The following is a 72,089-nucleotide window of genomic DNA, read 5'->3' on the forward strand; positions in this document are numbered from 1 at the left end:
ACTGAGAGCATAAGGACCTTTAGAGTAAGAATTAGGCTAGTCATGAGTGAGTTATTATGCAAACCAGGATCTAACTGACTGGGTTTATCACAATGATTATAATGATAATGACCATAAAAAGAGCAGTTTCTATTCACTGAGTGCTAATTCTTGATCAAGGGCTTTCCTAAGCACCTCGTGTGCATTATCTCTGGCCTAAAGCTCAAATAATAATAAGGCAGTGGGCAGTAATTCAATTAATTCTCATGAACATCTTTATGAAGTAGGTACTGTTGTCCTCATTTTACAGATGAAGAAATCAAGGCTTAGAAATATAAAATAACTTATAGAAGTCATGAACTTTGGATTTGATAAATGGCAAAGCTGGGATCAAATCCAAGTTTATTTGAAACTAAAGTTTGCATTCTTGTCTACTATGTTTACTGCTTCCCAATAATCATTTTCCTCTTCTCTGTGAGTGACTTCTAATTGAAACTTCTGTCATCTTAGATCTTGATTTCTACCTTGTGTCTGAAGCATAAGTATGGGTTACTTTCTTTGCTTGCCAACTTGAATTTTCTATTTGATTCTGCACTATATCCCAGTTTTGATGTGCCATAACCTAACAGTTGATTAAGATGGTTGGGCATCCCTCTTCTTGAATACCTGTTCCCATGATATTTTAGGCATAAAACTACTGTTTGAAACTGTATGACCATTTGACTTTTCAAAGGGATGCATTATATCCAAATTTAATCACTGTATTCATATTTTAATATGAAAAATAGTATAAGAGCCATGAAACAACCTTCATTTTTCATTTTTACTTACCCAAATAGATTCTGAAATCTGAAGATTAATGCTTTTAAATAGGCCTATATAAATCAATTAATATACATTGAGACTCATATTCTCCTTCAAGGTTACATAGTCAAAAGCCATCTTCCATTTAGGTTTTTCCTTTCCATTTACAATTCTATTGCATTTTGACTTGGAAAGGAAAAACCACTGATTTTTCCAAGAGAGCTTTCATGCCAAGATGAAGAAGTTGGATCCATTTCTCTGGTATACAATCACACTTCTTCATCAGTAGCTGAGAGTATTGGTCAGGAATCTTGGTTACAAGTGACAGAAATCCAAATTAAATTGAATTAAGCACAAGAAGGGAGTCTTGGCTTATATAGTTGGGAAGTTAAAGTGATACTTTATTCTAGGTAATGCTCAACTCAGGGGCTTAAATAATAACATCCTACCTCAGCATCTCCTTCTCTTTTATCTTCCCTCTCAGCTTAATCTTAGACCCTACAAGGCAGTTGCCAGCATGTTCAAACTTATTTATACTAATAACAGATCATAACTTTTTTTAAAGCCTTCTTTTTCCCAGAAGTTTCCCTACATTCTCCAAACTAGGGCTCACATAGATGGTCTGGGTCACATAACTATGTCTAAACTAACCATGTGGTCAAGAGAGAGAATATATCTACTGCCCAAGCCTGAATCACATGACAGCCTGCTCTGGACTAAATTGTGTTCCCTTCACCAAATTCATACATTGAAACACTGACCAATGTGACTATATTTAAGTCAGAGTCATTAGGAGGTCATTAAGGTTAAATGAGTTCATGAGGGTAGGACACTGATCCAACAGGATTTGCATCCTTATGAGAAAAAACAGCAGAGAGCCCCACCACCTCTTTCTCTGTCATGTGAGCACATAGCAAGAAGGCAGCCATCTGCAAGTTCTGAAAAGAGGTCTCAGGAATACAATCTGCCAGCACCTTGATCTTGGACTTTCCAGCCTCTAGAACTGTGAGAAATAAATTTTTTGTTGTTTAACCGACAAAGCCTGTAGTGTTTTGTTATAGCGGTTTAAGTGAACTAATACACCAGCTATGGAGAGCAAGATATCGGATGGATCCATCCCAAAGCTTAAGGACTAAAGAGCAGAAAAAATGGGATTCTGCAAAAGACAACTCAGAAGCTATTTCCAAGACAGGTAAAGTAGATATTGGTAAGCATAGTTACCAACCCAGTTTTAGCTAAGTCAGAGTCACGGGACTCCATGACTAGGCTCTGATGCAATGAAATTATGCACAAAGTTTTGTATTGTAAGCAGAGGTGCACGACTTGGGGAGATGATTCATAGAGTTCATCAATCCTCAATTGTTATGTTAGTCCTCACCACTGTCTGGATCTGTGTTCAGTAGGGCCCACAGAAGCTCCAGATGGATGTGGAGTCAAGGAGGAGAAGGGGTAAGAATGGATTCTAGGTATATTTAAGGGAGCTATTTCACTTTACTTAGCATGATCACCCCGGAAGACAAAAGGATTCACTCGGAGAGTTATAGCATGAAGTGCCAAGTTTACTCTTACCTTGTGAGTTACTTCCTTTCCTCATGTATTCTAGAGAAGAAATGGATTGTTTCATTCCTGTATTTTTTTAAATTGAGGTATAGTTGATTTACAATGTTGTGCCAATCTCTGCTGTACAGCAAAGTGACTAGTTATACACGTATACACATTCTTTTTTTATATTCTTTTCCATTATGCTTTATCACAGGATATTGAATATAGTTCCCTGTGCTATCCATTAGCATCATCCCTGCATTTTTAATGTTACCTATAATTAAAAAGAACTCGGTCACCTTAAAAACTGGACATAGTGATAGGAACTCTGAAAAATTAGTTCAAATGACAGTCTCTCCAGGAGCATGCATGTTAAACAGACATTCCTTCACCCACAATCACTGCTACAAAGAGAAAGTAAACAAAAAATCCAGAACAACATGCTCATAAATAAATATGCTTGTCAAAATGGTTACTTTGTAATGCAAGTGCCAATTGGGAGAGCTGGCCTGGGTGAGGTGGAAATGTTGCCTTTCTTCTGGTTGCTTGTGGAAGTCTGAATAATCTTAACATTATCTGTTCATATTAGCACGAAAGCAAGGGAAAAAAGTGAAGAAGAAAATAACTTTGGAATAATAATCACTGGGTCACATTGTTATTTTATGACCATATGTCTCACAAAATTAGCAAAGATTACTGAAGCTACAGAATTTGCAACTTGCATAAAATAACGCATTTCATTATGTAATTTCCAATCTTTAAAATATTTTAAACATGCCACTATGTACATAAATCAGATTCATCTAAAATAACAATTGATACTCAAGTCACCAGAGTGAAAGGTGATTAAAAACATAACAACTTATGATGATTTCTAAGCAGAGAATAAAAATCTGCTCTTATTATGACACTTTATTTGGCATAAAACCAGTATCTCATTTCCATAAAAGTAGGATTCTTACAAGTTTATTTCTTAGATGATACAAATATTTCTTAGACTATCACAATCTTATATCCAAGTTGAGTTAAAAGTATATGCATATAAATCAATTTGCAGCTTAAATATCAAACAATGACAGTGTTTTACAAGGATAATGATACCATTTCCTTAGGGTCTAGGGGGAAAACCTGCCAAAGAGATGAGCTACCCACGAGGAAAGAAGGTTTCAAATTTACATTAAATTAAATTTACCATAATCTCAAATACCCATGACATCAATTAAAAGACACCCTTTAGAAGATTCTGCTTTTTTTGTTTTTTTTCTTTCTTATAAAACACTTGCCACCAATAACAAACATTAAAAATGTAATTGAAGAATAAAACAGCGAACACTCTAGAGATTTTTGGTAAAAGTGAATACCCCCCTCCCCTCCTCTCCCCAGCCAATGATTATATCAATACTTGGTAGCAGAAAAGGCTCACAAGCTGGTGAGAGAACTTGCCCTCCCAGTCAGAAGGGCCAAGAAAACTGGTCAGACATCTGAAACAGAATCAGGTGGCAAGGATGAAGGCCACTGACGATAGCACTTGTGGTCTGGATTGCCACTGGGGGCCTGAACATAGCAATAAGCACATGACTTAAAAACAGATGGCTGAAATGAAATTGTGCCATCTGCAGGGACATGGATAGACCTAGAAACTGTCATATAGAGTGAAGTAAGTCAGAAAGAGAAAATCAAATATTGTATAATATCGCTTATATGTGGAATCTAGAAAAATGATACAGATGAAGTTATTTGCAAAGCAGAAATAGAGACATAGACATAGAGAAAGGATATATGGATGGGGGGAGATGAATTGGGAGAATGGGACTGACATATATACACTACTATGTATAAAATAGATAACTAATGAGAACCTACTGTATAGCAGAGGGAACTCTACTCAATGCTCTGTGGTGACCTAAATGGGAAGGAAATCTAAAAAAGAGGGGATATATGTATATGCATGGCTGATTCACTTTTCTGTACTGCAGAAACACAACGTTTTCAAATAACTATACGCTAATAAAAATTAAAAAAATAGATGGTTGAAAAGATCTGACTGCAGTGAGTGAGACTTTCAATAATTGTGAATGGGGAATAAAATTGGGACTGTATGTCTATGCTTAGTGACTAGCTGAGGGACCAACGAGAAGTAAGTGGAAAACACTTAAGGATGTTTGCGTCTTTATTAGTTTTGATAAAGAAGGCTATTTTTTAGTTGTAGTGTAGTCAGAGTATAGTACAAAAGAAAAAAATATGTATGATTGCTAGCTTACCACATTAAAACAACTACTGTAAGCTCTGGTGTCTTTCTTTTCTTTTCTGATACAAACTTTTTCCTTAGCTCATATGATAATACAGATACAACTTTAAAAACATTTTCTACTTATTATAAATAAGGATTTTTTATGTTGTGAAAATACCTTGAAATCTTTGTCCATGAGAACATAGCCAACTATGCTTAAGGAGGGGCATTGCTCTGTCCCAATAAATTAAAGCTAGGGATAGAGGCAGGTGAGAGAAGTAGAGTGGGTAGAGATTGTGTAAGGAAAAGAAAAGACACCTGTGGATGAATTTTAGGAATTTCTCTTAGACATTGAGAGATGTAAAACTTGGGAGCTCCAGCTTTCAGGAATACTTCTGTTAAGATAGGCATTTTCTTTTAGATTAAATTTTTTTCATTTTTTAAAATAGACTTTATTTTTCAGACTAGGTTTAGGTTCACAGAAACACTGAGCAGAGGCAGAGATTTCCCATATACCCTCTGCCCCCAATATACACAAAGTCTTCCTCACTTTCTAAAGCCCATACCAGTGTGGCACATCTGCTACAATCAATGAAACTACATTGACACATTAATATTCAAAGTCCATAGTCTACATTAGGATTTGCTTTTTGTGTTGTATATCCTACAGGTTTTGACAAATATGTAACGACATATCCACCATTATAAGATTATACAGGGCAGTTGCAGTGTCTTTAAATTCCCCTACGCCCTGCCTATTCATCCCTCCCTCCCCCTTAACTCCTGGGCAACCCACTGATCCTTTTACTGTCTCCATAGTTTGGCCTTTTCCAGAACGTCATATAGTTGGAATCATAGTGTGTATTCAAATTGCTCCTTTTCACTTAGTAATATGCATTTAAGATTCCTCCATGTCATTTCATGGCTTGATTGACAGTTCATTTCTTTTCAGCACTGAATAATATTTCATTGTCTGGATGCACTACAGTTTATTTAACCATTAACTTACTGAAGGACATTTTGGTTGCTTTCAAGTTTTGGTAATTATGATTAAAGTAGCCATAAACATCCTTATGCATATTTTTATGTGGACAAAAGATTTCAACTCATTGAAAAATGGATGAATAACCGGGAATATAATTGCTGGATCATAAGGTAAGAGTATATTTACTTTTGTAAGAAACTGCTAAACTGTATTCCAAAGTGGCTGTACCATTTTGCATTCCCACCAGCAATGTATGCGAGTTCCTGTTGCTCTACGTCCTCACTGGCATTTGCTGCTGTTAGCGTTCTACACTTTAGTCACTCTAATAGTTGTGTAGTAGTATCTCTCATAATTGTTTTAATTTGCAATTCCCTGATGAGATATGATGTGAAACATCTTTTCATGTGCTTATTTGCCATTTGTGTACCTTCTTTCATGAGGTGTGTGTTACTTTTTAATTGGATTGTTTGTATTTTTATTGTTGAGTTCTTGTACATTTTGGATAACAATCCTTTATACGTCTTTTGCAAATATTTTCTCATAGTCTATGGTTTGTCTTCTCATTCTCTTGACATTGCCTTTCATGGTACAGAAGTTTTTAATTTTAATTAAGTCCAGCTTATCCTTTTTTTTCATGGATTGTATCTTTGGTGTTGTATCTAAAATGTCATCATCATATTCAAGGTTTTCTTTTATGTTATCTGCTAGGATTTTTATAGTTTTGTATTTCACATTTTGTTCTATGAGCCTTTATGGGTTAAATTTTGTGAAGAGTGTAAGGTCTGTGTATAGATTTTTTTTTTTTGCATGTGGATGTGAAATTAAATTTTATTTTTACCAAATAAATATATGTAGTTTAAATATGTCATAATTTTTTCAATTGCTCCTTCTGAAATTTATATCCACCTTATTAATATGCTTACTATTAATATAATATATAATAATTAATATAACTGCTAAATTACTTATTTATCAATTTCTGATATCATTTATTCAAAATAATTATCATTCCTTATGTAAATTTATTACAAATTTATATTATTATGACTATTAAATAGTTCCTGCAAAGCCAAATACTGTACTTTAATAAATTTTCTTCTTTTGCACTGAATTTAGTAGCTCCTAAAGTTATTAATTTTCCATCATATCTTGCAAAAGCCTTTCAGTATTATCTTTCTTCTTTTAAATAAAGAACTGTTGAAACATACTGGAAAAATACATCATTTCATTTTTTTTTTCCTCCACAGGTCCTTCACTCTGTTTCAGCCTGTACATACTCTACTAAAATCTGTTGGGTTTTTTTGTTTGTTTGTTCTTTAGGAAAAAGAAACAAATGTCATTGGAAATCCATATGCAATTGAGTGCATTTTGCAGAATAATCTTATTTCACAGTCTCCCTTAACCCTGTATATCCAGCAACCTCATCAATGTACCTATCTATACACATCATCATATTCATAGATAAAATTGCTGTGGATCATAGCTTCATATTTTGGCTGTGATTCATGTTTATATTAAAACAAGGCTTATAATATATTTTCTCTGAGAATATCCTGTCATGCCTTCAAACTACTTACTGAATTTTAATTACATATTTAATTGTTGAGGACTAGTGTCTGTGTTCTCAGCCTCCTCCTTTTTTGAAACATTTGAACACAGTACTTGGTCCCGGGTAGATTTGCAGACCTTATGTACAGACTTCATTGACTTTTACAAATATACTTGTATATATGATACCTACATCATGTAATCACTTTCCTAATCAAGATGTAGAACACTCCCTCCACCCCAGAAAGTTCTGTCCAGCCCCTTTCCAGTCAATCCTCATGAGCAAACTGGGAGTTACATAGGGAGCAACATTTATATATCACTTTAGTTTACATAAAAGACAGACAATCAAGACATTACTGAATGCTCTCCACAATGTTGCAGCCAATGTTAATTTAAAGTGATTATTCTTTTTTGAATCCACATTTCAAGGAAAGATAAATAAATAATCATTGGAAATCCATGTACCAGTAAGCACATTTTTTGATAGAATTTAATATAAAATGAAACTGGCTTCAAAAACTTTCCTTTTTCATTGGGAATGAGAGTAGGTGAGAGGACAGTGGGAGCTCAGAAAACATTCATTTTTGTTCAACATGCAGAGCAGCAGGGGAGGGAAATTAAAGCAGAGGAGTGGAGAAGAACAGCAGCAATATCCTGCAAATCAGCAACCCTCCTTTGTGGGAGTGGAAGCACCCAAGGGGAATAGCGTCTTACAGTGTCCCATCTTCTTGATCTTGCTGCACTCTGTGAGTAAATATAAAATGGCAAAGCAAATATGCTGCTAGAAACTGGAGGAAAAATAGGTAAATAACTGACTGAAATAGAGCCACCCTGCTGCACTGATAAAGGGGGCTGTTCTCGGCTTTACTGGGGCTTGAAGCCTATTTTATGTAGTAGTTTCCTCACATATCATGATAAATATCTTCAGCTGAAAGACAAAGAGATTTCCTAAAGAGTGTCAAATAGTTTAATAAGCGAAAAAGAACAGAAATTGAATGAAAGAAGTAGCAATTGCTTGTCGGCTAATACTAGGTAGGCATTACACAAAATCCCACTTCCTTAGCTATGAATATTTAAACTTGGCAACCACATTACAGGAAAACAATGAAGCAACCTGACAATTTGGCAAGCTTCCCCACCTAAAGATTTACAAAAACAGAGGGAACAAGTAGAATATGACATTTGGCGATTGGTGTTTCTGAATTGAACTGCTATTATTTCCAAAGCAAGTAATTTCTCAGAAAGCAAAGCAGAGAAAGCAAGCAAACAATCAAAATACCACAGTCATGAACCTGTAAACGTAATCTGGTTTTTGAACTGAAATATAGGAGCCACATTGAGTGATGGAAGACAAATTTGGTCTGAATAATTTGAGAACCAACTCAAGCCGTTATTCCAAGTCAATCTGAAGTAAACATAAAAATTCAATATTCATTTTTGAACAAACATGAAGTTCTTAGTTCCAGCTGAGACCAGAAGTTGAAGAGACAAATCAGAGAACCAAAAGACATGAGGACTTTGTGATATGCACACCTCATTTGGAAGTGTGAAACAGGAACTTTTTAGGCAAGTATAATTAGTAATCATTTAAGTCTAGCCTTATCAGATTTAAGAAATGTAATACTGCTAACTAGGAAGTGAAAAATATTATTAGAAATCTTATATTTCTAATAAACCAAAGATACTCCCAGAATCAATTATACATTATACTATACAAGCCAAGCACGACTCTAAGAAGTAACATAGCTCTTCTGTTCATTAGAACTGTGTAGTTTTCTCTGTGTCATTGTATATCTAGTGTCTAGTACTGAGTCCTGTACATAGCAGGTGATCAACAAGCTCTTGCTGAATAAATTAATATCACATAAATGCATTTCACCACACTATGGTCAAACAAAGTCTCAATGATTCTTTTTTTTTTGTTTTTAAAGTACCCAAACTTTCTTTATTCTTTTTTTTTTTTTTTGGGGGGGGGGGTACATCAAGTTCAATCATCTGTTTTTATACACATACCCCTGTATTCCCTCCCTCCCTTGACTCCCCCCACCCCGAGTCCCCTCCACCCTCCCTGCCCCAGTCCTCTAAGGCATCTTCCATCCTCGAGTTGGACTCCCTTTGTTATACAACTTCCCACTGACTATGTTTTACAGTTGGTAGTATATATATGTCTGTGCTACTCTCTCACTTCTTCTCAGTTTCCCCTTCACCCCCCGCCCCCTCCCATACCTCGAGTTCTCCAGTCCATTCTCTGTATCTGCGTCCTTGTTCTTGTCACTGAGTTCATCAGTACCATTTTTAGATTCTGTATATGTGAGTTAGCATACAATATTTGTCTTTCTCTTTCTGACTTACTTCACTCTGTATGACAGATTGTAGTTCTATCCACCTCATTACATATAGCTCCATCTCATCCCTTTTTATAGCTGAGTAATATTCCATTGTGTATATATGCCACATCTTCTTTATCCATTCGTTTGTTGATGGGCATTTCGGTTGCTTCCATGTCCTAGCTATTGTAAATAGTGCTGCAATAAACATTATGGTACAAGTTTCTTTTGGGATTATGGTTTTCTTTGGGTATATGCCCAGGAGTGGGATTACTGGATCATATGGTAGTTCTATTTGTAGCTTTTTAAGGAACCTCCAAACTGTTTTCCATAGTGGCTGTACCAACTTACATTCCCACCAACAGTGCAGGAGAGTTCCCTTTTCTCCACACCCTCTCCAACATTTGTTGTTTCCAGATTTTGTGATGATGGCCATTCTGATGGGCCATTCTGAGGTGATACCTCATTGTGGCTTTGACTTGCATTTCTCTGATGATGAGTAATGTTGAGCATCTTTTCATGTGTGTGTTAGCCATCTCTATGTCTTCTTTGGAGAAATGTCTATTGAGGTCTTCTGCCCATTTGTGGATTGGGTTATTTGCTTTCTTGGTATTAAGCTGCATGAGCTGCTTGTATATTTTGGAGGTTAATCCTTTGTCCGTTGTTTCATAGGCAATTATTTTGTCCCATTCTGAGGGTTTCCTTCTAGTCTTGTTTATGGTTTCTTTCGCTGTGCAAAAGCTTTTAAGTTTCATGAGGTCCCATTTGTTTATTCTTGATTTTATTTCCATGATTCTAGGAGGTGGGTCCAAAAGGATCTTGCTTTGATGGATGTCAAAGAGTGTTCTGCCTATGTTTTCCTCTAGGAATTTTATAGTGTCTGGCCTTACATGTAGGTCTTTAATCCATTTGGAGTTTATTTTTGTGTATGGTGTTAGGAAGTGTTCTAACTTCATTCTTTGACATGTAGCTGTCCAATTTTCCCAGCACCACTTATTGAAGAGGCTGTCTTTTTTCCATTGTATACTCGTGCCTCCTTTGTCAAAGATAAAGTGCCCATATGTGTTTGGGCTTACTTCTGAGTTCTCTATCCTATTCCATTGACCTTCCTTTCTAATTTTGTGCCACTACCAGACTGTCTTGATCACTATGGCCTTGTAGTATAGTTTGAAGTCAGGAAGCCTGATTCCACCAACTCCATTTTTCCTTCTCAAGACTGCTTGGGCTATTCGGGGTCTTTTGCGTTTCCATACAAATCGTAAGATTTCTTGCTCTAGTTCTGTGAAAAATGCCATTGGTAATTTGATCAGGATTGCATTGAATCTGTAAATTGCTTTGGGAAATACAGTCATTTTCACGATGTTGATTCTTCCAATCCAGGAACATAGTATATCCCTCCATCTGTTTGTGTCGTCTTTGATTTCTTTCAGCAATGTCTTAAAGTTTTCTGCATACAGATCTTTTGCCTCCTTAGGCAGGTTTATTCCTAGGTATTTTATTCTTTTGGTTGCAATGGTGAATGGGAGAGTTTCCTTAATTTCTCTTTCTGCTCTTCCGTTGTTAGTGTATAGGAATGCAAGAGATATCTGTGCATTAATTTTGTATCCTGCTACTTTACTAAACTCATCAATGAGTGCTAGCAGTTTTCTGGTAGAGTCTTTAGGGTTTTCTATATATAATATCATGTCATCTGCGAAGAGTGACAATTTTACTTCTTCTTTTCCAATTTGGATTCCTTTGATTTCTTTTTCTTCTCTGATTGCTGTGGCTACAACTTCCAAAACTATGTTGAATAATAATAGTGAGAGTGGACACCCTTGTCTTGTTCCTGTTCTTAGAGGGAATGCTTCCAGTTTTTCCCCATTGAGAACGATGTTGGCTTTTGGTTTCTCATATATGGCTTTTATTATGTTGAGGTAACTTCCTTCTATGCCCATTTTTTGGAGAGCTTTTATCATAAATGGATGTTGAACTTTGTCAAAAGCTTTTTCTGCATCTATTGAGATGATCATATGGTTTTTATCCTTCAATCTGTTGATAGGATGTATCACATTGATTGATTTGTGTATATTGAAGAATCCTTGCATCCCAGGGATAAACCCCAATTGATCATGGTATATGATTTTTTTAATGTGCTGTTGGAGTCTGTTAGCTAGTATTTTGTTGAGGATTTTTGCATCTATATTCATCAGGGATATTGGTCTGTAGTTTTCTTTTTTTGTGATATCTTTGCCTGGTTTTGGTATCAGGGTGATGGTGGCCTCATAGAACGAGTTTGGGAGTGTTCCGCCTTCTGCAATATTTTGGAAGAGTTTGAGAAGGATAGGTGTTAGCTCTTCTCTAAATGTTTGATAGAATTCGCCCGTGAACCCATCTGGTCCTGGGCTTTTGTGTGTTGGGAGATTTTTAATCACTGCCTCAATTTCCGTACTTGTGATTGGTTTGTTCATGGTTTCTATTTCTTCCTGGTTCAGTCTTGGAAGATTGTATTTTTCTAAGAATTTATCCATTTCTTCCAGGTTATCCAATTGATTGGCATAGAGTTGCTTGTAGTAGTCTCTCATGGTCTTTTGTATTTCTGAGGTGTCCGTTGTTACTTCTCCTTTTTCATTTCTAATTCTGTTGATTTGCATCGTCTCCCTTTTTTTCTTGATGAGTCTGGCTAATGGTTTATCAATTTTGTTAATCTTCTCAGAGAACCAGCTTTTAGTTTTATTTATTTTTGCTATGGTTTCCTTCCTTTCTTTTTCATTTATTTCTGCTCTGATCTTTATGATTTCTTTCCTTCTGCTCACTTTGGGGTTTCTTTGTTCTTCTTTCTCTAGTTGTCTGAGGTGTAAGGTTAGGTTGTTTATTCGATAATTTTCTTGTTACTTAAGGTAGGACTGTATTGCTATAAACTTCCTTCTTAGAACTGCTTTTGCTGTGTCCCATAGGTTTTGGGTTGTTGTATTTTCGTTGTCATTTGTTTCTAGATATTTTTTGATTTCCTCTTTGATTTCTTTAGTGATTCCTTGGTTGTTTAAGAGTGAATTGTTTAGCCTCCATGTGTTCGTATTTTTTGCAGTTTTTTTCCTGTAATTGATATCTAGTCTCATGGTGTTGTGGTCTGAGAAGATGCTTGATATGATTTCAATTTTCTTGAATTTGCCGAGGTTTGATTTGTGACCCAAGATGTGATCTATCCTGGAGAATGTTCCGTGTGCACTTGAGAAGAAAGTGTAGTCTGTCGTTTTTGGATGGAATGTCCTATAAATATCAATGAAGTCGAGATGGTCTAATGTGTCATTTAAAGCTTGTGTGTCTTTATTTATTTTCTGTTTGGATGATCTGTCCATTGATGTAAGTGGGGTGTTCACGTCTCCCACTATTATTGTGTTACTGTCGATGTCCCCTTTTATAGCTCTTAGCATTTGCCTTATGTATTGAGGTGCTCCTATATTGGGGGCATAGATATTTACCATTGTGATCTGTTCTTCTTGAATGGATCCCCTGATCATTATGTAGTGTCCTTCCTTGTCTCTTGTAATAGTCTTTACTTTCAAGTCTAATGTGTCTGATATGAGTATTGCTCCTCCAGCTTTCTTTGGACTTCCATTTGCATGGAGTATCTTTTTCCATCCCTTTCCTTTCAGTCTATATGTATCCCTTGGTGTGAAGTGGGTTTCTTGTAGGCAGCATATAGAAGGGTCTTGTTTTTGTATCCATTCAGCCAGTCTGTGTCTTTTGGTTGGAGCATTTAATCCATTTACATTTAAAGTGATTATTGACATGTGTGTTCCAATGACCATTTTCTGAATTGTTTTGGGTTTGTATTTGTAGGTGTTTTCCTTTTCTTGTGTTTCCTACTTAGAGAAGTTCCTTTAGCACTTGTTGTAAGGCTGGTTTGGTGGTGCTGAATTCTCTGAACTTTTGCCTGTCTGGAAAGCTTTTGATTTCTCCCTCAAATCTGAATGAGATTCTTGCTAGGTAGAGTATTCTTGGCTGTAGGTTTCTCTCTTTCAGGACTTTCAGTATATCCTGCCATTCCCTTCTGGCCTGCAGAGTTTCTGTAGAAAGGTCAGCTGTTATCCTGATGGGTTTTCCCTTATATGTTGTTTGTTGCTTTTCTCTTGCTGCTTTTAATATTTTTTCTTTGTGTTTAATTGTTGTTAGTTTGATTAATATGTGCCTTGGTGTATTTCTCCTTGGGTTTATTCTGTATGGGACTCTCTGTGCTTCTTGGACTTGGTTCATTATTTCCTTTCCCATGTTGGGGAAGTTTTCCACTAGAACCTCTTCAAATATTTTCTCAGACCCTTTCTTGTTTTCTTCTTCTTCTGGGATGCCTATAATTCAAATGTTGGTACGCGTAATGTTATCGCTGAGGTCTCTGAGACTGTCTTCTATTCTTTTTATTCTTTTTTCTTTTTCCTGCTCTGTGACGTTTATTTCCCCCATTCTATCTCCCAACTCACTTATTCGTTCTTCTGCCTCAGTCATTCTGCTTGTTATAGCATCTAGAGTATTTTTAATTTCAGTTATTTTGTTATCCATTGCTGTTTGTTTTTCTGAGTTCTTATGAACTGTTTCTTGTACTTTCTCTATTTTGTTATCGAGATTTTGTATCATTTTTACTATCATTACTCTGAATTCTTTTTCAGGCATTTTTCCTATTTCCTCCTCATTTATTTGGTCTTGTGGGTTTTTTTCCTGCTCCTTTGCCTGCATGGTGTGTCTTTGTTTCCTCATGGTTGTCCAAACTTTTGGGGTTGCTTGTCCTGGCGATAGAGGTGTTTATAGAAGACTGTCCAAGCCTCAGACTAATGTCCAAATATTGGATTAAACAAATATTAAGTCTAGGAAACACATACATGTATAAGACACACAATTACTGAATCCATTAGGACATAAGGCTCTAGAAAGACCTGACAGAACCCCAGTGTGCTATCAGATATTCAAAGAGAAACCCAGCAGAAATTGACAACTGAAACAGAACAAATCAGAGACAAAAGCAAAAGCAAACAAACAAACAAATAACACCTTACACATACAAACATTAATCCAGGGAGATTTTGTAAGCTAGGATCAAATATAGAAAAGAGCCAGAGTACCACCAGAGAGAATGGAGATTCTCAGAATGTAATTAGACAACTGTACTAAGAACTAAGATAAAGACAAAAGCCTAATTTCAAATACCAAGGCAGTGCGTCATCTGGAGAATAGAGCAAGGAGTCTGAGCAGACCGATAGTGTTGCTTAGAAGTATGTTAAGATAAACTTAAAAAGGCTGGAAGAAAGGGGAACAGAAGAGAGTAATGTGGTTGGAAATATGCAAATAAAAAGAAAGGAATAGAAATGTATAAAAGATAGGGATGAAAGGAAAGTATGAAAGATATGTTGTCCGTACTATCAAAAACTTAGCTAGATATGGAATTATATAAAAAGGCAAAAAGAAAAAAAAAGAATAAAAAGCATCATTAAAAAATTATGTTATAAAACTTGTAGATCCCTTAGGGTTAAGATCATATTTAATAAAGAAGAAAAAAAAAAAAAGAGAGAGAGAAAGAAAAAAAAAAAATCCAGAACTGATCCCAGAATGGACCAGTTCAATAGGTACTGACACTACTATTTCTATTTCCTTAGTGTCTCAGCTGTAAGTGTCCTTCTCCTTGCCTTGGGTTTTTTTGCATTATTCTGTGACCAGCAGAGGTTCCTTTATTGTTCGTCTGTAAGCGTCGGTGTGTGGGGAGGGAGAGGGTACAATAGTGGCTCCTTCTCCTGGGAGTGAGTGAGCAGTGGCACACTGTTGTTTCAGTCAGGCTTGGAGGTGCCTGTTGCAGAGGGCGCTGGTGGCTCAGGCGTACACAGAAAGTCTTAGAGTTGGGCCTCTCTTGGGGTTTTTTTCTTTTTGATGCTGTTGTTTTTTTTTTTTTTCTCTCTCGGCAGCCTCCCTGCTGCTGGCGTTGCAAGGGGTTTTAATCTAGCCCCATCTGAGTGCCTGAGGGTGCTTGTTATCCCTGAGCACCTTAGGTGGCCCATGGGCGTCTTTCCACTGCCTGTTGCAGAGGCACTGAAAGAGAGAGAGAGGCTATGTGGGCGGCCCCTCCCCCCCGGCTCGTGAGCCTGCAGCCTCCAGCCACCATCATGGCTGGGCAGCTCTCAGGGACGGGCACTCCTCTCCATGGACCTCCTGCCTCCTGTCCTCTCGGTCCGTCACCCTACCGGCAACAATGTTTCTCACCCTGAACTAGCTCTCCGGTTCCCACGCTCCTGCTCCCGGACCCTCCGTTCAGCTGCGGATTGACGTCTAGGTCCAGGAACGCTGAGCTGCACTGCGGACCCTCCGTATGTTTCTCACTCCCTCCCGTCTGCCACAGCTCCACCGCTTCACCCTCTTTGAGCCGTTGTAGATGCCTCCCTACCGGCTATGTCGGGCTCCCCGCAGCCCTTTCTGGTGTCCGAGGCCGTCTGCTGGTGTTCAGCTGGTTCTCTGTGGGAATGACTGCGTCCTTCCGTGCATTCCCAATGCATCTGTGGAGAGGGATGCACTCCACGTCCCTCTACTTCGCCGCCATCTTTTCTCCCCTCTCAATGATTCTTAAGAATCTTACATAGAAAATACATCAAAGTAAACTTTCTGATTTGGGGGGGATGCATGTGTGTGTGTGTAGATATTTATCTATTTCTATATCTATCTACCTACGCTTGTTTGAAATATAAGGAAAAAGAACAGAAATGAAAAAAAATTTTTGAATGTCAGAAGCCCAAAAATGGGTTCCATTTTTGAAACTGAAAAGTGAGAGACTTTGTAAACTTTAGAGATACATCTTTTTTTTAAAACGACATCTATAGCAGTTAAGACTGTAATAAATCCAAATTAGTTACGATGAAGTCATTAACTGTCCAGAAGCTACAATCAAGTTTTGTATACCGAAGCACATTTGAAATGGTCAAAAGTTATAAATATATTCAACACAAAGAGAAACAGAGCATAAACTAAAGATTGAGTTAAGTGTATATTACTCATTTGATTTCCTAGGGAAGGCACCAATCTGTGTCTAGGCATTTATTTTTTTTCCTCTTGCTCTAAATCAAATATTATTTTAAGTTTAATAAGCAAATTTAGATATTTGCTAAAATTTATGTACTTACATGCTTAATTTTGTTTTGAGTATGTTAGTAAGACTTCCACCTAAGGTTTTAAAAATATGGGGAATATTTTTTTTTTCACTTTAAAAATAAATTAAGCATGCAACAATTCTTACCTGTCTATATTTCTCATACCAGAGCTTTATTTGCCACCACTCCAGTTTCTGAACTGGTTCCTCACCATTCTCTTCAGTTGAAAAAAAATACATATTATGACAGTGCTAATAAATTTTACCAGGGAAAAGAATCTTTAACAAGTCTTTAAAAACTACTGGTTCAATCTGTGCCACAACCTTTATGTAAACAATGAATTTCAAAAGTCTCCTACTCTAAATATATACCACTGACAGATGCAACATGTGTTTTCTGAAAGCACTTCAAATAATAGGAATTTCTTTTCACAGCCAAAGGAATAACAGGAAGACTGTAATATAGGAGAATCTGCTTTTAACTACTCTCATCAACATGAATTCCAAAAGTGAAATCCCTGGAGAATAATAGTTATAATTTTTGAATTTTAAAATGCTTAAATATTTGAACAAATTTTGCAGTCAGCATACTAAATCATGAAATATCTCAAATATATGAAAATTACATAAAACTTAAGACAAACTTTGCCATAATTGATCCATTTTAGCTTAAGAAATAAAACATTAAACATTGTATAATTACTTAAAGCCCAAGGTAATCTAATTGTGGTTAATTTTGTCAACTGACCACTGGATGCCCAGATTAAACATTCTTTCTGGGTGTGTCTGGGAAGGTGTTTCCAGATAAGATTAGTACTGGATTTGGTAGACTTTGTAAAATACATTGCCATCCCTAGTGTAGTTGGGCATTCAACCCTGTTGAGGGCCTAAGCAGAACATAAGGCAGAGGAAGAAGAAATTCATCCCCTTTTCATCCCACCCACCTGCTTTAGCTGAGACATCTCATCTCATCTTCTGAGGACCTCAGACTGGGAAATACACAATAGGCACCCCACATTCTCATAAAATTATCCTACTAGTTCTCTTTCTCTGCAGAATCCTGCTTAAACTAATTCACTGAAATTGACCACTATTCTGAATGTAACATGAATACATACTTAAAACAAAATTAAGCATATACATTCCAGACTGCTTTTTACATTATTATTGTATATTACAATCTATTTAACAAGCTGCTATTTTATGATTCAGGACTTTGAGTAGATAAAATCAAACCGTATATATCATTTTGCTACTTTTAAAAATCCTATTGACTTTGAGATTTATTCATGCTGTCATATCTTGATTTAGTTAATTTCTTTTAACTGGACTAGATAGCATATTCTCATATGATTATGCATAGTTCTATTAGTTCATTCCCTAATTGAGGGATACTTAGGTTGGTTTTTGTTTTTAACATTATTATTAATATTATTAGTGATGCTGTAATGAATATCTTTGTAAATAACTGGTGTCAAGAATAACATTCAAAATATTTAATATTTACTACCCAATAAGAATACATGCTTTACCACTCAGGACTAGCTAGCCATAAAAAGAAAAAGTATTATAACAGAGCATACTGGTTCAATATCAGCCCTGCTTTATGGAGCATGGATAGATATTTCTCTAGAATAGAGATCCAGAAGTTAAATTGTATAATTAAAATATCTAAAATTTTCTAATTTTTACATACTACCAAATTGTTATTTTAATGTCCATAAGAAGACAATCCTCAGAATGGGAGAAAATATTTGCCAATGAAGCAACTGACAAAGGATTAATCTCCAACATATACATGCAGCTCATGCAGCTTAATACCAAAAAAGCAAATAACCCAATCCACAAATGGGCGGAAGACCTAAAGAGACATTTCTCCAAAGAAGACATGCAGGTGGCTAACAAACACATGAAAAGATGCTCAACATCACTAATCACTAGAGAAATGCAAGTCAGAGCCACATGAGGTTTCACCTCACACCAGTCAGAATGGCCATCATCACAAAATCTAGAAACAATAAATGCTGGAGAGGGGGTGGAGAAAAGGGAACCTTCCTGCAATGTTGGTGGGAATGTAAGTTGGTACAGCCACTATGGAAAACAGTTTGGACGTTTCTTAAAAAACTAAAAATGGAACTACTATATGACCCAGTAATCCCACTACTGGGCATAGACCCACAGAAAACCATATTCCAAAAAGCAACAAGTACCATAATGTTCATTGCAGCACTATTTACAATAGCCAGGACATGGAAGCAACCTAAATGCCCAGCAACACATGAATAGATAAAGTAGATGTGGCAAAAAATATACAATGTAATATTACTCAGTTATAAAAAATAATGAAATTGAGTTATTTGTAATGAGGTGGACAGGCCTAGAGTCTATCATACAGAGCAAAGTAAACCAGAAAGAGAAAAACAAATACCATATGCTAACTCATAAGTATGGAATCTAAAAAAACGGTACTGATGAACCCAGTGACAGGGCAAGAATAAAGATGCAGATGTAGAGAACAGACTTGAGGACAAGGCAGGCGGTGGCGGGGAGCAAAGGGGAAGCTGGGACAAAGAGAGAGTAGCATTGCCATATACACACTACCAAATGTAAAATAGATAGCTAATGGGAAGTTACTGCATATCATAGGGAGATAAACTCCATGATGGGTGATGACTTAGAGGGCCAGGATAGGGAGGGTGGGAGGGAGTCGAGGGAGGGAGGAGATATGGGGATAAATGTATAAATACAGCCGATTCACTTTGGTGCACCTCAAAAATTGGCACAACAGTGTAAAGCAATTATATGCCAATAAAGAGCTTTAAAAAAATTTCCATGTCCATGGTAATTAGTAACATTAAACACTTTTAATATGTTTATTATCCAATAAATATTTCTTCTTCAAACTGCTTACACAGAAGTTTCATCCATTTTGCTCTTTATTGGCATTTTTCTATTGATTACTAACAGCTATTTTTCACTACAAGTCTTTTACAGATATTTTTCACCCAGATCATTATTTTTCATTAAACTCTGTCATGGTGTCTTTTATTCTCTAGAGATCACAGTAGCTCTTCTTGCATTTTTTTATTAAAATGAAATACTTATTTTTCTTGTTTAATTCATTCTTCATCATAAAGGTCTTCTAAGATGCTTACTTTTTAACATACATATGCAAACAAATTTTTGTCTTTAAAAAAATTCATTCCAAACTTCTCTTAAATGAGTTTAAGTTTATACCGTCATGCATTTTGTTCACACTGTCAAATACTTTTCCTTCTCAAAATTTCAGGCTACAGTTTCTTCAGCATTTTCCAACTTACTTCTATCTAACTTTTCTCCTTAACAAGTTCCTCATAATTTCTGGTCCGAATATTTTTCAGAATTGTGGTGGACATATTTTATCTATTTTCCCTGAATTCTAAAATTTTGGCTGCAGTTAAGTAATTCTGGGCTCAGTCCATTATCTTGATCTAATCTCTCTTAATTTTGCAAAAACTTTTTGAATGCAAAAAAACACTAATTGGCAAAAATATCCACACCTGGGAGCTAGCTACAGAAAACAACAGCAAGGTGTAGAATTAAGAAATGTGATTTCTCCATGAGGCAGATTAAACATGCAAAGATTCAGGGCAATACTAAAGAGAGAAAATGGAGAGGGAGCTGGAAAAGGCTAGAGGAGTCAAGAAACTGTGAGCAAGACTGACCTTGAATTAAGGGAAGAAGGAAGGTTAAATAAAAGAATCTTCAATTGTGTGCAATTAAAAAAAAAACAAAAAGTCGTGGCAGGGCTTTTGGGGAGTCCTTGCACATGCCTTGATATCTCTGTGTGCTCACTCACTGACTGGGAGTCGCCCATATGACAGGAAGCTTCATTACAGGCATGAATCTGTGAAATACTTGAGTCCATAGATTAAAGTCTTTGTAACTGGAGGTGTGAGAGGCACATTCTCACAGCTGCCAGGGTGATATATAAGTTTTCCATGTTTTATTGAGAGTTATGTTATTTGAACTTCATCAATTTTCGTTATAAGTACATTTTACTGACTTAGCATGTAAGCTTCAGAAAGGCAGGCATTGTGGCCCACATATTTTGAACAATACCTGCAGGCTCTTGGTCATTCATTTTACTGTAAATATAATGATTATCACTAACTTAAAATAACAATAACCCTATTCCTAGCATTTCATTCAACTCAAATGAGAAAACCCTTAATTGTATTTGTTATTGATAAATACTGGGAGAACAAAAAGGTATCTTCAATTCTCTCCATTAACATGCTACATGGATATAATCTTTTCAACCCATTCAGTCTATATAAGTACATAAAAGATCAAGAAACAAATTACACATACAAAACAGCATATTGGCCAATAACATTCATGATGAGCAGCTTTTCCAAAATTTCCAAACACTAATTTTATAATTGTCATAGAATGTTCTGTAAACATTTTCAGGTTTTTCTGTATCTATTTTTTTTCTCTTCCATCATTTTCTCATCATTAGTATTCTTTTCTCTTACGACCATTTTTACTAATTTATTTAGGCATACTTAATTCAATTAGTTTTTAATTTTCAGTTAAGTCTTCATTTCCTCTCACACTTTTATGCTCTCTTCTAAAAGTGCTATAATTTCAGGCTTTTAGTATTATGGTTTTATGAGATACATATGGTATTCCAGGTATAGTCTGCTCAACAGTGGAGACAGGCAGGCAATTGCCTCTCGGTTCATGCCAGGATGCCAGGATGCCTTTTCAACCCCAAATCACACAGCAATTTTTAACTGGCAGCACAGACGGCAAATTCACATCTAATTTGCTATCCACAGTCACTATTCTTTTCACCTCGTCCCCTTTGGATGTCTAGACATTGTAGAGAAATCTAACATACTTTTATTATTTCTCATTGATCTTATCCCACTTAACAAATGCCACTCTTTATACAGTTAGCAACATGTGTGTGGAATCTGCATTTACTTTCTCTACTTTAACTCTTGCTTGTAATTTAGAGCAATATTCATATAATTATGACAATATTATAGCTGAGTATATAGTAGGCTTTGCTATTAGTCAATAAATGCATGTGGAATTAATAATATTAACATAGGGATTTCTTCTCATCTTGATCTTTAATAAAAATGTGACAGTTATGAGGCATAAGCTATACTAACTCACTTAAGTACATCTTACACAAACTGCGTAGGTAGTATTCCTTAGTTTTAAAAGTAATGCACACTCATTAAACAAACCAGAAAAATATAGAAACCATACACAAACATACACAGTAGAGAAAAACGAAAATAACTCTAGATCCTAAAAATATTTACATATGTGTGCCAATATATATTCATAACTGCATACAAACTGTAGTCACATGTTTAAATGTTTTATATATGTGTCTATATATATACATACATGCAGCAATTATCTATACTTAAACCATCATACTTTTAAGCATTATAAATATCAATATGTTTAAGCAGATATATGCATATATGTGTGTATGTGTGTGTATATATATATATACTAGCAATCCTACTAGTATCATTTCCCACAGAATGAAGTTTATGGATCTCTGAGCAGATGTAAAAGAACACAACCTGAGCATTTCTGCCTAACTCCTGAGTGGCCTTTTGATATGCCTGCTAACATCCCATTATTCTTTTCTTTTAGACTGTCAGTCTCAAGAAACCCAACTTGAAAGAATTAAGGCTCCACACTTTTGCCCAAGAACCTGCATATTCTGCCTGATGTCCAAAAGGGGTTATCATGTGCAAAACAATTAGAAAATGACATTGTCTTAATTTTATTATGGAAGTATTGGGATAATGACCTTTTCACCAAGCTAAAGTGAAGCTTGACAGAAACCCCTCAAAATATTGTTTAAAACGTGGGCCAAAAACTTGAAAGAGACCATTAAGTTTCTGGAAAGCCTCAAACTAGAACATCAGGCATCTCAAAATCATCATATTCGAGTACTAGATATGAGCTAGTTCAATCATTCATCTGACATGGAGGAAACCAGGGATGGATTAGAGAACATTAAGACTTTTATCAGCATCACATAACTGATACAGAGCAGAGAGCATAATCTAAGCTTCTCAGGTTTACTTGGCTGGTGGTATTTTCTTTTTCTAACAAATTGAATTATATGCTAAGATTTATATCTGGAAAAAAATGAGAAAATCTAGCAACTATGGACCCCAACTTCTAAAAATGTCTCTGATTTAAGTAGTGCCTACCAACTTTAGAAGAGATGCACCCTCCTGAGTACATGACTGTCTCCATCAGGCCTGTTTGATTCAGTTGTGTCACATCTCCAGCTACTGCAGACATCTGAGTCTATGACTTGTGTACTATTCCAAGTGGCTTCCCTGCCATATTATATTAAAATGATCAACTTAAGAAGGAAAATGTGTTTCCTATAACATGATTCAGATCATCAACTCACATTCCAACTGCTTTCATGGTGGTAGGATATTTTGTAAGTGTCCTACTTTTGAAATGCTCCAGGACTGAATCAATACAGTGCACGTCAGCTCTGTGTTCACTGAATACAACATTTTTTTCTGTGAATGGAATCTAAACTAATCTTACTAGATAGAGTATCTTTTATGCTATACTAAATGAAGTTCAAAATCACTATCACCCCAAAGCAATAATAGAAGAATTTTCCTGTCCTGGCCCTATGGATAGTCAATCTCTCTTCTCTGATTCCCAGGTTTTTTTTTTTTTTTTTTTCTTTTTACTTTTCATGTAAGATTCTAGCATGTTCGTACATGATTCTTTGTCGTTACAAATACTTAATGCTTAAACTATTAGTTTCTCAACATCCCTGTTACATAGCAGAGATCACTCTCACCAGGAGTGAGTAAGGAGAAACTAAGTGAATCATAGCACTTAATGTCTTCTTTGCTTAACACTCCAATGGTGACCCTACGGTCCATTTGTCAGACTCATCCATCTTGAGAGTCTTTGAGGATTGGCATCCCAGAAGTTACTCATATTCTCCTCAGTTTTCACCCACAATGGAGGCAAAAATGTTAATGCCTTGCAGCTAGGATTGATTTTACAACATAATTCTGGCCAATGATTTGTAAGCAGTATTTCTTGGATGAAGTTTCTAAGAGATCTTACAACTGCCACAATGTCTAAAATGGGAAAAAAAAAAAAAAAAAAGTGGATCGTATCAAGTGTTGGCCAGGATGTGGAGCCATGGAACTCAGACACTCAGTGGGAGTATGAATTGGTAAAACTTCTTAGAAAAACTGTTCTGCAGCATCTACTAATGTTTAGCACACAGCATGAATTAGACTTTCCACTCCTAGGTATATCTCCAACAGAAATGCACGTCTGATTACCAAAAAATAAACAAAAACACACAAGACTGTTTAGAGCACAATTCATTGTAGTCCAATACAGAAAATAACCCAAATGTCCATCAACAGTGAAATGGTTAAATTATGAATAGTCACAGAATATTATACTACAAGGAGAATGAATACACTACAACTATACCCAAAGAGAATGAATATCACAACTGTAATATTTAGTAAAAGATACCAGCTACAAAAGAATACTAAGACTGCATAATTCCATTTATATAAAGTTCAAAACTATGAAAAACTATGCTAGGCAGTTAGAAGTCAAGACAGTGATTACCATTTTCTGGAATGGAAATGGAGATTTTTGTAGGGGCTGGTGATGTTTTAACTCTTACTCTAGGTGTTGGTTATATAGGTGCATTCAATCTATGAACATTCAACTATCTGAGTACCTAAGACTAGAATGTATATTATACTTTAAGTTAAAGTTTACTGAAAGAGAGAAAGAGGAAGAGAAAGAGAGGAAGCGAGAGAGCTGAGAGTGAGGGAAAGGGGGACCATGGCTGGCAGGGTCCTTTTTTCCCTCTGGCCTTACCAGCCTATTTCTATCTGAAAAAGAAAAAAAGTTATCGATGTGTAACAGTCATAAAGAGACCATGAGGGTGAAACCTGTAAACCAAAGACACCATTGTGTACAGACAGATAAAGTGCCCATGGTCTCTGATCTCTGATGACATCAATGAACAACTGTACCAATCCTGGACGCTGATTTCGATACTTCCTGTTGCCCGAGATGGATTATCTCTACCGTTTTTGATATTGTCAGATTTTTTTTGCTTTCACATACAATTCCTATGACTATTACGCAATTTTATTATAATTTTTAGCAATTTTTTTTCAAGTTAGCAGTCCCATTACATGTATGTAAATTTAACCTAAACCACCTGGACAGTTTTGGTAATCTAAGAGAGAATCTAATGGTGGAAAATGCTTACACTTAAGTTCAAAAGAAGGTATAGTTAGTTTAAGACAAACTGGTTTGGGTTCAAGATGGCAACAGACAAGGATCCTGGGGTCACCTCCTCCCATGAACACAGTGAATCTGCAGCCACCTGTGGAACAATTTACGCTGGGGAAAAAAACCCCTAAAACCTGAGCAACTCCTATGCCTCTAGCAAACAAGAGAAGGCCCACATCAGAGTAAGAGAGGCCAGGACACAACCCTCACCCTAAAGTCCTTTCCCAGCACTGTGACAAACGGGAGGGAACTCAAAACCCCGAGCTTCTCCCTGAGGAGCAAAGGGCTTGAACCCCATAGAAGGCACCCCAACTTTTAAGACCTGAACCCAAAAGACGAGCCCCCATATTGAAACCAACGAGGCTTGCAACCATGAGACCCACAAGGCCATGACCATCAGAGAAAGGCTCTCAAAGGGCTGGTGCTGGGACTTACCTGCTCTTGGGCCCGGGCAGAGGCAGTCGCACATCGAGAGGTGCCAAACTTGCTGTGAAGGAGGCTGCTTTGCTCAACTAAAAGCCTGGCCTGAGAAGCAAGCCTCTCAGCCCACAGCCAGCGCCCGCCTGCTGGTGGCCGCTATCTTCATTTCTCCCTCCGTCAGCCGGCACCATCTTTTTTTTTTTTTTTTAACTTTTTTCCTGTGGGCACCACCTACACACCCGCTTCGGCTTCATTCCAGTCAGCAGGAGCCATCTTTGTGTTCTGGCTGGTGGGCACCATCTTCTTTTCTTGTTCCTTTTCCTTTTCCAGGCAGGTGCCCTCTGGCCTCTCCCTCTGCCTCCCGCCCCGCGGCGGGCACCATCTTCCCGCTCTCCTCTGACTGAGCACCAGTGTCTCGCGGGCGGGAGCTGTTCTGCGTGAGGTGACTGGTTAGCCCTGGTTTTGCGGCTGCCGCCCAGCAGACACCCCTTGAACCCTGGCTCTGGAGGCTGAGGGCGCTCCTGTTCCTGGGTCCCCCGGGGCCGTAACAACCAGAGACAGTTCTAGGCAGGCTGCCCCGTGGAGCTCCGCGCGGACAGCAGACCGAGGCGCACCCCACCCCTCTTTCTGTGCAAGAGGCCTCTTCATTTATCCTCACAGCTGCCTCCTTAGGGGCGGCTTCTAATTAAACACGCGCTAAGCGCGGCTGTGATCCTTTCCAGAAACTTTGGAGGCTGTCCTTTAGGCAAGCTTGTGTACCCGGGTCCCACGAGACAGTAATCAGTGGAGACAGTTTTCAGCAGGTATCATCTTCAGCAGGCCCCCCCGCCCCAACCACCTCCAGGGCTCCGCACAGACAGCTGACTAAAATGTGCCCCATCTTTCTGCGATAGACGCCTGATTGTTGTGAGACGCTCAGGCCTGAGGGGCAGCTCAGGTCTGACGCCCGCGCAAGGGCTGCAGACGCCCCTCAGGGCGCTGCGCCGCCATCTTGGCGCCCCTCCGCCCCCACAGCTCGCCCTGCGTCCCCCACACGGGAGCGTCCATGCTCGTCTGGAGTCCCGGTATTTGCAGCCTGCACAGGGGACACCTCTAGACGCCCTGGCACTGGCGGCTTCTGCCTGTGGCCCCTCAGGACTGTGTATACGCACTTCTTTAAGAGCTGCCGCCTGAGGCTTGGGCTTCCAATCAGCCTGGTCAGATGCCCACAGAGACCCCCCCGCCCCCAGGACGCTGACAGGTCTGGGCACAGCCTCACCCACCGGGGGACACAAACGTAAAATAGACTGTGGGACGGTCTCAAAGGCTGAGAGACCACCAAGAGCTGAGGTAGGGCTGCAGGAGAAGGTGCACCTGCAGGAGGCCTCTCCTTGCAGACCAGGAAGGTGGCTGCTTCATCTGAGACAGAAACCAACACTGAGAGTCTAGCAAAATGATGAAACAGAGGAACATGTTCCAAATGAAAAACAAGATAAAACCTGAGGAGAAAACTTAATGAAAAGGTATAGTTTAATTTTCTTAATTATTCATGCTTGAATAATTGTCAAAGATGTCTGATATTTTTGGTAAAATCACAATATGCTCGTTTTTGCCGAGACTAGATTCTGTTTTGCATTCTCCTCCCATCTTTGATGTGCCCTTTTGACTCTCCTCCACTTACCTGAAATAGCGTTAATTATAATCAGTTGTTTCAGTCCGTACTTCACACTAGTTCATGAGGTCATTGAATGTAAGCACCTGGTTTTAATCTCAGCATTTAGCACAGTTTTGCAAAGAAGAGATACTACATATGTATTTGCTATGTGTTGCATGAATGTATTAGGGTCGCGTTTGGGGTGTATAATGGGTATATGTCATTTTTTGCTACTAATTATTAATTCCCCCTTTTCTTTCGCAAGTCTGCAAAGTTTTTCTATAAAAGGCCAGGTGATACATATTTTCATTTTGTAGGCCATAATGGTTTAGCCACAACTATCAGCTTTGCCTTTGGAGCAGAACAGCAGTCATAGACATTTCATACACGAATATGCATAGCTATGCTCTAATGAAATCTATTTACCAAGAAAAAAAAGCAACAATCTGGATATGGCCATGGGCCACAGTTTGTCAGACCTTGTGTTTGAACTTGTTGTAAGTAAAATTTCAACTGCTTACTCTTACTACTGAAGCTAAAGGGATCAGAAAATTCTACTCTGTTCTCTAAGAGAAATGGAAACGGTTGAGATTACAGAATGTTGCCAGAGTTCATCTGGACTTTGAATCTGCAGCAAGTAATGCAAGGAATTAAAGAAAGTGGGAAGCCCTTCATTGTAACAGTAGGGTGTGCTGACCAGGTTTTTCCTGCCTTAACAACATTATGGTATTCTGGGCTTCTCACATTTCTGGAGCTCTAATCCTTTTTAAATGATTTTGCCAATGTAAATTTTATATAAAATTTAAATTTTTAGATTCTCTTGGAAAATTAAGAAAAGCAAAAGGGCCATACTACAGGCTGACCCATTTAGACTGAGCATGAGTTTGCCATTCCCCATCACACCCCACTGCCTTCCCTGTTATGAGGCTTAGTATCAGTTGTCATTTTGTACCACATATATGCTGTTATTTTTCTTAACCTGGACTCATTTGTGTTTCCTGCCTAGTATGTGTATAAATCTGAAGGTTCACCTGTCGAAATAGGTCATCATAATATACCGGTATTTTTAAGATGATGCCATATCTGAAGCACTCTTGTCTGAATAGAATTTAATAAGTGGTATTCTTAACTCAGGTTAAACACAACAATCCAGAAATGAAGTTAAATCTTACCCTGTACACTCCAAGCATGTAGAATGTCTCATTCCATACACTCTGAGTAGGGACATGTGGTTTTTCTTTTAACCGTAACCATAAAACAATGGGCTTTAATAGTTTAGGGAGAAATAACTCCACCCCTTTATCTCCCCTACTCACCACCCCCCAACTTTCTCAGAAATTATGGTTCCCCATCACGTTGTCTAGTTTTCAACTTGGACCTGATGTTTCTGGATACAAGTTCAATAATCTTACCTGTCCTATCTGGAGTAACAAAATACTATTAGATAGAACCCGTTATTAATCAGACCATTTCTTCTTTCCTTCTGTGAGAAACAAGCTCTCTTCATGTAGCACAACTGGCCCTTCTCTTCACTTTCACTCACTCAGTCCTAGAGGAGTATATTTAATTTTCTGCTTTGCGGATTGTGAAGAAGAATGCAGAAACGTGTATACCAGTCCCATCCCTTCTGCGAGCAGGGCTTTCCTCATAAAGTTTTCTGTCTTTCCTACTCTGCTAGTCTGCAAGTTTACAAGGGACAGCTGGGATTGCCAACTCCGTTTCTGGGAAGGAAATCAGCCTAAGCCAGAGGTTCTGTATTGAAAATCTCATTTTCCTGCAAATTTAAAACACATTTTCCAGTATCAGTTCACCAATAAGAAAGGAGATATTTTACCCGCATCTGCATAATTCCTTTGTCTTATTTTAAAATAACATTCAGAAGCCAAACCGAGAGGTGGGTCATGTTACTGGGCACCCTCAGGATCACCACCACATGTGACTAACAAATTATTACCCGAAGTGTTACTTGGAGGCCACATTCCTCCACATTTTTCAATGTTAGTCAGTTTGATCAGTAAGATTTGATTTAATCCTGACCCAAGTGATCAATACAAATATCTGTCATTGAGGTTACCTCTATGAGAAGCCACTGCTCTGTGTTAGGTCAGCTCTCTGATGATAACTGTTTATTCAGGTGCATCAGTTTTCTGGTTTCAAAACCATTAGCCTTTTCAGAAAACAGCAGAGTTGAACCACATTTTGTTTTGTGCCTAAGTACCATCACATTTAGCATTTAAGGAGCTACATGTGATTTCTAATCACTGGAGCAGGTATTTAAGGCCCTCAGTTTGAAAACGGCACAGTACATCACTATGCCTTTTTCATTAAACAGGCAAAAGGGACAATTTGGTTACATATATCCTCAAAGCCATCTTGTATCTCACATACCTCAAAGAGCTCCGGGAGCCCCAATCAGAAATTTATCTCTGCCCAGCTAACAGCCGTTTCATACTGCTGTTCTTACCAGTGAAAAGATTCTTTTCTCATTTCCATATTACATTTTTTAAATTGATTTTTCACACTTTGCCCTCTGGAACTAGATTTTGGTGATTAATATGGGTACACTAAGAATCAGTAGTCAGCATGCATTTCATTCATGGTCCCTAAAAATCATAATTATCCAATGCATGATATAGAATACATTTCAGCAACTGCTAGGCTATTAATAAGGGGAATGAGTTGTTACAGCTTACAGAATAATTTTATCTTAATTTTTGAAGCACAAGTTTATGTTTTAAATATTATTTAAGGAAAAGGGAAGGAGAAATAACATTACTTAACAGAAAAAAAAGAGAAGAATGAATTTTTTTCCTGCTTGAAAGAGATAATTGAGGAAGTCTTTTAGTAGAATATACTCCGAAAATTCATATAACAACATAGACTATTCAGGAAGGGAAGAGAAACTTGTAGTTCAATGTGACCCTCTGAAATAGCAACCATTTCTTTATTTTATATTCAAATTATATACTCAATGTGAAAATAATATAAAATTAATTTTAGGAATTCTAAATGTATTACCAATTTAAAAATCTCCTTCAAAATGTTCTCATATTTTCTAGCATTCTTTTAAATATGCAGTTATTTTCTGTTTCTAAACTTGATGTTTGGGTAAAAATGTAGTGCCCACTCCAATGCTGTTGATTCCTGTCCTTCTCATTAAAAAAAATAGTTCACGAATTCTTAAAATCTTATTTTTCCTAAGCCATAGAAAATCTGTCAAGAATGTCTTATTTCAAAGAGATAAGTGCGAAACTGTAATGATTCACGAAAATTGTTTGAAAGCATAAACCCAAAGCATGACACAGGAGTAAATTCTTATTAAAACTATTAGAAGACTAATAGAAATCCTTGCTACAGGTCTCTCAACAAATACCATTTCTTGATTCATAAAATTTTTCAGAATTCCTTGCATGCAGATTTTTATTAAGTGACTTAACAGAGAGCATTGTGCAAGGGGGAAAATGGCTGCCTTGGAACTGCTACCCAGAGTAAATATTTACAAACCTGCCAACCTGGCACTGATTTTTATAGAGTGAATGCAAACAAGAAATCCAAAGCCTATCTTCTTCCTCTGCAGAAAAATATTTTCAGTAGAGAAGTTGGCCAGTATATCCAAGTAAGATGAGATGTATGCACAGTGTTTTACTGCATAATGTGGTAATCCTTCCACAAAAGTAAAAAGATCTACAATAGAAGAAATCACAGATTTTGAAAGTTTTCTTTAATTATATACCTTATGTCATTTTTATGTACCACAGATTATAAACCAGTCTATATATTACAGAAAATGTATACTTCAAACTTATGAGTAAATAGTCAGTTCTACAAATCCCATTTTACAGTAGTAATAAATGCCTACATGATTTATTGAATGTATATGAAGTAAGTAAACCCCAAAGAAGTCACTTAAAATCCTCCATTCAAACCTATAATTTTAAAAGACTGCAGTTACCTATTAATATTCTTATCCTAATTTGATTTTTGCTCTAGGAAATTGAATGAGAGAGTAGATGGTCTTATGAGCTTTTTCTTCTTGGCCAGAACCACCATCATATACAACACACATACAAAAATCAACTCCCAGTACCATCTGTAAGAAAACAGCTTAGGGAGAGCTAAAAAGTTTTAATTTCCCAGCGCCACTATCAAGCTGCAGCTGTAGGAGCAACGCTGAGCCTTTGTAAAACTACTCAGCTTGCTTTGTTTCCAGGCATTGGCAGAGCCTACGCTTCAAGGAAGGTGAATCTAGTATTGTAAATGTGAAGTGCTGCTTTATAGATCTCTCCTGCCTTTAAGCAAGAATCAACAAACTTTCATATATGCTAAGAGATATAACAGACTGGCATTGCCACATGGTGCATCACCACAAATATTACATACTTACCCTCAGAATTTATCAACCAAACGTATGTGGGAGTTTGCTTTATAATTTAATTTTAAAGGATATTTAACAGAGGGTTGCTGCTGCTTCTCCCTTATGCCTAGCATCCAATCTCTTGGCATATCTGGTAGATTTTTACCTCTAAAATAACTTCTTCCTGCTTTCACTACTACAATATTAGAAATTTTGAAAGCACTCCCTATATTAGTTAGCTAGGGCTGCTGTACCAAAGTTCCACAGATGAGTGGCCTAAAATACAGAAATTAATTTTCTCACAGTCCAAGATCAAGGTGTTGGCAGGTTTGGTTCCTTCTTCTCTCTTTGGTTTGCAGATGGCCGCCTTCTCACTGTGTCCTCACATGCTCTTTCCTCTGTACCCATGGGCCTCTGATGTACCTTTTTACCTGTCCAGATTTCCTCTTCACAAAAAACACCAGTCAAATTGGATTGGGGTACACCTTAACAACCTTTTTAAGTTAAGGATCTCTTTAAAAGTCCTTGTCACCAAATGCAGTCACATTCTGAGGGCCTAAGGATTAAGGCTTCAACGTACAAGTTTTGAGGAAACAAAATTCTGCCCCAAACACTCCCTGATTTTCTCTTTATGTCAAACCCCTTTTCCAAACAAAATTTTCTCCTTCTGTCAAATACATTCCTGACCACATCATTCTCTTGTTGATTATCATTCAATGAATTCTGCTATTTCCAAAGAGAAGTTCAAATGTATAGCTTGGCATTCATCTCCTTCTATTTTCCAGCCTACGTTTCCAACCACAATATCATCTTTACATCTAATCTGCCAAACAACTAAAAAAGTTGGTTTTCCCTCTACCCTGGCAGAAACATCTGCCTTCATGATTCTGCTTACCATTACTCCCTACTCAAATGCTAACTTGTAGACCAAATATTTCTTAATCCTTTCTATAGGGGATATCCATCAACTCTTGAACAACATCCATATCCCCATTGTTTGGTAAGAGTCTCTGTAACCTCACTCAGAAGAACCCCAGGAGGGTTTGTGGAATGTCTCTTCCCTATCTCTTAATATATGCAGTTAAGGCGGGCTGACCACAAACCTCTCACCTTAGGTGGGGGCTCATGACTCAGGTCTTGCCAATGATTGTATTCCAACTCCCAGGCTTTAAGTATTATTCAAAGAAGACACATTTATCTAATTAGCACTAATCCTAGGACTTCTGCTGGGACACTAGGGAAAAACAAACTCTTAATTGAGGTTGTTAAATTAGCAAAAATAAACCTGGGCTGTTGGCACTTTGTCACTCCCATGGGATAAATAAGAATAATTTAAATCCTGGAAATAGTTTGGTTGAACTGCAGAGTATTAGTAATACAGCGCAATTTTAAATGCTACCAGAGGGACTGTGTTATTTAGAAAGGTATGACAATTAGACTAACAACAGACTTATCATCAGAAAAATAGAGACAGGGGAGTTATATCATCAAACATAGGAAAAAAAATGTCTAGAACTTTATACCAGCTAAAGCAGGAGTAGAGAATAAAGTTAAAAACTTGTCATGCACTTAATGCCATCCACAGACCTAAAAGAACTAACTACTAAAGGATGTGCTTTATTCAGAGGAAGTAATCCACAAGTTAAAGGAAAGAATGAAAGGTAAAATAGTAAAGAAAAAAGTTAAGTATGTTTATAAGTAATTAATATGCAGTTAAAATTATATATATTAATAACAGGGATAGTGATCATAGGAAGGTCACTTTGAATTAATGCATGCTAAGGTATAATGTTATGCCTCCAAATGAACAAGTTAATTAATACTAATCATGTTTCTAAATATGAATTAACTAAGAATAGTAAAATTTTCATATATTGCTGATGTGAGTGTTAACTGATACAACCACTTGAGAAAACAGGCAATATCTACTAATGCTGAATGTATGCACATCCTGTGACCTGGCAATTTCTAGTTATATATCTAACATAAGTTGACACCTTTTTATAATAGAAATGCATAATAATATTCAGGGAAATACTATTAATATCGAAAAAATCCAAATAAACCCAAGTCCATCCACAGGCGAATGGATAAATTGTGCTATATTTGTATGATGGAATATTACACACAAGAGAATAAATTAATAAAAACATAATAGTGTGTATGAATCTCACTGATACTATGTTAAGCAAAAGAAGTCAGGCAGTAAAGAGCACATACTAAAAGCTTGTATTTGTATGGAGTTCAAGGATAGCTAAAACTAATTATGGAGTTAGCAGTCCCAACAATGTTATCTTTGGGGGGCAGGTAGAAACTGGAAGACAGCACAAAATAACTTATAGGGTTCTAGGAATATTCTCTCTCTTCATCTGCGTGCTGGTTACACATATGTGTTCACTTGATATTTAACCAGATGTTTCACTTATTCTATATATGTAACTCAATGTGCTTTATGTTAAAATAACAGAAGAAAATTAGAAATAACCATTTAAAATATATTAAAATTTGAAACTTCCAAGCCTGGAGAGAAATAAAGGATATTTATAAAACTTTAGCATTTCGATAGAAAGCAAGTATATAAGCAATACAAATAAAATATTTTGTAAGTGACAGTAATAATTTATTCATTTATCCAGCAGATATTTACAGAGTACATACCAGCTTCCAGGAATTGTTCTAAACCCTGAGGAAACGTATCAGGGAAAGGAAATAGAAACCAGAGGTAGGGAGTATCTGTAACAGGGTGGCCAGGGAAAAACTCACTAAGTACATGACATTATAAAAAGACTTGAAGAGGTGAAGTTTTGAATCCAAAGTAAGATAGTTCCAGAAAGAGCAAACAGGAAGTGCAAAAGTTCTGAACTGGTACATTTAGCGACACAAATCCAAAGGACAGAGGTAGATGAGTGTGCCTGAGCAGAGTGAGAATAAAAGCCAGATTATACAGGGCTCTGGAGGGAGTTGCCAAGAGAGTGCATGTGGGGAGTAAGAGAAATGAAAGATGACTTACTCTTGTCAGCCTAAGAAAATGAAATACAGAGTTACTGTTTACTGAGATGAGACATACTGTGGAACAAGCAGATATGTCAGTCATAACAATAAATATAAATGGATTAAACTCCCTTGTTAAAAGAAAGAGTTAATGGATTTATTTGACACATATGATATTCTTACCTATATGAATGCATATATATTTCTAAGATAATTTATGTAAATACATCTCTTTTCTTTAAATGTCTTTTCTTGCAATTTTCTAGGAGAGTCTCTTGAGGCAAAGAGATATTTATAACACTTTAATACATGCAAACAATGTAGGCAACAAAAACAGTCTAAAGAAAATTTAGGGGGCAAATTTATCTTTGTACTTACTATGGTTTTTATGAGCTTATGACACAACGTAGTTCAGAAATGTCAAGTTAGTAAGATCTTAGTAAATGTTTGATAATGGTATTATTATTATTATTATTGTTCATAGGTATAGCAGCTCATTCTCCTTATACACACTAAAATCACAAGTTTCTGCCTTTATTTTTATACTGAAACCTAGTACTAAATATGAAGTAATCATCTCCAGCTACTTTGAATACCAGAAGTAGACCCAATTACTTTAAATCTACTTAGGTAAACAGTATAGAAAGAGAGATTTTGAAACAATGGAACTAAAAGCCTTAGTATTTTTTTCCTCTTGGGGGGCTTAAGAGAGGATGTTTGTGTTAATTATATTTCTCATTTCATGGCACAATAGCAAGCTAAAAGACCCCTTCTTTTATTCTCTATTCCCCACTCTCATTCCCCTTTTCATTCCCTGGTAATAATTTCATTTCAGATTTGTTTCCCAAATTTATATGTGTTCTTAAATTCAGATTTATACATGTTATTTTTTTTCCAGTTCTTTACTGGAGTATAGTTGCTTTACACTGTTGTGCTAGTTTCCACTGCTGTACAGCAAAGTGAATCAGCTGTATTTATACATATTCCCATATACCCTCCCTGTTGAGCCTCCCTCCCACCCTCCCTTTCTTTCTCACTCCTCTAGGTCATCACTAGTGATCGAGTTGATCTCCCTATATGTGTTCTTTAGAAGTTTGTATTAATTTTTTTTCCCTCTGCAAGTATTCTCACTTTACATAAATGGAATTGTGCTATAGATCTTATTCTGTTTTGTATTTTCTCACTCATCATTCTTTTCAAGGTCTTTCTATGTTACTATAGGTATGTACTTCACAGCTTTTAACTGCTGTTTAGAATTTATTGCAGACACAGTGCGCTACTCATGTCCTCTATCCTTACTATATCATTGCACATCTGTGAACTTCCAAATACCTGCCCCTGCATTTCATTGCCTGAGGGCTTTCTCTGGCCTCCAGAGACCATACTGCTGCCCACAGGATGGCCAAAAAGCTAAGGACATTATGATACTTGAGAGCAGTCCTCAATCAGTGACCAGAGTTGGTGTATAAATTCTCTAGCAACCTCTTTTCTTGGCTGGATGGTATTCTAGGCCAACCTCCAGAATTTCCCCAAACAGTTAAGCTCCAGTATCTGGTTGTTGAATTAATGATTCATTCATTATTGGTTGCTGTCTTCCTATTCATTTGGTATTTCTCTGCTCTCCTACTTGTTTCCTACACAAACCCCCAAAAGTGTCTTTGTCCCATGGTCTGCATCTAGGCAATCCCAAACTAAGAGAGTATTCCATCCACTTCATTATACTAGCCTATTACCCTAGTGATGGACTCCAGTGATGAACTCCAGATAACTGCCTACTCAACACAATATAATCAGCATTTTCAGACAAGCCCTTTTATTTACGTATGAGATAACTTCTCTGGGTTACATGCAGTGGCAAGTTTGTTAGGTCGTGTGGCTCATATGTAAATAGACTAAGAACTACTAGATTTCTCTCCAAAGTGATGCACATGATTTTCTAGATACCCTCATCTTGGTCAGCCCTACTTTATACATTTGATAAGTGTTTGAAATTTATTGATGGTTTACTTTGAGTTTCTCTAATACAAATGAATTGGGATTTCTTCATAAGCTTTAGGTCTCCTGTTCTGTGAATTGTCTGATCAGATCCTTTTACTGTTTTTCTAATTCCATTCAGGACCTTCTTGCATTTTTAAAAATTAATTAATTAATTAATTTATTTATTTATTGGCTGTGTTGGATCTTCGTTGCTGCACACGGGCTTTCTCTAGTTGCTGCGAGTGCGGGCTACTCTTCATTGTGGTGCACAGGCTCCTCATTGTAGTGGCTTCTCTTGTTGTGGAGCACGGGCCCTAGGCGTGTGGGCTTCAGTAGTTGTGGCACATGGGCTCAGTAGTTGTGGCTCATGGGCTCTAGAGCACAGGCTCGATAGTTGTGGCACACAGGCTTAGTTGCTCCGTGGCATGTGGAATCTTCCCAGAGCAGGGATCGAACCCGTGTCCCCTGCATTGGCAGGCGGATTCTTTACCACTGTGCCACCTAGGAAGTCCCTTCTTGCATTCTTGAAATCAATTTATCAAATTGAGATACTGCAAATATCATCTCCCTGTCTATTATTTGTTAACTTTGTGAATGGTATCATGTTTTAAACAGAATTCCTTAATTTTGGCCAATTATTAAGTCAATCTGTGTTTTCTCTGTAATATATACCTGTAGGTGTTGTTTAAGTAGCTCCTTGTCATTCCTATGTCATGATACTCTCCTAAATTATCATCTGTTACCTTTAGAGTTTTATATTTCACATTTATGTCTTTAGTTCTATGAGTCACCCTTGTTTATGGCTTTAAAAAGTTCCTAAATATTTTAATATAGCTATACAAATTAACTGCACATTATTAAAGGATAGATGCAAAATAAATGAGAATCAACAGCAGCAGCACAACTTGTTCTCACTACTTTAATGAGCACAACATTTGAATCACTCTTGTTCCTCTCTGAAGGCCACAGTTCTGAGCTTAAGTTATGCCAAAACTACCAGATGACATTCTTGTTTCCCTGGTTTTGATCCCTGCTGCTAGGTGAATTACTCTCTTAAAAAGGACACTGTTTTCTTTGACAAATTTGGGGATTCTGCATTACACACTTTAGCTATTTTTTTCTCTATTGCCTCAAGTGGAGCAACTAGTTCTCTTTCTGATAGTCCTCTGAAGTGCAAACTATTTCCAAAAAAAGAAAAAAAAAATGAGCTTGGTCTGCTTGCTCTCATTGGGTGAGACTGTCAGACCACCTAGGCTCTGGAGGTGTCCCACAGAACATGGAATTCCCACCTCTGCGTTCACTGCTGATTTTTTGTGACTGTTAAGTTTCCTCCATTTCCAAATCTATAGTTCCATGACAGAAAAAACAGACACAGCCTCCTTAGCAATTTGCTTTCATGGAGTTTACCTCAGTCTTTTTTCTATTAAGAGAAATAAATACTTTTCAGAGATTGGTTGTAAAGAGCTAGAATCTTTGTTCAAACATCCTCCTAGATTTCAAGATAGATTGGCCAGGATACAGCAATAAATAGTACACAATACAATGATACAAGCTTGAAATTGTAGGATAGTTTAGGGTGTTTACTATGGATGTTTTTATTCTTTTAATAATACAATATATATATGAAATAAAATAGCAGATTGTTAGAATGTTAAAATTCAGAATTACATTTAAGTACTGGATGGAAACTTAATCCTCACCTACTCAAATCCATCAAATCAGGGTTATAGTGAGAATCACTGTGGGAGCTTATTAAAATAAAGATTCTTGACCACCAGCACTAGAGATTCTGATTCAGTCGAGGCCTTTGTTGGAGATTAGGGTTGTAAGCCAGCTAAGTTTGTTTATCTAGTCAGTGCAAACCACTTATAAATGAGAAAACACCAGTTAATAAAATATGCCCTATGGCAGGACTGATAATTGCCTACTCAACACCCTTCTGTCTTTTCTCCTCACTTGCAGGCAAAACATTTTATTTCTCAGTCTCTCACATGTAAGGGTCATGACGTGACATGGTCCTAGTCAATGAGATGTAACAGAAGCTTCTGATATAGCTTCTGTGAAAAATATCCTTGAAACATGACAAATTTTGGCTTGTTGATTTTCTTTTCCCGTATTTTTTTTTTGCCCTTTTTACCATGCACCCTTCTCTCTTTTCCCGCTGGAACATAATTGTGATGGTGATAGATCCAGCATCCATCAAATGAGCATGAGAATAAACTCTAGACTATATGCCAAACAGAAAGACAGAAGGAGTCTTGGTGCCTGATGACATAATGACGCTACTGTAACAGCCACAGACAGTCTACTCCTCAAATTCTTATTATATCAGAGCCACAGGTGACCACAGTTTCTCTTCGATATAGATACTTATCATTTATTTTGTGAAATTATACATGTTCCTGTATAGGCAATTGTGCATATGTTGTATGTGGACACATAGGCAGACACATAAATATACAATCAGTTGACCAAAGCAAAAATCAAGAATACCAACAGAACTAAAACATAAACTTCCATGACCCTTTATCTAGGGGCTGTCAGAAGTGGTGGATGAGGGACACTGTATTAGTAAAAGTTCTGGTAGTTGCAAATAATAGAAAGGCAATTAAAAGTTGTCTTTCAAGGATGAGCTTGTTTAAGTCTTGGCTTGATTCAAGATCTTACATAATGTCATCAGGATGCTGACCTTCCCTCTCACTTTTTCATTCTGCTTTCCTCTATCCTTTGGCATACAACCCTTCAAGGGATCAAAGATGGAAACCAGCAACTTCTCACATACATCTACTAAATTAAAAAGCCAAGGAAAACAGAATATGCCTCCATTTTCCCCAGTAGTTTCAGGCAAATGCTTGTGACTAAGCTACATTGATCTCAATAAGGTCATGTTCACATGTCCGAACAAATAACCATAGCCAACAAGATAAGGTAATCTGACTGGCCAGGTCTGGAATGAATTGGCCCTACCCAAATAACATGTACTGAGAATATGGAAGGAGTTGTATACAAAGAAAAGTACAGTATTGTTATCATGAAAAGTTTGTGAGGGGAAGAGGGGTGGGGATTGACACTGGGGTGGCATATTAGAAAGAAAAAGACAGATGTCCACCACATCACATGATCATTCTGTCATACGTTCAAGGTAAATAATGATTGGAAGACTACAGACAATTTAGTCCAACAAGGTTCCACCCTGTACCTCTTCTCAAATGGTACTAGCTCTTATAATTCTTAAATTCCACATGTAGTTTACCACTTTAAAATGTGAATTTCCAATCTTTGAGAATAATCATTGGAAGATGCATCAGAAATACCAGACCTTAATAAGCTCCAGAAGGGAACTGCTCAGACTTATTTTTCCTTAATGTAATTTTTTTCTTTTATCCAGCTTTATTGAGATGTATTGACAAATAGCATTGTGGAAGGTTAAGGTATACAATGTGATGGTTGATATATGTATATATTGCAGAATGATTACCACAATAAGGTTAGATGACACTACCATTGCCTCACATAATTATCTCCCTTTTTTGGTGAGAATATTTAAGATCTACTCTCTTAGCAACTTTGAAAGATATAATACACTGTTGTTAACATAGCCACCATACTGTGTATTAGATCCCCAGAACGTTTTCCTCTTATAAATGCAAGCTTGTACCCTTTGACCAATATCTCCCCATTTCTCTCAACCCCCAACTCCTGGCAACCACCATTCTACTCTGTATGTCTATGAGCTCAACTTTTTTAGATTCCACATATAAGTGAAATCATATAGTATTTCCTTTTCTCACTGACACAATTCACTTAACATAATGCCTTCAAGATCTATTCATGTTGTTTCAAAAAGGCAGGATATCTTTCTTTTTTTGTAGATGAATAAAAAAGAATTTTTACAATATATTTTATAGGGAATTAATATATATTTATACATATATTTACTTATAATTATTTTCTATCTTTAGCGCTTTTTAAAAAATTTTTATTGGGATATAGTTGCTTTACAATATTGTATTAGTTTCTACTGCACAGAAAAGTGAATCCGCAATACGTATACATATATCCCCTCTTTTTTGGATTTCATTCCCATTTAGGTCACCACAAGGCCTTAATGTACTTTTCAATGTGATGATTTTATAGACATCCAAGATGGCGCCAGATAAAAGATCATTATAAAAATCTAAGATACCAGGCTAAAATTACATGTATATCTGTACATGTGTGTGTCCAAATAAAATAAAATTATATGCGAACACTAGTAATTTATCTACCAGTCTGTCTCTAGCACCTAGCACAGAGCCTGAAAATCAGTAGAAACAGAATAAATATGTGATGGGTGAATGAACAAATGGATGAAAGGAACTGAGGCTGGATATCTTGTGTGATCTCTCCAAGTTATATAGGTGATGTAAGCACACAGGAAAACAACATGTAAAGGTTACTTTGGCAAGTTAGAGAGCTCTATATTCCTAACTCAAACCCTGACTCAGCCGACAAGATATTTTAACAAATCAACTTAAAGGTTTTTGCCCTTTTTTTTTTAACATAGGGAACACAGTGTTAAACAAAAACATTTATCAAATACAGAGCCATAAATATCTAGGGAGCTATATTTTGCATTCATGACTCAATCCAACCTTATCATTATAATGCTTGAATAAGTTCAGTAGAAGCAAAGAATCCATAAAAAGACAGCAAAGAAATAGCAAAACAAGGTATTGTAAATATAGTTGAATACTGCATCCTTTAATAATTATATTTCTCACCAGGGCCACATGAAAGACAGTAATGTACAGGAAACTATACATCTGCTAAATGTTCCAAAGGCAGTGCATTACCATCACTTCTAATTCATCCTTCCAGCAAAGAATTACAGATGCATACATATTTTTACTCTGCTTCCTTCTATAATGCTAGTTACTTAATTTTAATATTATTTTCTATAAACTACTTTTCTTTTATTTTCCTTTTTTTTCTTACAGGTTAATTTCCATTTTCCATTAATTTAAATTTAGAATTAAGTAGGTAGGCATAGGCATTAATGTGGTATTTAAATAACATAAAGAAATCTCATTCTTTTCTTTTCTGTCCCTATCATGACTTTGTGCTAATCAACTCGGATTTTATCTCCAATTATTTCATTTACTAGCACTATTGGCTCATGTAAACTGCTTTGAACGTGGAGACTTAGAGGGTGATGAAATCCAAAAAATTAGAATACTCTTTTAAAAAGTATTAAAGTTATCAATGAGGCAAAATTCCAATAAAAAGACAAGAAAAAAATGTGTGTTTGTATATATGTGCATATAAAGATAAAAGAGAAACAGTCCAAATGTATTTTCTTGAAGGAAAAAAGAAAGATGATTGTCTCTAGGTGATGAAATTATGACTAAAAAGTATATACTTTCTTCTTTTGACTTTCTTTTTTTTCCTACTGTGTTTTTGCAAAACACGTTTACCATGAAATTAAGAAGACAATATCTATACCATAATATAATGTGGTATTTAGTCCTAAATCTCTTTTGAACCTCTCAACAGCCTCACTTTAAAAAAAATCATTGATCTTATCTTTATACTGCAGTTAAGATAATTAAAAGTAACATGATTGAAAGATAAAACATGATGATAGAACATAATAAAGAAGAAAACAGACTCAGGAAAAAAGATGTGAGACAATAACAAAAGAACCAATCATCATATCATTAGAACAGTAGAAGGAGAGAAAGAGATTGAGGCTGAAAGAGTATTTGAAGAAATAAAAACTAAAAATATCCCCAAATTGACAAATACAAATCTGTAGACACAGGAAGTTGAATGGGCTAATGAATCAAACTTGGGTCCACTCAGCTGCCCACAGTAAAGCCAGTCTACCGACACTGGGTTATGGTGAAGGAAAGTGCAGCATTTATTATAAAGTGCCAAACAAGGAGTCCAGGGCAGCTAATGCTCAAAATAATCCAAATTCCCTGGTGGGTTTCAGGAATGCTTTTTAAAGGCAAGGTGGTGGTGATCAGCCTGTGCACAGTTCTCTGATCAGTTGATGGTAAGGTAACAGGGTGGTGTCACAGGATTCATCATTATCAATCATGAGGCTCCAGTAGGTCTGGGGGCTACATGCTCATAGTCATCAGGTCATTAACTTCCAACATTTGGTGGGGGTTTTAGCATCTGTAAAACAACTCAGGAAATTTGCATCAGAAACTATTACCTAGATAAAGGGGGGACAAAGATTCTGTGACTGATTTACTGTTTAAATTGTTACCAGTTCTCCTGGCCCAACTGTTACTTTTGTTATTGCATGTTCACATCCTTTCAGTCATTAATTCTTGAGTCAGCCTTTTGTGACTCAGGGACAGCCTGGGAGACTACCGCTTTTTTGACAAACAGGCCGAGGACATGAGGGGACAGGTCTGTCCCAGGAAGGCTCCATAGGGTCCTGCTCCATTACAAATGAACTCCAGAGAGGATAAACCTAAAAGAAATCCATGCCAAGACACACTGTAGTTTAACTTTTAAAAAATAAAGCTAAAGACTTCAAAAGCAGCCAGAAAAATGATGCATTACCAATAGGTAAAGACCAAATTGAATGACATCAGAGACCTTGGGAGGCCAAAAGCAAGTGGCACAATATTTTGCAAGTGTTGGAAAGAAGAAAAATTGCCAACTAAATTCTATATCTGTCAAAATTATTGTTCAGAAATATGGGGAAATAAAGCCATTATCAAATGAAGGGAAATTAAGAGACTTGGTTGTTTGTAGATCTTTCTTTAAAGACTGACTAGAGAAAGTTCTTCAAGCAGAAAGAAAATGATAAAATAAGGAATCTAGGAACATCAGAAAGGAAGAATGAACAACAAAGAGAGCATAATTATGGGCACAAAATAGACTCTCCTTTTCCTCATGAATTTTATAAATCATCTTTGAGATGGAAAGAAAAAATTATAACACCATCTGATACTCAAGATAATAATATTTGAAAGGGGGAAGATAAAGGACCTAAATGGAACTGCAATATATCAAAATTTGTAGCACACAGTTAAAGCAGTACTAAGAGGGAAATTTATAGCACTAAATGATTATATTTAAAAATGAGGAAAGATTTCAAATCAGTAAGCTAAATTTCTGCCATAGGAAATTAGAGAAAGAAGACAACCTAAATCAAGTTGAAGAAAGGAAATAATAAAGAACAGAATTCAATGGAATTTGAAAATAGGAAAACAACAGAGAACAGCAATGAAGCTAAAAATCATTCTTCAAAAAAGTTAATTAAACTTGAGAAAACTGTAGTAAAAATAACCAAAAGAGAGAAAACATAAATTACCAATATCAGATATGAAATTGGGAATATCACTACGGAGTCTGCAGTCATTAAAAAGATAATGGAACACAGCAGACAGCTTTGTGCTCATGATTTTGACAACTTAAACGAAATGGATCAAGTCTTCAAGTACTACAAACTACCAAAACTCAACCAAGAGCACCACCTGCAAAGTTGTGAACCAAGCCTAGTTGTGCATACAGAAGAAACCTTTTTAAACATGCAAAGCTCCTCACAGTCCAGGACAGAGCCTGAGATAGGCAGGGAAGGAGGAAGGGCTACATGCCACATTTTGGTCCTCTCTGTACCACTGTGTTTCAGGATGGGACTTCAAGGAGTTTACAAGGAATTTAAGAAGTGTTTTAAAATTTAACTTGGCACTCCTAGTGATTTTAAAGGTATGTTTATCAAGCTAAGGGGATATAACTTTGCATTTGACATTTTGTTATCTTTATTTTATAACTTTTAAATATTTAGAACTATGGTAGGTGGGCTTCTTGGTATATTGTATAAGAGGCTATTGCCTTGAGCCCCTCGATGAGTGTCAAGCCTAGGCCGTAGGTGCGTGTTGAACTCCCTAGACTTAGGGACCAGGGGAACAACCTGAAACACCAACCTGAAGCACCTGAAGGATTATACCTTACAGCATCATCATATAAAGGGTTAGCATATAATCATTCCAGCAAATCATCCTAGGGCTCTAATCAATAATTCTAGACTTGGAGATTTTAGAGAGAAAGGAAGGATGTGATCTCTGAACTCAATAGCCTGCAGATCCAGTTACAATGAAAACCATGTACCAGAAACCACATTAGATGCTTTACATGAATTGCGTAATGTAATGCTTGCAACAACTATGTAGGTGAGCTGCAATCTGCTTCATTATATAGATGAGGAAGGTATGTCCCAGATCATAGAGCTAGAAAGAGACCAAATACAGTTCTGTCTCACTTCAAGACCTATGCTTATAACTACCATTCTTCATGGCAGTAGATATATTTGGAGGTCTATAGGTATCACATTACCCTGAGTGCTGGGTTACAGGGAAAGTTTCCTTTGAAAAGACCACCTCACCCTAGGGAGACATTTTACCAGGATTGATCCCCCAAATCTATTACAAATGTAAGAGTTTATTAACTCAGCCTATTAACCACTGTTGGATTTTTATGTTAGTATAGTAATGCTGTTTCTAAGACACTGTCAGTTTCTGGCATCAAATCCCAGAAAAGGGGAAAGGTTAATGAAACAAAGCTTTAGAATATCAGAGGAAAGATAGGAACCCAAAATTGGATTTATAGAAAAAGAAATCTTAAAAGAAAACATAAGAAAACTCCATGGAGACTATGAGTCTACAACCTAGTCTGACAGTTTTATGTTGTGCCGTAATTCAACATAATGGAGGAATGCAGGCTCTAAAGTGTTCATATTAAACTATTCATGAATAATAAAATCATCTTCATTTTAGTTGGTCACATATTCTATTTAAATTATTTTATGACCTTCCAAATGGTGAGAGTGACAAGGATTGGATAATGTTAAGTTAATTTAAAAGCAACTGCTTAAGTTACTTAAGATTTAAATAATTCGTATTTTGAGAAAATGGAAAACCACTGCTGAGTAAATCAAGGAAGGAAGACATTTATAAATGCATGAAACATCACTCAGAAATGATTGTATTCTAGTTAACACTTCATGTAACAATTCATCTTTTAAGGCAGATGGCTCTGGGTTTAGTGCACTGTTTTGTCAATTTTATATAGAAAGTAATATATTTAGCTGCTAAAATACTAGTGCTGTCTAAATGTCCTAGCATCTCCATCTTTGAAGTACATGCCCACCAGTCTTCCAAAAAATACGTTTTTATTAATTTGCCATTGACAAATGATAAAGCCCTATAAAAGAAAGCCAAAACTTTCCTAGCTTTACTTTTCAGATAGAATAATACTGTACCATATCATCTAGTATTATTACTTACATAAAATTTTCTTCTAGGATGACAATGCAAGGTGAATGATAAGTTTCCTTTTGAGCTTGCATCCTCACCACAGAAGATAAACCTCTAACACACTGTAAAATCACAAATTGCCTAACATAATAAATTTCTTTTCTGGAAAGCATTATCTTTCAGCTACTTATTTCTTCCATCTCTCATCCGTAGAGTTTTACATTATTTTCACTTTGTATACCATGAGCCAGTCACACTTCATAACTAAACAATCTTTGCCCTTGACAAATCCATTAACCAAAAAAAGTAAGACCCTAGCTTTAAACTGATCATCACTTGTTCTCTTGGATATAATGCATATGTGAGTTCCTATGGACAGATACATGCATCCTACCTCATTCTATTTAATCAAGGTTTATTTGACTTTGTATCTTTTGCCCACTTTATTTTACATTCTGTTGCTTTTGGACAGAAAGTATGTAAGAAAAACTCAAAAGCTTCAAAATGTTATATACATATAAACTCTTTCCAGTTTTCCTATTTTGTGAAGATACTTCCCCCCAAAAAATCCCAAGATAAAATTTTAAATGCCCTTTTGCTGTCAGTAATTCCTAGTCTGTCCATCAAAAACTATTCTCTTTAAATCATCCAACAATATACAATTCCAGCTACCAAATATAAATATATACATAAATATACACCTACACATATACATATGTATTTTATGCAAACTCACCTTGTCATTTCCTAATTCAACTCATTCCAAATTTATTTCCAATTTATATCAATAAAGTGTTTTTTTTACCACCTAAAGCCAAAAAAATGCAATAAATTTAGAATCCTCTGCTTATATTCCAAAACTTATCCCGTAAAAGATGGCAGTGGAGTTTTACTTTTCTAGAGAAAGAAACCATCTCCAAAATAATGTCCTAGGAAATGCTTTTTCCCTGAGATTTTCTTCTTTATTTTTATAAAAGAAAAAGAATACAAATAGAGGAGGCATTTGAGCAAAACAAATGGTAAGAAGTTCCAAGTTAGGCACACTTTTCTTTTTCTATTTAAAAAAGGAAAGTAGTTTTATCTTATGCTGTAAATACTCCAGAATATTTTAAAAGGCCTTTATTCACCCTCATTTTTTCTGACATCGTTAGTGTCTTTTCTAGGCTTAGTTATTACTTAAATAATGGTAATAATCATTACTACTCACAAAGATTATTTTTAGTGGACATGAAAGAGAAAAAATATCTTTCAACTGATCTTGAAATGATCCCTGAAATAACTGGGCTTATATGTTTAAAAGAAATTTAAATCCCCAGCAACTTCCTCTAATAGTAATTAAATTATGCTGGGAAAGTCAATCAATCTCAACTGAAAATACAAACATCTTCTGGGGACAGCGTATCTATTGTTTGTTAATAGGTAATATGACACAGTTTTTGCAGCAAATAATGCAACATTTAAATCTTTTCTAAAATGAGAGAAATAGAGATCAACTTTCTTTTCATTATCACAAAATACAGAGTATTTTCAGAAATGTTAAACTCTTTAACTCACTGTGTACTAGAATGAAACCTCGTTTTTAATAATTCTAGTATTAACAAATTCTAGGAATTGGAGTCAGACAACCTGAGTTCAAGACACAATTCTTGGCTGACTGATAAATATCAAAGTATTTAATATTCTAAGCCTGCCTCCTCCTGTGTAAAACAGGCATGATAGGGCTTTGTGATTACTAAATCTTACCATGCACGTAAAACACTTAGTACCACCCGTTCCTGGCTCATGACATGTGCTCAGTAAATATGATTTGCTACTGCTGTACATGTTGAGGGCCTGGAACACTTGTTCTTTCTGTCAGGTATACCGTGATTCCACTGGATGTAGTCCAAAAGGTGTCTTTGATCGACCAGACCAGAGCATCAACTGCAAAGACAAAAGAAACTTGGTACTTCCACCTGCCATGATCAAGTGATCCTTGTTATTCGTCACATCAACCATGCAAAGTAGGCAGTAATGCAGCCTTATCTTAGACAAAGAAATATATATATACATGGTCACACAGCTCGGTAAAGGGCAGTTTTGACCCCCATGGACTTTCCTTTGTACCATGCTACAAACGCACACATTAAATTGAGAGGAAGGGGGAAGGAACACTCAGACCCTCCCTTTCACATGATTCATAGACAGGAAAGTGTAAAATACATTTCTACGGTTTGTCTCCATAAAATTTTTGATGTGAGTGAAACTTGACAAGCCCCTCTGACAAACTCACAGATACGTGAGTATCTTGAAATTTCTCTTAAGCTCCCGTTAAATGAAAACACTCTTTGGAGAGAATTCATTTCATGATCCTTGAGGAAGAGTTAGTTGACGGATATCTGAGTGTACGTGGTTGGCAGAATGGAAGGCAAAATTGGGAAGTGGAAGGGTTCAAAGTGGAAAAAGATATGGAAGAGAAATCCAAGATGGAGACTTAGCAAAACACCAAATGAGAAGATAATTCCCATGTACTGAGTACTTATTAGGCAGAAATAAACACGTACTTTATAATTCATCTTTAACTTGGCTATAGTAGACATCATTAGCTACTCTTATTGTCACTAAAATCAACTTCTGTGGGAAAAATAGTAAAGAAATTACACTGGCTTAGAGGAAAATAATTCTGCCTTTTAGTCACAATTCTGCCGTTTAGTACATATGTTGCATGGGGCAAGTTACTGTACAGCTCTGATTCATTTTCCACACTTGCAATAATTGGTTTTCTTCCTCACAGTGTTGTTATGAGTATATGTTAAAGCTCAAGAGAAAATAAAATAATGTTGGATAGATGCAAATTATTATCATGCAATGATTGCTTAAATAAATATTTAACAAGCACGTCTTTATGGATCACAGTTTTACTGGAGAGTAACCAAGGTAAGCCAAACGTTCATCTTGGCAGGAATGTCATGTAACAAAATTATTACTAATGACCACTTATTTTTAATTCTCATACAGAAGCAAAATATAGTGCTACAAAGATGGGATTCTTAAGACTGTTTTAAACAGTCACACATCAGTCAGCTCCTAAGCCTAGTGCACTTGTCAAGGTGTGTGTGCCCATGGTTTCCAGTTCAGATCATGCTGTCACCTGTGGGTAGATTCACATTCTTCTCACTTAATCTCTAAAATTGATCTGAACTTGAACCCAGTCCTCAGGCTAACACAAACTGGGATGGATCCAGTGGAGAAGCTCAGTATTTGCATGCCCTTTCATATTCACAAAGGTTTTATCATTCCTAGTTGAGTTCTAGCCTAAAAGAATAATTGGGGAGAAAAATCTATTTTTAAAATTTCAAAGAAAATATAATTAACTGCTGCCAAGTTGTGGCTGTTTTTGTAGTCTGCAGGGCAGATATTTTACTGAGGAAGAGTTTCAGGTGAATCCCTTGACCCTCACCAGTATATCTCATTTATCAAGGAAGTAAATTCTTCTTCAAAGAATCTTAATCATGAAATCATAAAGCAGTTCCATCCAAGTCTTCCCTCTAGGCTCTCATCATTTCTTCTACCAATTATATCACCTATCATACCTTCATTTCCAAAGTCCTATCCTTCAACAGCAAAAAAGAAATCGAAATTGTAAAATTTGGACCTATTCCCATTTATTTTCTTCTAACAATTTCCTTCATTTTGAACACCACAGTCTCTGTGCTTTGCAATCACTGCATTTCTTTAATCTGTCACCTTTCTTTGACTCTGCTTGCTTACTTCCATAAATGACATCAGGGAAAAAAAAATTAAAGTTGAATCTGATGTTGGGTCAGTGAGGATTTGAATCTTTTATTTACTACCGTAATCACAAAAGAGAATTGCTCCCTTCAAATTACACTCATAAATTATCAGCTATTACGCCTTAGTGTATTGGCACAAAGGTTGATGCTGACTAAAGTTTTAGAGGGGCAGGAGAACTTGTAATTTATGTGTCACACGTGGTCATGACATAACTACTTGTCACTTGCTTGAATAGCTACAGAAAGATAGAGAAAAGTAGTGCTAATATACCCATATGGATGCCAAAACTTCCCCTTGCAAATCTTGTGATGCATCCAAAAACCTAGCATGTGAGGTCTGAGACCAATTTGCTTCTTTAAAGAGCTACTCAATTTTCAATTTTCAGCTCCAGAGAACCCAGTTATTTCCCTTTAGGAAGCAGAAAATATGAGACCAAATAATGAAGCATACTCATTTTTAGGCACAGGAGATTATTGTCCTCTTAAAGTAAATCAGTAAAGCAAATCCCTTAGACACATACACAACCATTCATTTTATCCATGAGCAATAGCATATTTATTCCTTTCTGGAGGGGGAAGATGAAATTAACTCATGGAATATGGACAAGGGATTATTTAAATCTGTTTTCCTCATTAAGCCCATCACTCAGGGTTTCTGAAGACTCTTAAGCCAAGGATTCATTATTCAACCTGCAGATAAGCTGACCCTTAGGCATGCAACCTTTTCAAAAGAAGGATAACGTATCTGCATTGTAAGTGGGACCATATAGTCATTGATGCTAGCTCCAAGATTAAGTTTTTCAGTGAAAAGTTCACCTAAGTCAAGAGTAAAATGATAAGCCACAGAGTGAGAGAATATAACTGTGACTCAGAAACAAAGAAGCCTCACCCAAAATATAAAAATAAGCCCTCCTAATAAATAAGAACATGACAGATAACCTAACAGAAAAAAAATGACAAAATATTCAAAAGGCATTTCATAAAGGACAAAATCCAAATGGCCAAAAAACTAATTAAATTCTGCTCACCACTTTAGCAAATTAGAAAATAAATATTGAAATTGTAATGTGCTATCAACATTCACCCATCAAATGGGCAAAAATTCATAGTGTCTGAAAGCAGCAAGTGTTTGTGAGCATGTGAAACTTCTGAGAACTTTCATATTGTTTGTATAACATATTGTACAAATGTACTTTAGAAGATAACGTTATCCATTAAAGCTGATGATATGTCTATCCTAAGACACAGTGCTAGGTACATACGCTCTAGAAATATGCCTGTACATTTGTACCAGCATCAGGTAAGAAGGTCAGTAGCAGCATTATGCATGATAATATCAAACAGGGATAACCCAAATGTCCATGACAATAGAGGGAACATTGTGACATAGTCATACAAAAGAAAGCTATGTAGCACTGAAAATAAATGAGCAACAGCTACATAAAACTGCATCGATAAGTCAAGTTCAGGGGTTATATTGCAAATGTTTAATAATTGATATGACATTGGTTTTGAACAAATAGGAAACATGCCAGATATTAACAACTCATACAAGTCTGCTGGAAGCATATCAATGAGCACTGGATAAATCTCAAGAAACAATGTTGCTGAAAAGAAAAAAATACTTATATACTATTTATACTTACAAACATACACATATAGGAGTATTTATACTTATATAGATTATATAAATATATATTCTATTCTGTACAGTTCATGAATAAATAAAATTTAATTTCATTCTTTAGGGAAGCATCATGATTGACAAAATTATAAATAAAAGAAAATAGTTTCCACAGAAGTCATGGTAGTAGTTACTAAGAAGCGAGAAAGTGGCTTAAAATGTGATAAGGCATAGTTTTATATGTGTACTCGGGGATTTTAGGAGCTGTTAATATTCTGTTCATTTAGTAAATGATGACAGTCATTCACTATATACTGTTCTTACACCTGATATATGCATTTTAATGCTGTGCATGTATGTGTGTATGTGTGTGTGTGTATTTATTTTACAATAAAAACATACAAACAGGCAAAAGAAAAAGAAAACACCAGAGTCATATGTATCATTTGTAGGCATTTTTTTCCAGCATTGGGTGGAGATATTTATTGAATCATGATGTTAGGCTATCATTTATTTTTTTCAAGATTTCTAAAATTTTTACCCAATTCATACAGTATGATTGTCTTCACATCATTTAGTTGTCATAGCTAATCAGAATTTAATGCTGCTGCTTCTTGCCTCACCTATTCCCAATCCGGGCAAGTGGTATCTTAGTAACCAGTGTACTGGCACAGGCCAGGAGTAATTACTTCACTTCTCACAACTACACTTGCTATCTGCCAGGTGAGTGTCTAGCCACCAAATCCATTTGAAAGTTCTTCTTTCTAGAGCCAGTTCTGGTACTACTCATAGGCTGGGATTCTCCAAAGCAGGTGCTAAGGTAATTTGAGGGGAAAATGATTCAGATAATAGGAATGAGAAACAGGAGGGAGGCCAATACAGGAATCCAAAATTAAGGATGACTAATTGTCATGCAGAATGCTAGAGGATAAAAAGCATTATCTATTAACTCCTGCCCCTCACTGATCAAAAGTAACCTAAGGAGGGTTAAGTCCTTTGCTTCTCCAGGTTGCATATGCTTGAGTGCTGAGGAGGTTATTTCAAGAACATGAAGTAAGTGCGTGAGCTGAGGTTCTCTTAGGCTGCCCCTTTATAAAGGTTGTTGAAGTTTGCAAGGGAACTGGTCACCACAAAAGTGGCTGGAGTAAATTGGTAGTGATGTACAAGTGATGTCTGGTACACTGGGTGCAAATCTGTTTAAGGACTTCCGCACCATCTTTTATAACAGAATCCACATTACTCTGAGGAAATCCTCAGCCTCCACTTTTAACTCCTGTGATTAGTTTGGGTTTGAAGCCACAGCAAGTTCTAGAAGTGAGTTTGTAAATCAGACCTGGCCATTCACTGTCAGTCTCCAGGGGACTTTTGTAGATAGTGACAAGAAAGAGGAGATTTTCCGGTGTTAAAGCTAGAAGATGTATGCCTGGAGCTGCTGAACATCACCACATGAAACTAGGCTGTCCATGAATGAAGGCAACACAAAGGGAAAGAAGGATGCAAAGAATGAAACAGAAAAATTTCTAATACTGTCATTTAAAAGTCTGTATACAGCCATACCTGAAACCAGTATTCTATGATATTTTTAAAACATGAGTCAATAAATTCAGATTCCTCTCTTTTTCCTACAGGTTCTTAGGCACCTCAAAAAAGCTATAGTGTCTAGAATTTCTAAAAATTCATTTTCAAATAAGAATGAGATTTGAATTAACTCAAAATGGATTAAAAGAATTGAACATAAAACTGAAATCATAAAAGTCCTGGAATAAAACAGAGGTCATAAGCTCCTTGACATAGCCTTGGCAGTGATCTTCTGAATTTAACACCAAAAGCAAAGGCAACAGAAGCAAAAATAAACAAGTGGGACTACATAAAACTAAAAAGCTTCTGCACAGAAAAAAAAATCATCAACAAGTTGAAAAGGCAACCTACTGAATGGGAGAAAATATATGTACGAGTAAATCATATATCCAGTAAGGGGTTAGTATCCAAAAATCTTGGGTTGGCCAAGAAATTTGTTTGGGTTTTTTTCATAAGGTTACAGAGAAACCCGAACAATCTTTTTGGCCAACCCAATATATAGAGAACTCTCCACCTCCATAAACAAAAGAAAAAACAAATAACCCTATTAAAAAATAGGTTGAGGATCTGAATAGATAGAGGCTCTGAATATTCCAAAGAAGACATACAGATGGCCAATAGGCACAGGTAAAGATGTTCAACATCAGTAATTATCGGAGAAAAGCAAATCAAGACAGCAGTGAGATATCACCTCACATTTGTTAGAATGGTTATTATCAAAACGTCAAGATATAGAGTTTTGGCAAGGATTTGGAGAGAAGGGAACCCTTGTGCTTTGTGGGTAAGACTGTAAATTGTTGCAGCCACTATGGAAAACGGTATTGAGGGTCCTCAAAAAATTAAAAATAAAACTACTATATGCTCTAGCAATTTCACTTTTGGGTATTTCATTGCAGAAAATGAAGACACTAACTTTAACCCCCATGTTCACTGCAGCAAAGCTATGGAGACAGACTAAGTGTCCATGGATAGATGACTGTATAAAGAAGATGTGGTATATATATACAATAGAATAGTATGCAGCCATAAAATAAAGAAGGAAATCTTGCCATTTGAAACAACATGGATGGACCTTGAGGGCATTATACCAAGTGAAATAAATCAGACAGAGAAAGACAAATAGTGTATGATTTCACTTTTATGTGGAATCTAAAAATATAACATAAGGTCATAGGTAAGAAGAACAGATTGTTGGTTACCAGAGGTGAGAGATGGGGGTTAGGTGAAATGGGTGAAGGAAGTCAAAAGGTACACACTTCCAGTTATAAAATAAGTCATGGGGATGCAGTATACAGCATGGCAACTATAGTTAATAATCCTATAAAGAATTCATATTAAAGAGAATACTAGTAGAGAATAGATCTTAACAGTTCTTATCACACACACAAAAATTCTATAACTGTGTATGTTGATACATGTTAACTAGTCTTGTGGTGATCATTTTGCAGTACAGTTGACCCTTAAACAACATAGGCTGGAACTGCACAAGTCCACTTCTACTCAGATTTTTAAAATAAATACAATACCACTACAGAATCCGCAGCTGTTTGAATCCAAGGATGTAGAACTGAGAATACAGAAGGTCAACTATAAAGTTGTCTGCATGGGGGACTGCACCCCAACCCCCACATTGTTCAAGGGTCAACTATATACACAAGTGTCAAATAATTATGTTGTACCCCTGAAACAAATATAATGTTGTATATCAATTATACCTCAATTGAAAAAAAAGAATGAGATTTGAACTTTAATGGGCTGTGGATGAATTTGTGATCTTGTTTTTACACAATTATTGTAGACATCCAGTTCACACGTGTAAATTCCTGGTCGTAGAAGTGAAACTATCTCAATAGACAACTCTGGCTCCTTAGAAAAAAGAGAAATGTAAATAAAATGCATTCTAAGGATTTGGATAATTGAAAGCGTAACATAGGGCCTTGAGGGCTCTTCATGAGTGTTTCTTTGACCAGTCTTTATTGTCTTAGCATTAAAGTTGGTAACTGCTTTAAAAAAATTTTTTCCCCAGACTTCAAGAATGCACAAGGCAAGGAAAGGACAAGTATATAATTACCTACAGAGTGCTTTCTTATTTTCTTTAAAGGCACTGTAATGCAGCAGAGAATCACATTCCTGTCTGTGGAACACGGAGCTGTTAATATACCATTTAGATGCAGTAGTTCTCTCTGGTTGAAAAGACGCTTTGATTTTATTCCCTCTTAACAGTTTTGATTTTCTGAAAATTATGATGGAATTGACTTCAGGCAGCTCTGTGAATTCATTACATGGCATTAACTAACAAGAGGATATTGTGAAAATAGGTGTGGCATTACCTTGATACTGACTGAATATTCTGGGGAGAAAGAAAGATGGATAAATGGACATAGGGATAGATGTGATCTATCCACAGTAACAAATATCATCTGTAGAAAGAAAATTTGTGTTCACAAATTAAAGTTCACTAATTGCTGTCATACACTTATTTAAGTCTCATAATCCACTCAGGAGGTAAGAATTTTTATGCAGACTTTAGAGATGGTTAAGTGACATTACCCACTGATACAGACTCAGAAATACAGCTGAGTAAGAAAATCTGTTTTTTTTCTTTTCCTAATGTTCTTTCCACTCCACTGGAATTGAGATTTTTGTTAATAAAGGAATGATACTTCAATAAAAACTGCCTGGAATTTTAGAATTGCGCAGCCTTCTGTGAATTCCCATTGCACTTATCATCAGTGCTAATCAAGTTAGTAAAAAAAATTTTTTTAAGGTTTTGCATCCTCAGATCATTCTGCAAAATTTCAGCGGATCTTGTACATATGTTTAGTAAAGCACTAACCATCTTGAGTTGCAATACTCTCCATGTACTAGACTTCTGGTTGACCATACAAACCCATTCCATACCCTTCTTTGTTAATACTTGTTAAAAAATTAGGTAGTCATGTGCTTCAGTTGATGTTGAGTTTCTCTCCAACACCATAGCAAACTCATAAGGTGAATTTTGAGTATTGAAATTTTGACTCTTGAAAACCAGTTAGTATTTCTATCGCCCCTGTTAATGATGAGCTTGGAAATGGTCATAGGATAAAATTCTGATCGATGAAAAATGAGGGATGTCTGCTGAAAGGTGTGTGAACAATTTTTATTTACTTTTTAAAAAAGAACGTGAGATAGGACTCACGGTTCTCCCTCTCCCTTCTGGATTGTGGATGCTGTTGTGTGAGGAAGTTATGTCTGGAGATGCTGTAGCCACCTTGATGCTATGAATGAAAGACTATGATTAAATATAGCTCACTAAGTATGGCAGAGAGAAAAGATGAAGAAAAAAAAAAAGCAAAAACAAAAACTAAAAAACAAAACAAACAAAAAAACCAAAACCCTGAAACATAGCTTTCACTTTTGAGCCACTGGATTTTCCCACTTTTACTGTGCAGAAGTGCAGAGATTTTGTTCCTTGTAGCCAAGAACATCAAATAAGAAACACCATGAATATTTCTTTGTAATAAACTAAACTTTGAGTTACTTAAGGGCATACACTCCAGGCTCCTAATCTTTGTAACTAGTGTCTAGTACAACACCAAGCATAGATTGAGTTCTCAAACACTGCTAGTTGAATAAATGCATGAATGAACAACTTTTGAAATAGTGGAAGGAAAAAGGAACCGTCATGCTAACACTGTCACTTTTTTACCGATTTCTGGCAAATAACTATCAAAATTTTCATTGCAGAAGACTTTAAAAAGCTAGAAAGCCTGACTTTAAAGAGGTATAAAGACTTTAAAGAGGTAGAAATTCCATAGGATTAACAACTTGAACTTTTACAAGTGTGTAGTAATTGAGGTTTATTGAATTCATATAGAAGTAACTGAAAGTCTTTGTGTTTAAGACAGGGTATCATTCATTTAAACCAGCAATTTCTGTCATGCTCTCCTTTTAGAATGTCCATTAATGTGGGTCATCTGGTAGAACAAGGGCATCACTTTGTTCTCTGGATTCTCTCTCATCTATGGGAAAGCTATTATGAGAATGACATCTAGAACAGAGAAATCCAGTAACATAAATGAGTACACAGATGGCTTATAAAGAAGTCCACAAGTGATTGATAAGTAAATGGAATTATTTGGAAGTTTCATCCTTAAGTTGAAAGGACAATTTAAAATGAAAAGAAATTCAATTTTCCACATGGTGAAGGGTGCTATCTGAGCTTGAGGTGACTCCCTGCACTCTCTTCTCTTCCTGTGTCAATGAATGGGAGCTGACTTTTCTCAGTTCAAATTTTTATTCCTTTGAGCTGTCAAAGCAGTTTTGTCAGTGTTCTTAAATAGATCATCATAATTTCATATAAAACATATACAAACATAGAATGTGTCTTCTTGGAAGAAAAATTTTAATTTAGTTTGTTACAGTTTTTTTTATGAAAGAAAATTGCCTTCCACAAAATATATCTCATATATTATATTCCTAACTTTGGGCTAATATTTCATCTATAATTTACATATTTTCATCCAAGGTTATCTTCTTCAGCACTTTTAAAAATTGTGATGTTAAATGCAGTGAATTACATGTCTGTTTTTGATTAGCACTGTATTTGTTTCAGGTGTACAAATAATAATCTTTGTGTGTACAGTACAAAGTAATCAACACAGTAAATCTAATTATTATCCATCAGCATACAATTGATCCCTTCACCAATTTACCCACCACTTACCCACTTCTCCTCTCATAAACATCAATCTCTTCTCTATCTATAAATTTTTGTTTTGTTTGTTCATTTGTTTTGTTTTTTATATTCCACATATAAGTGAAATTATATGGCGTTTGTCTAATTTATTTCACTTAGCATAGTGAGTTTTATTTTTTTTTAATGGCTGAGTAGCATTTCATTCTATTTAGGTATATATCACATCTTTATCCATTTATCCATCGATTGACACTCAGGTTGTTTCCATATCTTGACTATTGTAAATAATGCTGCAGTAAACATAAAGGTGCATATATGTTTTGGAATTAGTGTTTTCATTTTCTTCAGGTGAATACCCAGAGCTAGAAGAACTGGATAACATGGTAGTTCTATTTTTAATTTTTTGAGGCCCGTCCATACTGTTTTCCACAGTGGGTGCACCAGTATACATTCACACCTTTTCTCCACATCCTCTCTAACACTTGTTATTTCTTGTCTTTTTGATAACAGTCATTCTAACAGTTGGGAGGTGATATCTCGTGGTTTTGATTTGCATTTCTCTCATAATAGTGATGCTGAATATAATTTCATGTGCCCATTGGCCAACTGTATTTCTTCTGTGGAAAAAAGTCTATTTAGATCCTCTGCCCATTTATATTCAACTTTGTTGTTGTTGTTGTTGTTTTGCCATTGAGTTGTTGGGGTTCTTTATATATTTTGAGTACTAACCCCTTATTTGGTATATGGTATGCAAATATTTTCTCCCATTCAGTAGGTTACACTTTTGTTGATGAAGCTTTTTAGTTTGATATAGTCCCACTTGTTTAGTTTTGCTTTTGTTGTCTTTTGCTTTTGGGGTCACATACATAAATTCCACACCAAAACTGATGTCAAGGAGCCTACTACCTATGTTTTCCTCTAGGAATCTTATGGTTTCAGGTCTTACATTCAAGTCTTTAATCAATTTTGAGTTCATTGTTGTGTATGGTGTAAGATAGTGGTCTAGTCTCTTTTTTTTTTTTGCATGCATCTGTCCAGTTTTCTCAACACCATTTATTATAGAGACTGTATTTTGCACATTGTATATTCTTGGATGCTGTGTTGTAAATTAATTGATAATACATGTGTGGGTTTAATTCTGGGCTCTCTACTCAGTTTCATTGATTTATGTGTCTGTTTTTATGCCAGTACCATACTGTTTTGATTAGTATAGGTTTATAATACAGTTTGAAGTCAGGGAACATAATACCTCCTGCTTTGTTCTTCTTTCTCAAAGTTGCTTTGGCTATTCAGGATCTATTGTGGTTCCAAACAAATTTTAGGATTATTTGTTCTAGTTCTGTAAAAATGCCATTCTTTAGATAGGGATTGCACTGAATTTGTATTATAGCTTGTTTTGTGTAGTATGAACATCTTAACAATATTCTTGCAATCCAAAAGCGTGGAATGTCTTTCCATTATTTTGTGTCTTCTTCAGTTTCTTTCATCATTGTCTTATAGTTTTCAGTGTATGGGCCTTTCACCTCCTTAGTTAAATTTATTCCTAGCTATTGTATTCTTTTTGATGCAATTGTAAATGGGATTTTTCATTTTCATTTCCTTTTTCATTTTTATTTCGTTTCCTTTTTCATTTTATTTTTTATTTTTATTTTTTTAATTTTCAAAACTTTTATTTATTTTTATTTTTAATTTTAATTTTTTATTTTTAATTAATTTTTTATTGGCTTATAGTTGCTTTACAATGTTTGTGTTAGTTTCTACTGCACAGCAAAAAGAATCAGTTGTATATATACATATATCCCCTCTTTTTTGGATTTCCTTCCCATTTAGTTCACCACAGTGCATTAAGTAGAGTTCTCTGTGCTATACAGTATGTTCTTATGGATGGACCTAGAGAGTGTCATACAGAGTGAAAGAAGTCAGAAAGAGAAAAACAAATATCATGTATTAACGCATGTATGTGGAATCTAGAAAAATGATATAGATGATCTTATTTGCAAAGCAGACATAGAAACAGAGACATAGAGAACAAATATACGGATACCAACAGGGAAAGCGGGTCAGTGGGAAGAATTGGGAGATTGGGATTGACATATATACACTAATATGTATGAAATCGATAACTAATGGTATTGTTACCTTAATTTCCCTTTCTGAGTTTCTTGTTAGGGTATAAAAATGCAACAGATTTTTATATATTGATTTTGTGCCCTAAAGCTTTACTGAATGGATTTATTAGTTTTTTACAGTTTTCTAGTGGAGTCTTTAGCATTTTCTATACATAAAATCTTGTCATCCACAAATAGTGCCAGTTTTACTTTTCCTTTCCAATCTGGATGCATTTTACTCTGGTTAGGACTAATTGCTCCGGTTAGGTCTCCCAATACTATGTGCAATAAAAGTTATGAGAGTGGCTATCATGTCTTGTGCCCGATCTTAGAGGAAAAGCTTTCATTTTTTCACCATTGAGTACTATGGTAGCTGTAGGTTTGTCATATAATAATAATAATTATGGTGAGGTATGTTTTATCTATACCCATTTTGTTGAGAGCCTGAAAAGCTCTTTTATCATTCCCTCAATTTTGGTTGAAAACCTTGCCATGTAGAGTATTCTTGGTTGAAAGGTTTTGTGTGTGTGTGTTTTGTTTTTTTTCCTTTCAGCACTTTGAATATATCATGCCACTCCCTTCTGGTATGCAAAGTTTCTGCTGAGAATTCTGCTGATATCTTATGGCGGTTCTCTTATATGTAACATGTTTTATTTCTTTTGCTGCTTTTAATATTCTCTATCTTTAACTTTTAACATTTTAATCACGGTGTATCTTGTTATGGATCCCTTTGGGTTCATCTTGTTTGAAACTCTCTGGGCTTCCCAGACCCAAATGTCAGTTTCTTTCCTCATGTTACAGAAGTTTTCAGTCATTATTTCTTCAAATAACTTTTTTTGTCCCTTTCTCTCTCTTCCTCTTCTGAAACTTCTTTAATGGAAATGTTAGTCCACTTGATGTTGTTCCATTGGTCCCTTAAGCCAGTGGTCCCCAAACTTTTTGGCACCGCTTTCGTGGAAGACAGTTTTTCCATGGGGCAGGGATGATGGTTTTGGGATGATTCAAGCACATTACATTTATTGTGCATTTTATTTCTATGATTATTACATCAGCTCCATCTCAGATCATCAGGTATTAGATCCTGGGGGTTGAGGACCCCTGCTTTAAGCTATCTTCATTTATTTCCAACTCTTTTGTTTTCTTTTTCCTGCTCTGTTTGGGTGAGTTTCATTGCCCCATCTTCCAGATCACTGATTCTTTCTGATGCTTCATGTAGTCTGCTGTTGAACCTCGCTAGTGTATTTTTTAGTTTAATTATTGTATTTTTCAGCTTTGACTTTGGTACTTTCCTACATTTTCTGTCTCATTGTTGAAGTTTTTATTGTGTTCATCCATTCTTCTTCTGAGTTTGGTGAGCATCTTTATGACCATTACTTTGAACTCTTTATCAGGCAAATTACTTTTCTCCATTTTGTTAAGGGTTTTTTTTGGGGGGTGGGGTTGGGTTATCTTTTTTCTTTCAATCAGAACATATTTCTCAGTTTCCTTTTGCTTGTCCCTCTGTGTCTATATCTGTGTACCACTGACCCTTGAACAACATGGGTTTGAACTGCATGAATCCATTTATATGTGTATTTTTTCCAGTAAATACATACTAAAGAACTAATGATCCACAGTTGGTTGAACCTGTAGATATGGAAGTGTGGATATGGAGAGATGACTATAAAGTTACACATGGAGTTTTGACTGTGTGGGGACTCGGCACCCCAGCCCACACAGTGTTCAAGGATAAACTGTATAAAGTTAAACAGCTTCCTCTCCCAGTCTTGAAGAGGTGGGCATGTATCAGCAATGAACCTTGTTATTTAACCTTGTCCTAGCTCTTGGTTGTCTCTCTTGAAACTTTGTGGTTATCTAAGCAGCCTTATTTATTCTTTATGGGTCCCAGTTGTTGAGATTGTCCCAAGCCAGCACCTAGTTTCAGCCTCACTGGAAGCCAGACCCTTAGACAGTAGTTTTTAAAATATGCAAATATATATAGTCCTGAGGGACCGCCATTGTAATCCCTGCTGGCCTTCCAGACTAGGTGATTTGGCTGTGTCCCTTTGATTTACAAAATGGTGCTCCAGATGAGTGTACAAGCTCCCTTCTGGGAGATATTGATGAGTTGTAGCAAGGTCAAAAGAGAGGGGAAAGATGGTATCCCCTGGCCTATGTTCCCTGAGAGCTCCCCTGTAGCCTCTACATGTGTGGTAAACGTGAACCCTGCCCTTCAGGCTGAAACTCTAGGACAAGTAAAAATGCCTTTTTTACAGGAAGACTGGGCTTGTGTTTCAGTCTGGTGTGGGTTCTCCTGGGGATGGTAGCCTACCAAGAACTGTTTCTCTTATTGTTTCAGTCCCAGAAACACAGACACCCCTGGCCACCAGAGACAGGCACTCAAGGGGCATTGCCTGTGTGGACCACAAGTACTTGCCAGATTCACTTTGGGGCTGGGGCAAGTCCTCAGGCTGCAGTGGGGTGTGGCTTGCCCATCTGTGCTACCAAGGTGGACAGAGTGCAAAAATGGTGCCCATCAGTGCCAGTGCTAGCAGAAAGGAGTGAGAGTGCAAAAATGGTGCCTGCTAGCACTCTCATCCCCAGAGAATATCTGAACAGATCCCTGTGCCCATGGTAGATGCTTTAAGATTAGCTAATTTTATGCTGGAGTGAGTCAGGGTGAGTGAGTTTGGGTGAGTGAGTCTGCACATAAGCCCTTTAAAAGTGAACTTTCTGTTACCCACAGTCTTTTGGGTATCCTGAACATAAGCCCCACTGGCTTTCAAATCTGGGTGTTTCGGAGGCTCATCTCTCCAGTGCAGGTCCCAAAGGTTGGGGTGCCTGATGTGGGGAACAAATACCTTGCTCCTCAGGGAGAAGGTTCATATTTGTGAGATCCCTCCAACTTGGAGTTGCCTCACTGGGGGTAGCGTTTTTGCCAAGACCAGGTCTCTGCCCCTTTTACCTACCTCTATGTAGTCCTTTTGTCCTTTGTTCTTGAGGAGATGTTCAGCTAGTTTTCAGGTCTAAAGTGAATTGGTCCGTATATATCTGTAGATTTGGCATGTACGTGAGAGATGAGTTCAGGATCTTCCTACACTTCCATAGTAAACCCCTTCCAAGACCTATTACTTTTCTTCTGACTTTTGATTTTTGCTTCCTACAGGATTACAACTCACACTCTTTCTAATATATGATACTTACTACTCTCTGTAAATCTTTTGCAATTCCTTTCCCAACAACAGGGGCCCTCCACACCAGTGCATTAACCTAGATTACTTCCACTCAATGAAAAAGGCCCATTTAAAGCTATTTTTATGATTCCTTTCATCAGATGTGATAGTTGCTAGGTTGGGTGCTATGGTGGGGGGGGGCACAAAGGTGAGCTAAGTAAAAGCAATAGCATTTCCTTTTTTATGGAGATTACACTTGGAAGGTGGAGACAGTCATTAAATAATGACACAAATGAAGGAAAATTATAACTGAGTGGTGCTACTAAATAGAAATTTGTAAAGGGAGGATTTAAACATGTCTGCAAGACTGAGAAAGACTTCCTTAAAGAAGGAAAAATTACGATAGGAATTGAGGAAATAACCGACATCAGACAGGTAAAGGGTCAGTGAAGTGCTGGCAAAGGAGAATGCCGAGTCGAGGATCAGATTGTGGAAAAATTCTGATTTGAAATGGAAACTGACCTATTAAAGGAAAAGAAGAAAGTCAGAGGATCTGAAGGGCAGTGACTGTTGTGAGGATAAGCACTGGGAATTGTGGATTGGTGTGATATGATGGTGGAAAATTAAGCAGCTGCCAAACAATTCAGGATTTTACAAGCCATGTTAAGAATTTGATCTTTATCCAAAGAATAATAAAAAGCTAATGGAGTGTTTTAAGCATGATCAAATTTGCATTTTAAAAAATCCTCCATCTGCAGAGTGAAAAATAAATGTTAGAGAAAGGCCAGAATGGGTGCTGGTGTTCTAGCTAGGAAGCTGTGGCAGGAGTCCAGAAGTGATGATCATTGTTTGGGTTAGGGTAATAGAAATGGGGATATGCAGAGTATATGCTTGAAAAAATGTTTAGGAATTAGAATTATCAAGATTTTCATGATATGTTGGGGAAGGGAGGGAGAGTGATGGAAGATGTGTCAATAACTGCTCTGTTTCTGGTGATCCCACCAGAGTGGATGGTGGTACTCTTCACTTAGAAAAAAGCATTGGGAGAGTGTGGCATTTGGTGGGATTTGGACTTGGACTGATGGATTTTGGACATGTTAACTTTGAGATGCCTTTGAGTCATACAAATAAATATGTCTAACCTGTGATTGGATATATGGTTATGTGTAGCACAGAAGAGAGATCTGAACAGTAGATGTAAATGTGTGGCCCACCTGAAGACTCAGTTGTAATTTGACCTATTCTAATCAATTTTTACGTGTCAATCTCATTTGAATTGGCCTAAAGATCAAAATAATCTTTAGAGTTCTAGGTTGTAACTTGACAGTGAGATATATAAGAGGCAAGGTAGTTTAATGGAAAGATGGCAGCATTTTGTGTTAGAAGACTTGGGTTCAAATCCCAGTGATGCCTCTTACATCATTTTATCATCTTCTGCAAATCGCTTTCTCAATCAGAAATTGCTTCCTTCTCTGTAATAGAGCAATAATGATACCTCTCTCTGATTACTGTTTTAAGGAATAATGTGACGTTATTCATGATGAGGTTATATGAAAGTACTTTGTCAACGGCTACAAAAACCAGTCTTATTTTATTCCCAAACTCCTACTGCTGTGTATGTATGTATAGTCTACTCAGTGTTTAACACATACTATGAAACATGCACAGGCCTTTGAAGAGTCTCAGACCAAGCTGGCATGTTACACTATCACTGGTTCACTGGTCATCTGAGAGCTATGTTAAAAACAGAAACTAAAAATCCAACTCCAGGTTCCTTTAATCGGCTAGACTTTTACATCATGGTACTATATTCTCTCATTAATTATTATTAAAGATGTAGAAAAGACTGTGCCAACATAGGAATTCAGTGGTTATATAAAAGTGTTTTCCAGTTAATTTCTTATCACATCTTGAAAGGCCAAGCACTAAAATGGACTGTGAAGGCAGCTTATTCTTCTCCTTCTTCTTCTAAGATGAACTTCCGTCTTACTCTCTTCCTGTCTGGATGTAATAGGTACCATTTTTCCAAATGCGGGATGGGGAAATACTCCTCCTGGTGGAACTGGACATAGTCCTAACAAGTCTATGAAATAGTCGCAAATTAAAAGCATAGCAAACAGTTTCAGGGTGCACTCTGTCAATGTCCTAGAAAAATTTCTGAGGATCTGCTTTATGACTTGAGGGGAAATCATCAAAGATGCTAGGAGGATCAAAGAAAATGAAAGAAAATGGTACTTAACTTTACAGATTTATTACAACATCTAAAACATTACTGGTCATAAGTTGTTTTTCATCTGGGAAATAGGTATCCTGGTTCAGAAAACATTTTAATAAATAGCATCATAGAAAATTTCTGAATAATTATTATTCAGATGTCACTGTAATTTAAAATTTTTGTTGTTTTTATTGTGGTAAAATACATGTAACATAAAATTCACCCTTGTACCCATTTTAACGTATACAATTAAATGGCATTGAGTACATTCGAAGTGCTGTTCAGTCATCACCAGTACCTTGTTCCAGAACAGGTTCCAAAAGGAAACCCCAAGCCCAGGAAGTAATCACTTCCCATCCCCTCTCCCCCAGGCTCTGGCAGATACCAATTGTGCTTTCTGTCGCTGTGGATTTGTCTACTCTGAACATTTCGTATAAATGAAGTGCAGGCTTTTGGGTTGGACTTCTTTTCACTTAATTTCTTTTCTTTCATTTTTCTTTTTTTTGAGAACCAGATATTTCACATACTCTTTTTTTTTTTAATTGGAGTATAGTTGATTTACAATATTGTGTTAGTTTTAGGTGTATACCTGAGTGATTCAGCTATATATATGTATATGTATATATTTACATATATATATAAAATATGCAGTTGTGCAGCAGTTTGTATCTGTTAATCCTATACTCCTAATTTATCCCTTCCCCACTCCCATTCCATTTCAGTAACCATAAGTTTGTTTTCTACGTTTGTGAATCTGTGTCTGTTTTGTATATACATTCATTTGTATTTTTTTTTAGATTCCACATATAAGTGATATCATATTTGTTTTTTTCTGTATGACTTACTAAGTATAATATTCTCTAGGTCCATCCATGTTGCTGCAAATGGCAATATATTATTCTTTTTAATGGCTGAGTAATAGTCCCTTGTATATAAATATATACCACATCTTCTTAATCCAGTCATCTGTTGGGCACATGGGTTGCTTCCACGTATTGGCAATTGTAAACAGTGCTGTTATGAACATCAGGGTGCATGTATCTTTTTGAATCAGTGGTTTCATTTTTTTCTGGATATACCCAGGAGTAGAATTGCTGGCTCATGTGGTAGTTCTATTTTTACTTTTTAAGGAACCTCCATAGTGTGTTGCATAGTAGTTGCACCAATTTACATTCCCACCAGCGGCGTACAGGGTTCCCTTTTCTCCAAATCCTCACCAACGTTTGTTACTTATGTTCTTTTTGATGATAGCCATTTTGACAGTTGTGAAGTGATACTTCATTGTGGTTTTGATTAGCATTTCGCTAATAATTATCAGTGTTGAACATGTTTTCATGTGCTTGTTAGCCAAGTGTATATCTTCTTTGAAAAAAATGTCTATTCAAGTCTTCTGCCAGTTTTTTTTTTTTTATTGAATTCTTGTTTTCTTTGATATTGAGTTATATGAGCTGTTTGTGTATTTGGGGTATTAACCCCTTGTCAGTCACATTATTTGCAAATATTTTCTCCCATTCTGTAGGCTGTCTGTTTTGTTGTTGGTTTCCTTTGCTGTTCAAAAGCTTTTAAGTTTAATTAGGTCCCATTTGTTTATATTTGCTTTTATATATTTTGCCTTGGGAGACTGATCCAGCACCATTTGTTGAAGAGACTGTCTCTTCTCTATTGTATATTCTTGCCTACCTTGTCATAGGTTAATTGACTGTAGGTGCAAGGCTTTATTTCTGGGATCTTTATTCTGTTCCATTGATGTATGTGTCTGTTTTTTTTTTTTTTCCCCCAATACCACGCTGATTTGATTACCATGGCTATTTCCTTGTATTGATCCCTTTATCATTATATAATGCCCTTCTTTGTCTTTTGTTATAGTTTTTGTTTTTAAGTTTATTTTGTCTGATATGAGTATTGCTACCTTTGCTTCCTTGTCATTTTTCTTTGCACAAAATTTCTTTTTCTATACCCTCACTTTCAGTCTGTGTGTGCCTTTTGCCCTGAAGTCTCTTGTAGGCAGCATATTGAAGGGTCTTTTTTTTTTTTAATCCAAACAGTTATCCTATGTGTTTTAATCAGAGTATTTAGTCCATTGACATTTTACATTATTGATAGATGTGTACTTATTGCCATTTTATTCCTTGTTTTCCAGTTGTTTTTGTGGTTTTTCTTTGTTCATTTCTTCTTTGTGTTTTTCCCTTTGTGGTTTGATGATTTTCTTTTGTAGTGTTCTTGAGTTCCTTTCTTTTTGGTTTTTGTGCATCTGTTATGGTTACTGTGGGGTTCATATATTTTGACCCATAATTATATCTACTTGATTTATACTGATATTCATTTAAGTTCAGACACCTAAATGATTTCTGTTTTTCACTCCCCACCCCACATGCTTATCCTTTACTGTTGTAGTTATTGTTGCTTTTAATTTTATTTTGGGATTTTTTTGTTTTGTTTTTTAAAATGTATACTAGCTTATTTGAGTGATCATCAGTCTTCATTATATATGTCTTTCCTGTTGGGATTTTTTCCTTTCCTATAGATTCTTGCTTCGTTTTCATTTAGAGAAGACCCTCAACATTCCTTTTAGGGTAGGTTTAGGATTGCTTCTTGTACCTGGATATCTGTTTACAGCCTTAGTTTTGGGAAGTTTTCAGTCATAATATCTTCATACATATTTTTGATCCCCTTCTCTCTCTCTTCTCCTTCTAGAACCCCTATTACACATGTTTGCATATTTTATATTATCCCACAGATCTCTGTTTCTTTAGGTTTGTTTAGTTTTTCCTTTTTCTTTCTGTCTGCTAATTGAGTCATTCTAATTGAGTGATTTCCATTATTCTGTCCTCCAGATCACATATGTGTTCTTCTGTGTTGTTTAGTTGGCTACTCATTACTTTTAGATTGCCCTTTATGTCAGAAATTCAATTATCTATTTTTGATTGGGATATCTTCATAGTTTCTACTTCCTCATTAAAATGATCTGTGTTTATATCAGTGCCCTTTCTTAATTCAGTTATCATTCTTATTCTTATCATTTTTTTAAATTCAGTGTCTGGTAAACTAATGATCTCTGTTTCATTATTTTTTGAAGGGTTATCTCTTGCTGTTTCAATTGGGAGTAGTTCCTCTGCCTTTTCATTTTACTTAACCTTCTCTGTCTCTGTGAATTTAGGTGAAACAGTTATCTGTTTTGATCTCAGAGAGGTGTTTTTATGTTTTATTGGGAGCATCCGAAGGTAAACTGTACGTGCCCAGTATCTCTGGTACAAGGGCTGGATTTAATGTGGACACCAGCCATGTCTTTCCACAGGGTATGCTGGCTACCATCATCTTGATAGGGGTGTGGTTTGTGTTGGAGCAGATAAAGCCTGCTCAGGGTGAGGCAGGACTTCCTTTCTGCTCCATGGGTATCTCTGCCTATCAGAGGCAGGGTCTGATCCGCACTTGCTGGAGTAGAAGCCCTGAGGGTTGGGCTTGAAGAGGCTCTCTTCCTTTTAAGTGTGTTTTTCCTTCTCCCCGTACTGGGGCCATTGCAGGGGAGTGCTGAAGAAAGTGAGGCTCGCCTGCTCACAGAGTACTGTCTGTGTAGGCATCTGTGGCTCCATTAAGACGCAGACCAATGTTATATCCTTTCCCTTGTTGTAGTCATCGCAGATAAGGTGCAAGTTTGTGGCATGGAGTGGGCAGGGTTGGAGTATTTGCTAGGCTGAGTGGAGGTTGTAGCCTGTTGGTCATGGAGGCGCAAGTGACTGCACTGCCACTATGGGTCTGGGCCACCTCTGTGGTGCTGCTTGAGTGTGTGCCTGCAATGACTGCTGCTGCCCCACCCGGACCACACCCCAGGTGCCCTTGCTTCCTCCATATTGCTAGATCAAGTCTTCTCCCAGGACCTGGCTACCCTAGATCCCACAGCAAGCCATGGTATGGAGTGTGTGGAGCCAGGGTGTTTGCCGACTTTGGACTGGGCACAGTGGAGAGGCAGCAGCCGCTAGTGCAGCTCTCTCTCCATCCTGTCTGTTGGCAAGCCAGCACCTGCACACTTCTGGCAAGTGGAGTTTAGGCTTCTCCAGCCTTTCTGTCTGTTCCATTTATTCTCCCAGTATCCAAGGGGGCCTGTCTCCCCTACATAGGACCCCAGGATTGGGATGTCCAGTCTGTGGCTTGACCCACCCACTCCCCAGGGTGAATGTCTGCTCATGCCATCCTCCTTTTTCCTCTTAGACCCCTCCCACGGGCACAGGTCCAGACCCGATGCCTTTTTTACCATCCTGCCCAGTTATGTGGGACTCTTTTCTTGCAGCCTTGTATAGGAATTTTTCTATTGAATAGTTTCCAGTTAGTTTTCCATGAGAAGTGTTCCACATGTAGATGTATTTTTGATGTGCTTGTAGGGAGAAGTGAGCTCCACATCTTCTTATTCCACCATCTTGCCAAAGCTTTACCCTTGACCCTAACAAATTTAGTGAAACTCTATCCTAGGACTTAATTCACCCCACTGCATTGCCAATCACACTTTATCTTGTTGGAGTCCTGCATATACTCCATTTACTTAGTATTAGAGTGAAGGGAGGGTAGAAAACTGTCACTCTCAGAGGCTGGGATCACATAAGTCTTATTTCATAATTCTACTATGAACTGAAGTATCAGTCTGAAAGGAACATGGTTTAAGAAAATCATAATAGATGGAAGCAGAAAAGGAGCAGATACTCCCTCCATCCATAGCTGGTACAGTGACTTCTGAAATTCTGCCATATGGTGGGACTTTTTCCACCCTCCTGTTCAATTTTCCTCCCTCCCTCCCTCCCTTCCTTCCTTCCTTCCTTCCTTCCTTCCTTCTCCATATACCCAGCTGCTACAATAAGTCTACAGCCTTGTATCTTACCATTTTAAAACTATTGCTTTCTGAGTAGTGTGTTATTTAATACAATAGCATGATATAGAAACCAAGGCATCTCTGGCATAACTGGGCATTCTCAGGTAACCTGGTTTTTCCATGAGGCTAATTTTCAGATGTTCTACTATCAAGCAACTACAAAATTAAATAGATAAACAGTTAAGAACCTATACTCACTTCTGAAAGCACTGAAGGTATAATTTGGATTTTATGGAAGGTGTTATTAGAAGACTAGGCTGAACTCATAATAGCAAAATTCCTTACCTTCCTCCATCAACTACCTTCTCAATATTTCTTCTACAGTCACATCCTCACCTCCTCTCCTTTCTCCCCTACAATCACTCTCTGTCCTGTCACTCTACACAGCTTCACTCATCAAAGTTCCTTTGCATTATTCAAATACTTGCCCAATAGCACAAACCCAGACGATCTTACTGTTCCTCAGTATTTCTGCCCCACCCCCAGAGGCCTTCATTCATTTCAACATAGAATTTTAATGATTAGACCCAACATCATAACTTGCTTTAAAATAGCAAGAAGAAATCCATTCTTTTAAGACTGGTTCTGATTTATGATGTGAATTTCAAACAATCAGTGATGCCTTCTGCATCTATAAACTAAGAATGTAAATTCTGGTACTTTCCAGTGGTTCAACAGATATCGCCAGCTCAGGGTTTTGTGTTCCCAAGGCTGGAGTTGCCCCTGGAGGTAATTAGAGTATGCAAAATGACAGCTGATGATCCAGCATAAAACTGCGGATGGTTTTGACTCTTCATGGTACATTTTTCAAAAATTAAATGCTTTTTGTTTCCTAGATTTAATGCAAACAAACTTCGCAACACTCAGAATTCTAGTTTCTCTTTTAAAACTGGGAAAACACTGGTACATATTCCATACTTCAGTACTAACCAGGGTTTGAGAAGGAGCTGCCATCTTTCTTGTGGGTATCTGATTTACCATCCTCACTCCTCCTTCCTGTTTTCTGCCTGGTCCTTTTCACTTGCTTTCATTGCCGGGCTGGCTCCTACAGCCATTTACATTTACAACTCTGACTTAGAAATAAAGGTTAAAATCAGACTATCAAAAACATTAGAGAACTACTTACTGTTAGATTATGAAGACTCCAGCAAGGGGTATTTGTGAGAGAACTCATATATTTACACAGAAACACAGACAAATGCCCATCAAAATTTAGGCCAAATGACATGTGATATAAAAATACATTAATATATTCTGAAGCAATGATACATTTGCCACCTTAAGTTGAATGTTATTTTTACTTAAAATAAAAGCATTATTTGAAGTAATAAAAGTCTCATAAATTTAAATTTTGTTTGGGTGGAACACTAATGAACTCCATAAAATGTAAAATAATACAAAGGACTGAATATCTTAGAAGTTTTAACAGAAAATACACTTATTTTTCCTCAAGTTCAAAATAATTCTACTAATTAACATTTTTAATCAGAAAGGATTATTTAGAGGGTTACAATAAAAAGATTAAATTGTTAGGCCTATAGATCTCTGTTACTGCCTTTCATGGATGTTCTCATAATAAAATAGTTTAAAAGGCAAATTAATCATATGTTTCCCTTTCAAGAGATAGACTTGTGTGAGTTACTATAGCAACTACATACAATCCCAACCATTAAATTTCTTATTATAGGAAAAAAAATCAGCAATGTCTTAGGTTACATAAGATAACGTAGGGCTTTGGAAGATACCTATTTATTTATCCAGTATTATTACAAAAACTGCTTTACTATAAAAAATCAAAGGCAAATACTTTTTTAAAAATGAGTATGCAAGAAGTGAAGAAAGTGCTAGCAAAATCAGCCAGACTGCCCTCTTCAGTGGCTCCAACACGTGTCTAGACTAATTATGTGTAAAATATAACCCACTCTGGCCCAGTCATGCCTGCTGTAATTGTGCATGTTATGCTCCTAAAAACATAGCACTAACCTTTGCAATTTTCTTTAAAATTAAAACAGCAGTTAACTTTCTTTTAGTTTAACTAAAGATTTTGTGCCCTGGATTTTTCAGAACTGGGTTAGCATACTAAAACATAAATCAATGAGGGCTTTTTCCAAGAAAAGCTGTTGAGTGAAATGTTATTTATCATTTGGGGTTTATCTAAACAATTGCTTGATCCACATTACAACCAGTAGCAGGTTTGACTCTTGTGTCTTTTTGTTTTGTCTCTTTAATTTTTGTCTCACAGAGTTGAATGCTTTGTTTTACAACTGAGCAAACAGAGTATTAGGGGTAGTTATGAGAGAGGAGCAGAAAACACAAGCCTAGGTCTAGGCAATAATAACGTTCTTATCTCTTCAAATTAATCTTCATTCAGTTCTAATGGCTTCTGATTACACAGGCAGAGATCTCAGTTTCCCACATAGGGTTGTCTTGGTTTTGAAAGAAAATTGTATGACTGAAAAATACTTTCCATTTTGTATTCCAGCCTTATTCATTTTATTATCCAGAATATGTTGCAGTCTTATTCATAAGAAAAAACAACAAACAAACAAAAAAAACTCAGTCCAAATTCTGCTTCTAATACCCTCATCTCCTTTTTCCCTTCCAGCAAAGA

The sequence above is a fragment of the Hippopotamus amphibius genome, chromosome 13 (genome assembly GCF_030028045.1).
Source record: "Hippopotamus amphibius kiboko isolate mHipAmp2 chromosome 13, mHipAmp2.hap2, whole genome shotgun sequence".
Classification (NCBI taxonomy): domain Eukaryota; kingdom Metazoa; phylum Chordata; class Mammalia; order Artiodactyla; family Hippopotamidae; genus Hippopotamus; species Hippopotamus amphibius.